The sequence below is a fragment of the Miniopterus schreibersii genome (genome assembly GCF_964146895.1).
Source record: "Miniopterus schreibersii genome assembly, chromosome: 1".
In the NCBI taxonomy this organism is placed as follows: domain Eukaryota; kingdom Metazoa; phylum Chordata; class Mammalia; order Chiroptera; family Miniopteridae; genus Miniopterus; species Miniopterus schreibersii.
In genome coordinates this window covers 43,175,099-43,233,467 of record NC_138101.1, presented here as the reverse complement: position 1 = coordinate 43,233,467, position 58,369 = coordinate 43,175,099, and the positions used below count along the sequence as shown (strand labels likewise).

The 58,369-nt window shown below is 45.3% G+C and overlaps 2 protein-coding genes across 3 annotated transcripts; both read left to right on the top strand.

The window, feature by feature from the left end:
• The first annotated feature begins 422 nt into the window (after nt 1–422).
• NAAA (N-acylethanolamine acid amidase) lies at nt 423–20,975 on the top strand. Of its 2 annotated transcripts, XM_081133072.1 has the most exons (12): nt 442–651; nt 1,290–1,454; nt 1,979–2,017; nt 3,961–4,087; nt 5,730–5,820; nt 10,665–10,741; nt 14,853–15,025; nt 15,167–15,229; nt 16,047–16,113; nt 16,514–16,542; nt 19,610–19,725; nt 20,330–20,975. In XM_081133072.1, exons 1-11 carry the CDS (start codon nt 461–463, stop codon nt 19,683–19,685), a joined length of 1,098 nt encoding a protein of 365 aa, XP_080989198.1. In that variant the 5' UTR covers nt 442–460; the 3' UTR covers nt 19,686–19,725; nt 20,330–20,975. The 2 variants fall into 2 exon arrangements, with proteins under 2 accessions (XP_080989199.1, XP_080989198.1); XM_081133073.1 differs by lacking the exon at nt 1,979–2,017 and having other exon boundaries at nt 423–651.
• Nucleotides 20,976–33,116: 12,141 nt separating this feature from the next.
• Nucleotides 33,117–58,098, top strand: PPEF2 (protein phosphatase with EF-hand domain 2; the record flags this gene model as incomplete). Its single annotated transcript, XM_081145750.1, is given in 19 exon segments — nt 33,117–33,171; nt 37,479–37,514; nt 37,517–37,605; nt 37,750–37,810; nt 38,906–39,081; nt 40,686–40,800; nt 41,752–41,798; nt 42,575–42,739; nt 43,464–43,499; nt 43,592–43,741; nt 47,122–47,242; nt 47,245–47,504; nt 48,547–48,732; nt 49,480–49,622; nt 52,107–52,213; nt 53,122–53,285; nt 54,028–54,115; nt 57,678–57,925; nt 57,927–58,098. Coding segments are annotated over 19 exon segments (2,316 nt in total). The 3' UTR covers nt 57,996–58,098.
• Between the last annotated feature and the right edge of the window lie 271 nt (nt 58,099–58,369).

Here is a 58,369-nt window from a genome sequence, read left to right as displayed (position 1 = left end):
TCGGGGCCCGGCGTTGGGTTCGTCTCGATGGTTAATGAGACAGTCGGGAAAACGCTTGGCACGTAAATATGAGTAACTTTTAAACTTTTTTTTTAAGCTTAAGGGAGGTGGGCGTGTTGAACAGAAAAGGCTGCCCTTCCCTTATGAAACCCAGATAAACCTTTTAGAATTTAAGCGCGAGCAGACGCGGCGGAGACGAGGGACGGGCCCCTTCCTGCCCACCGACGCCTCGCATCCTTGGCCCTCGGCGGGGGACGGGGTGCGGGGGTCGGCAGCCTCGGCGGCCGGGGGTTCGGGCGGGCCCCGCCTCCTCCTCCCGGCCCCGCCTCCTCCCGGCCCCGCCTCCTCCCGGCCCCGCCTCCTCCCGGCCCCGCCTCCTCCCGGCCCCGCCTCCTCCCGGCCCCGCCTCCTCCCGGGGCTCCCGCGGGGCCGTCCAGGCCTCCGGGCCGCAGTCGGAGCCATGCGACCCGAGGGCCCCGGGGCGCCCGCGGCGCTGCTGCTGCTGCTGCTTGGGGCCGGGGCCGGGGCCGGGGCGCCCGCGCCGCCGCTCTTCAACGTGAGCCTGGACGCGGCGCCCGAGCTGCGCTGGCTGCCGGTGCTGCGGCACTTCGACCTGGACTTCCTGCGCGCCACCTTCGCGCACGTCCTCGGGTGAGCGCGGGCACCGGCCCGGGGGCGGGCTGCGGGGCCGAGGGGGGCGCCGGCCCGGGGGCGGGCTGCGGGGCCGAGCGGGGCGCCGGCCCGGGGGCGGGCTGCGGGGCCGAGGGGGGCGCCGGCCCGGGGGCGGGCTGCGGGGCCGAGCGGGGCGCCGGCCCGGGGGCGGGCTGCGGGGCCGAGGGGGCGCCGGCCCGGGGCGCTCGATCCGAGGCTCCCCCCTCCTCCCTGCGCGGCAGCCTGGCCGCCCCGCCCCCGGGGGGTCGCGGGTGGGGTGTCCGGCGCGGCTGGCGGGGCCTCGGGCCGGGTCACCCGCGGCGCGCCCTCCCCGGCACATTCCAGGTCAGGGCGCCGCGCGAGGCGTGGCCCCGCCGCCCAGGCACCGAGCCGGGGCGCAGCCCGCGCCCTCCCGGGCCCTCGGAGCGCGCGTGGGGCCCGCGCTGGCCCGGCGTCCCCCTGGGAAAGGTCCCTCCTCCCAGGCTGCGGCCCGCAGGAGGCACCTGAGCCCTCGGGGAAGGGCGCCGCCGGGGCCACCCTCAGGGCGGTGAGAGCCTTAGGCGCCCCCAACTTTCCAGACACAGGCACTCGCCCCCCCAGCCCCCGCGCTCAGACCCTCGTGGCTTTTTTTCTTCCAGGGACAAGGTCCCCAAGTGGGTGCACGCGGTGATGCGCGAGGCGATGCCCGCGCTGGAGGGCGCCCTGCCCCAGCCCTTCGCCGGCGAGATCCGCGGCATGTGCCAGGTGCTGAGGCTCCGCCTGGCCGACTGCCTGCTGGTCAACCTGGCCTACGACTTCTCCGCGTGAGTGCGCCCCCCGCGCGGGGCCCGGGCTCCCCGCGACGGGAAGGGGGTGGCGGGGCCGCCCAGGACCCCGCCCCGCTCGGCTGGGGGAGCAGGGCGGCTTCTGCGCCCTCACCGCTGACCCTCCCTCCGCCGGGCCCCTCGCCTCCCTCCTGCAGACTCAGCTCAGCTGCCCTTCCAGGGGTTTGGGGCACCAACCGCACCCTGGTCCGGCCCCCGGTTCGCCCCGCGGCCCCCCCTCCCGGTGCGGGGGCCCCGGCCCCGGCGCGTCCTGCCCCCCGTCTGCCGCGGGCGGTGGCCCTGGCGCCCCTTCCCGCTGTTCCCTCCGGGGCCGGGTCACAGGCCAGCCCGCCCTTGGTGCCCTCAGTGGGCAGGATAGAGTGTGGGCACAGCCGTGGAAGCCGCATGGAGGGCCTGGCCCGTGCCAGGCAGAGTGCAGGGCGTTAAGGGGCTTGACTTGGTTTCTGCCCGCGGGACTCAATCGCTTTGCTGCCAGGCCAGCCTCACCTCCTAACGTCTTGCAGATTTAATAGCTTCTGGCTGCCAAAAGTTGATGAAAAAAGGTACTGGGACAATGACCCTTGACTGCCCCCTCCCCGGCATTTCCCCAGAACAGCGAGGCAGAGCCCATGAAGGCGCACCGGGACCGCACTTCTCTTTAGGGAAACGGTGTAAGACACAGACTTGTGAACGCGCTTTGCAGTTGAGCTAAGCTAACTTTGCCATTTCTCATCTCCCACCCCCACTTTCCCCTATTCTGACACGTGGCTTTCTCCCTGGAAAAAATCACTTTTCACGTTCACTTTCGCCTTCTGTTGGAGTCACTGACTGAAGCAAAAGTTCTGTTAAGAACATTGTAACTCTGGGATGTGATATTAGGGTATATATTGAATCGCCTGACAACACAGAACACAGGCAGACTCCACTCGCCTTAACGAAGGGAATGTTTTATTCTCATTTCTGATGTGAGTGTGAGGCTTTTCGAATCAGGATAAGACTAGCTACCCTAGACTGGGCCCACTGGGTGCCAGGCCCTGGAGATGGTATTACCTGTTGTGATGTGGAAACCAAGCCTCGGGGACAACTTGGTGAAAGTCAGGTGCGCGGTTAGCGGCCAGAGCTGCTGCTAAAAGCACCCGTGTCTCCACTGCACCGCAGTACCCCTCCCAAGGCAGAGCCCGGCCCCCATTGTCCCCTGTGCTTGTGGCCGCCTCGTTTGAAGACATTTGTGCATGACAGGGAAGTACTGTTATCTGTCAATTCTGAAAAATCATCTTTGAGATTCTGCAAACTTTGTTTTAGCTACTTCCAATTTAAAAAATATATATATGTTTTTTATTGGTTTTAGAGAGAGAGGAAGGGAGAGGGAAAGAGAAACATTGATGTGAGAGAGAGATGTGAGAAACTTTGATTGGTTGCCTCCTGCATGTGCCCCAGCTGGGTATCGAGCCCGAAACCTGGGTATGCACCCTGACCAGGAATCGAACTGGAGACCTTTTGGTGCATGGGGTGACTCTCAACCAGCTGAGCCGCCCGACCAGGGAAGCCACTTCCCATATTTTATCAGTCCCCTCCTTGACATGAACTCTTCGAAGTTAAGATCAGAAACCTCAGAAAAAAATTAAAACCTGACCAAACTTCCTTCTTTAAACAAAACAAAAAAATTTAAGTAACACTTGTTTTCTCCTAACTATAAAAGTGATGTGTAATCATTCTAGAAAATTAGTAAATACAGAAGAGTGAAAAGAAATTAACCATATCCTATTACTCAGAAATGACCATCAGTTCTTCAAGGTGTTTCCTCTCAGTTTTGTGTGGATTTGCGTATTTTTCCCCCTCCAGAACTGGACATGCTGTATGTAAATATTTTGCCACATAACATTTCATATCCTCAGAGAATTTAGATATCTTACCACACCGCTTCCTCTTTTCCTCAAACTACTTCTCTCTGGCTGAGAGTTTTTAAAGGATGCTTTTCTCTTGTTAGTTCTGTGCAAGGAGCTCTGGAGGGGACAGGAAAAGTGCCAAGACCCTAAAGAGTTGACCATTTTTCCAGGGAGACGAAACGAAACATTTGTGGAACAGAATGGTTTCGTGCCATTCTACTCGCTCTGAGAAATTCACAGAACAGACGGGTGATCTTGAGCAAGCTTTGAACAATGCGTTAAACAGACGACAGCTGCCACACAGAGGAATAAGTAGTTTAGTTCAGAATGGGTCAATTTCAGATTTAGATTTAGGATGAAATTCTCCTTCAGCATGTTTTCGATGCCGTGTGCCAAGGGCAAAGGTCTAGTAACACTGAATGCTGATGAGCTCTGTCCAACTGTGTTTTCATCATGAATTGAGAATCCATAGTCTTGTACAAGGATTATATAGCATATGTGTCCATTGTAAGGAATAATAATTGTGTTTTACTTTAAAGACTTACCTTAAACACGAAAAACTCATTTTCTTCTTTCTCATTTTTCTCATTCCTTCCTGTTGGACTTCTCACTTTTCTCAGATTCTGCACCAGTATTGTGGCTCAAGACTCCAGAGGCCACATTTACCATGGCCGGAATCTGGATTATCCGTTTGGGAATTACTTACGCAACTTGACTTTGGATGTGCAGTTCTTAAAGAATGGGCAGGTATAGTCCGTACAGCATAAGATTCAGGAATCCAAGACTTGCTAACCCAGGTTAGCAATCATGGGGGTGGCCTGGTACTTAAATGTGTTATCAGTTCAAGATACAAAAAACATCAAACTCCTGGAAAAATGAAACCAGAAGAGAGGTTTATATCAATTATGTTTATAGAAAGAAGCATCATCTATTATTCTGAAGCATCTACTTGAAGAGGTCAATCCATATTCCTTGGGGAAATCTGTGAGGCTGTGATCGGTTGCCCGCTTATGGTGCCACGTCGGCTCTTTCCTCTGCCTTCTGATGTTCAGGCTTCTTCTGGAATCGGGAGGGGCTGTGTGTATAATGGCTGGAAACACCCAGCTTTGGGGTGTGACAGTCCTGGCTTTGAATCCTGCCTCTGTCACTTTCTTTATGAACCTTGGGACTCACTTAAACCCATTTTGCAGGCTATAGCTCAGAGAGGTTAGCAATTACTTTATGGAGATAGTTATAAAGGTTAAGTGAAGTAAAATCTATGCAAAGCATGTGGTAGATGCTTGATAAATGTGGCCAAATAATCAACGGTCCTTCTCTCTACAAGTATGATTGATCCACACCGCTCTTTTATGTATGATCTTCAAGAAATTATTCTGAGGCCATTTTATTTTCATTATAGTGAGGTCTAGTAACAATGAACGGACACTGATGAGTTGTGTCCAGTGGCGTTACTTATTTGAAAGTATAATCTAATGTGTACTATCATCACATTTCTGTGTAAACTTTTAGGGAGACAGCATTAATCAGTGCTCACTGAGTACACAGCATGCAACTGCCCTGAAACAGACTAGAACGTGACAAAGCCAGATTTTGGCTTTGGGGGACACCGTTTAAAGACAAGGACTGTATTTCGTTCGTTCTTTGCATTTAGGGGTTGAGTCACAGATATAAAAAATTCATTTACCAGATACTCATTTGGTCATCTGCTTTTACAAGCAAAAACTTTTTCTCATTAAAAACTCAAACAACACGGGGTTTCCCACATGTTGCTGCTTCTAGGATGGGGCTTCTTAACCTTTGTGTGGGAGCCCCTTTGGAAATGAAGCCTGCTGATCCCTTCTTAGGCTTATGTGTTATAATTCATAAAATAAAATGCATGGGATGACAAAGAAAACCTTTAGATTGAAATACAGCCATGTGAATATTATATTTTTTCTTAACACATTAAATAGTAAGATTTGGCAGTGGTTCTAATAACTAGCATAATATCAGGGCAGTGATACGTATGAATGGTATTTTAAGATGTGTGTGTACAGCACAGCACGATAGGTGTGATACCATTACGTATGTGAAAATACCTGCAATTTCTGCTGGTGACGGAATCACGACACTGCTACAATGACGTGGTTGGTTGCATGTATTCATTACAGAAGAAGTGAAATTTCCGTTAGAAGTTAGTGAAAATAAAGATGTGCCTCTTTGCCCCCATCCAAGGTCACAGGTCCATGGAATTCTGTCCAAGGGTAAGCCTCTGGAAGGCTATTTCAGAGGTTTTATTCTATTGGGACCTTAGAAGAAAAAAAATCCTTGAAATTGTGGGGCAAAATAAGGTGACTTCAAAGTATCTTTAGCTGGAGTGGTAAAGTGAGACTTTCTCTCTTGGTTTCAGATCGCTTTCACAGGAACCACTTTTATCGGCTATGTGGGATTGTGGACGGGTCAGAGTCCTCACAAGTTTACGGTTTCTGGCGATGAACGAGGTAATGAAAACGAACTCCCAGGTGCCTTTAGCCACATCCGTGTTCAGCTCTATCCCAGCACCTCACTCGCCCACCCAGCAGGACGCAGAGGAGCGCCTGCTGCGCTCGATGGCAGGGACTCGATGGCAGGGACTCGCCGTCTAGGGGTTAGACCGGCTGTGGGCTCGCAGGCGAGGAAGGGGCGTGCAGGCCCTTACGAGGGCGAGACCTAATCCGGGGTGATAGGCTGGCATGAAGGGCGGCGGTTCCTACAGCTGGGGCCAGGGAAGGCCTGGCTCGGGGCCGCCAGGCTCCTGCCGGGTCTGTAGAAGCTGCGGGAAGGCCCTCCCGATGGATGCCAGTAGCGTGGTTACAGCCTGGAGATGAGAGTAGGCTGAGGCCACGGGAGGGTCACGGGGAGGAGTTTGGATTTTAAGCGCAGTGGAGGCCCTTAAGGATTTTAGGCCAGGGAGTGAACAGAGATCTAATTTATATGTTTAGCTATCACTTTGGCTGCTCTGTAGAGACTGAATCCTGTTGGGTTAAGATGGAAGCGGAAGGCTGTTAGGAAGCTATTACGGTAATCTAGAGGCTATGGATGGCTTTCTGCAGGCAGCATCTCTATAGCACTTTACAGTTTGCTGTGCGCTTTCTCGTAAGCTTTCTCATCAGAGCCTCACACAGTCCTGTTACACAGGCGAGGCTGACACTTGTATTAGCCCCATTCGTTATGCAGAGGAGGAAACTCAGGTGATGAGAAGAAATGACAGCTAGTAGGTGGGGGAGGTAGTTCTCACCTTGAGCTCACGGGTCCTGGCCCAAAGCTCTGTTTGTTATACAGCCCCACTGCCATTCCCCAAACCTTAGGGGGCATCATTCGGTTCCATAATGTGTGGGAAACCCAGAGATAAACTCTTGTGTGTCCTCAGGAACTTTCAGCTGAGTGAAAGAGACATCACACGGAGTCACTTAAAGTTTGGTGTTGGTCATCGATGAGCCCGATTGACTTCCTGTGGTTATTTCTCAGGATATGTTTAGAGAGAGGGAGGGAGAAAGAGAGAGAAAAAGAGAAGGAGAAACATCGGTCATTTGCCTCCCACACTTGCCCCGACTAGGGATTAAACCGGAAACCTGGGTATTGCCATGACTGGGAATCGAACCCACAAGCTGGTATATGGGGTGATGAGCTAACTGAACCGCCTGGGCAGGGTGGTTTGTTCTTACTTTTTTACATAAATAAGGCTTCACCAGGAAGATGCTGGTTGAGTATATATCAATGTCTATAGTAGTAAGTTCTTTTTTAAAAAATCCTCACCTGAAGATATATTTTTATTCATTTTAGAGAGAGAGAAGGGTGGGGAGAGAGAGAGAAACATCAATGTGAGAGAGAAACATCAGTTGGTTGCCTCCTGTTGGCACCCCAAGCAGGGATCAAATTCGCAACCTGGCTATGTTCCCTTACCAGGAATCAAACCTTCCACCTTGTGGTGCACAGGACGACTTTCCAACCAACCGAGCCACACCAGGCAGGGCTGTAGTAATCAGTTCTTTATCCTAATGTATTTTTCAACATTTTCTCAAATATCAGCTATGGGTGAGCCTGGTTCTCAAATGGTACTCTACCCACAGCATGACAGTTATTAAGGTTTTACACAGAATGTCTGTAAACACATGCATATTAAAAAGGTGGGCTTTGTTTCCATCATTTTGCAACTCAAATTGTTTAACAAACTGATTAGTAGAACCTAAGGTATGAGCAGTTTAAAAATACCGGTTATTCTGTAACATACATATTTAATTAAATACTGTCAAACTGCTTTTTAAAAGCTTTTTTAAAAACTTTTTAAAACCTTATTTGAATGAAAACTATACTTTAACCTGCTAAGATTGCCCTGCCAATGTGGCTCAGCGGTTGAGCGTCGACCTAGGATCCAGGAGATCGCAGTTCAATTTCCCGTCAGGGCACATGCCCAGGCTGTGGGCTCGATTCCCAGCAGGGGGCCTGCAGGAGCCAGCGGATGAATGGCTCTCATTGATGTTTCTCTCTCCCCCTCTCCCTTCCTCTCTCTGAAATTAATAAAAATCTATTAAAAAAATATTTAATCTGCTAAGATTGAGTTGAAACGCCTGAGCAATAAAGTAGCACCCCTTGTCTAATGGAGATAAGATATTCCATTAAGTCTCTGGGCTTTACTGGGAGTGCCACAGTGCCTCCAGCCACCCTGGGAACCGGTAAGGACATGAAGAGGACCGATGGCACAGAGTGTGAGGGGCCTCACCTAACCCCCTGGCATTAAGATCTCGGACGCCAGAGCCAGCCTGCCTGGGTTCGTATCTTGGTGCTGTCACTTGCTAGCTGGGTGACCATGACCAAGGTGCTAACCTGTCTGCTTCAGCTTCCTCCTCTGGAAAGCAGGGATGGTGATCCCTGTTGTGAGGATGAAGTGAATTAATGGACATGAAGTACCCAGAGCAGTGCCTGGCACAGAGTAAGGGCCATAGAAGCATTTGTTGTTCTTGCCACATCTCTTGCCCTGACCTCCTCTGAGACCCAGATGGGAGGATCCATCCACCGTCGCAGCATCTCCCCTTTGATGTCTACTGAGTAGCTCAGACTTAGCATGATCAGACGGATCTCTCGACTTTTTATTTCCTTCTTTCCTTGCCCTCACTCTGCCTCCACCCAAATCTGTTCCTCTCTCGGTTTTCCATGTCTTAGGAAATGGCACGTCTCATCAACTGATTGCACCAGGAGAATCCTTAGACCCCTCACCCCCCGAGTCTTGTGAGCTCTGCCACCAAAACTAGACTGTCCCTGCCGGCTCTGTCTACCTTCACTGCTAGGCCAGCTGCCACCACACCTGCACTGCTGCAGTCCCTGTCCACCTGGCCTCCCTGCGTCTCACCCTTCGGTAATTCTCTCTCATCTAGCAGCGAGCATGATCGGGAGGTTCCTCTGTTTAAAACCTACAGTGACGTCCCATTTCACTTCTAATAAGCCAAAGTCCTGACTCTGACCTCAGAACTCTCCACGATCACCTCCTATAACTGTCTCTTATTTTACGCCTGTCTCCTCCCTCCCTCCCTTGCCAGCATTCGCTCTTTTCCTGACGTCTGCCAAGCTCGTTCCTGCCTTAGGTCCCTGACACCCATGCCTTCTGCCTGGACCCTCCGCCCATCTTAGCTCAAATGTCCGCAACTCAGAGAGGCTGTCCTTGTGTTCTCTAAAGGAATCTTCCTTGTCACTCATGATTACATTATCCTGCCTTATTTTCTTTATTATAGTTACCCAAGTCTTGTTTGTTTAATGGTATGATCAACTGAGCATCGTGTGTCAGGAGGCTTTACTAGAAATAAATGGCAAAAATTTATTCAAGGTTCTTAAGGTTTGCAAACAGATACATAACTCGGCAATACCCAGGGTATTCTGAAGAAAGAAAAGCGAAGAGTTTTTATAGTAAAAAGTACATTCTTCGAAAGGATGAGTCCTGCATTCTTAGCCTCTGGCTTGGCAGGAGAGGATGATCTTCCAGATGCCAGGGGTCTGGATAATGGATGTCAGGCTGTTTGGACACATGGACATTCTTTCCTAATTTCTTCACAGGGTTATCGATGGAATATAGCTATATCTCTCTACCTACCCGCCCAGGCCGTGATACACTACTAAAAAGTTCAAAAGCTCACGTTCCCTGGCTGGTTAAAGCAGGAGTAGAATAATTTCCTCATGCCCCAGCCTACTTGGTTTTAGCAATTTAGCAGCTTGACTAAGTGACTTCATTTTATTTCTCTGCTCTTTCCTCGGTATACTAGTTTCTTCTGCTCACTGTTAAATTCCAAGGCTCTTCCAGAGTTTTGTGAAAAGACCATCTAAGCAAAGTGGCCCCCAAATGCCTCTTTCTCTGAGAGGCCAGAGAGAGAGCAGTCAAGTCCAGCTTGTCAGTTAAAAGAGTTTTAGCAGGGAACTTACAGAAACAGTTCTGGGTGGCGGCAGGAAAAAATGGATCGCCCCACAGACCACCTGTTCACACCCCCTAAGAAACAGACCTACATCTCCAAAAGGAACGTGGGGGTGACCGAGGGGAACAAAGGGACCAGATACCGGGCACTCCGGCTCCAGGGAGAGTTAAAAGGTAGATAGAACATTGAGGGCACCTTGTCCCTGAGGAAGAACTGAATGGTGGAGGGAGGTTAATGCAGAGCCTGGTTGGCCTGGAGCCTCCGTTCACCATCCAGAGTCCTCCCAGGGGGAGGGGGAGGGACCAGGGGTTCCCGAGGATTCGTTTTACATGGAGTCAGCTTCCCAAGGAGGCAGCTCTGTCCGAACAGCCACATAGTAGATGTTCAAGGCTTATTTCTTGAATGGAAATTATTCTTTGAAAATAAATCCCCTACAGATATCTTTCAAGATGTTAAAAAGTAATTTAGGGAAATGATTGTAAATTTGTATTTTTGAAAAAATGTGAGCCCTAATCAGACTTAAAGTTCTGAAAGGTATATATTCTCTACGGCCTTCCTAGTACTTACTGAACCACCTCTCCTCAGAGCTCCATAATTTTATTTTGCCTGAGGCGGTTAATAGAATGATTTAAGATAATTGTCATTGTTTCCAGGCATAGGGAAGTCTGTGTATAGATGTGACACACACACACACACACACACACACACACACACACAGAACACAGACTCTTTAGTGCCTAGAAAGTGCTTTTAGCTTCACCTTTGAAAACCGGATGCTAGTAAAATCACTCTTCCTCCACCAACCTTTGTCCCCTATCCGCTTGTATTATGGAAAAGAAACAAGACTTAAGGAATTTTGGAAAGTGGGAGCAATTCGTGTGTGTACTTACTGTTCTTCAACTCGGCAGATAAAGGCTGGTGGTGGGAGAATGTGATCGCCGCCTTTTTTCAGAGACACTCTCCAGTCAGCTGGCTTATCCGCACCGTGAGTATATGGACTGTGGGGGCCTCGCCCGACTTCATCTCTAAACTGTCTTCCTGCTGTGACGCTCGGTGGCATTTAACAATGTCATTCTTACTGTAAGAAGCTCCTGAAAATAAGGAGCATCCAAAGGTTTGCAAAGTACGTCTCACGCCTGTTGATAATAAGTCTCAGGGACAAGCAAAGCTGGGCCTGGTTGCAGGGGTAAGGACATTTTAATCCGTGCAATGCAGCCGCAGGAGAAGGTGTCTCGCGTGGCCTGAGCTCAACTTTGGTTTGTACAGAGGTGCCTGGGTGCTTTAGAGGGAGAGCGAGGTAATGGGGAGGGGCGAGGGGGACCCCAGGAGAGCCAGAGAAGTGACAGATTACAGAAAGCCAGAAAGAGGGTGGTTCCTGTAAAACCTGCCTGGGTTTGCTCACTGTTAGGCGCCTTCCCTCCAGCAGAGACGGGGAGACGGGGAGACGGGGCCCTGCCTTCAGGTGGTGGCTGGAACAAACAGCAAATTCTTTTGGCTGCGTCCAGGGAGGAAGCATTTTATTCTACCCTTCTGGGTTCGTCTGGCGGGTTTAATAATCAAATTGACATGAGACAGATGAGCAGGAGAAAAAAAATTAAAGTTTAATAACTTCTATACCTCCTGTGTAACACCCAGGAAAACTGAGCAACTCTCCCCAAAATGGTGCAAGCCACCACCTTAAATGCCATGTTCAACCAAGGACAAAAGGAGATGTTGGGGGTGGGGAGCCAGTTATGGGAGGTAACCAGGAAAAAGCACAGCAAACAGGAGTAAGGTTTTTAACAGATTGGCAGTTAAAAACAGTCATAGGGATGTAAAGTATAGCACAGGGAATATAGTCAATAATATTGTAATAACCATGTATGGTGCCAGGTGAGTACTGGAGATATCAGGGGACACGTTGTAAAGTATATGCTTGTCTAACCACTGTGTGTACACCTGAAAGTAATACAAAATAATATTGAATGTAAAATGTAATTGAAAAAAATTATTTTTTAATTTTAAAAAAGGGTAAGATTTTTATGCAAATTTGAGTCCAAGGCTCCTTCATTGGTAACACTTTCTAGAGATTCACATCCCCTCCTCTTGGTAGAGTGAGGGAGACACCATCACAAAGGGAGATTTCTCTGACGAATGGAAATGTCTTTCATAAAGGGTAACTTCTACCAGATTTTCAGAGCTTCTGCCATATCTGCTGTTTCTTAAAAATAACCAGGTTAAAATTGCCCTGGTCGATGTGGTTCCGTTAGTTGGGCGTCATCCTGTATATCAAAAGGTTGCTGGTTGATTCCCAGTCAGGCACATGCCCGGTCTTGGGTTCCATCCCCAGTAGGAGACATGCAGGAGGCAGCCGATCAATGTTTCTTTTTTTCTCTGATGTTTCTCTCTTTCCCTCTCCATTCCAATCTCTCTAAAAATCAATAAAAAATCTTTAAAAATAAAATAAAATAACCAGCTTAAATTAATCCTTTTGCCAACAAGACATATTTTGGGGTGACAAATTCTCCCCTATAGCAGCCTTGAGTTTTCTCAGGCAGTAACTCTAAGGTGGGGAGGGGCTAAGATCATCATAGGGATGTGGCCTTGAGCTGTTAGAAACTATGTTAGTGTTTGTTTCAGTCGTTACAGGTCAAGGTTAAGGCCTAGTCAAGAGGAGGGCTCAGAGGAGGCTGGCTAGAGCTTGGTCAAGGAGAGAATCTTGGTCATCGGCTAGACTTTTCCATAGTAGCTCATTGAGATAAGAGATAATATTATGCTTTTCTATAGATATAAACGTGCTTCTCTTTAGAATCTCCATTGGAAAATATTTGAATTAGCAAAACAAGTGCATTAGAAGGTAGCTCTACATCAGGGATGGGAAACATCCGGTGCCCGGGCATATATGGCTCATGAAATCATTTGGTCCGGCCCTACCAAGGCAACCGCAGGTGGGACTCGAAATTCAATAAATCTAGGAGCTTTTTTCATAGCTAATTTTTAAGTTGATAATTTTGTATGGCCCAAAAATGATGTTATAAATATCCAAATGGCCCTTGGCAGAAAAGGTTCTCCACCCGTTCTCTACACGAAACAAAGGAACATCTGTGTTATAGGACCTATCAGACAGCAGAGTTCCAGGCCACATATACGTTGTCACTTTACCACAGAAGGCTTGTCTTCAGGAGCCCATCTCCGGTGCAAGGATCTGGCCTGCCTGGCTTAGCCTGCTTGGTTTTTCTTTGTGTTGCTCTAAATGATCTAGCCCCTCTGGACTTGCAGTTCTAACCTTTTACTTGAGTATCCCCTAAAGATGTTGATAAACTGTATCCGTTACACATTCTTAAAATGACTTCCAAAATTTTTCATCAAAAGATTGAAAAGCTGCAAAAATCCAGTGTATTTTAAGTGTTGATATTTAAAAATAAAATTATAATTTAAATCTATCCAGTGAAACCTAAACACAAAAATTATTTTTAAAAATTTTAATATAATTTATATAAAGTGAAATGCATAGATATTAAGAGTTTAGCTCAATGTGTTTCGACAGTTGCACACACTCATGTAGCCATCCCTGTAACCACCAACAAAGCAAGATACAGAATATTTCTAAGTCCCTGGAAGTTTCCCTACTGTCCTTTCTAATCAATTCCCAACCTCCTTTGACACCCAGCCCCCCAGGAAACCACTCTTTGACTCCTGTCGCTACAGAGAAGTTTTGCCTGTTCTAGAATTCATATAAATGAAATCATAGTATATGGACTCTATTCTTTGCACTCAGCATGTTTTTCAGATTCATCCATGTTATTTGTGTTACTAGCTCATTCCTTTTATTATTGAAGAGTTCTGTGAGTATTCCACAATTTATCCATTTTCTTGTTGACAAAACATTGGATTGTTCCCAGTTTGGGGCTATTATGAATAACCTGCTATAGAAATTCTTGTACAAGTCGTTCTGTAAACATATGTATCCATTTCTGTTGGCTCAGCACTTGAGAATGGAATTGATGGGTCGTAAGGTGGATGTCTACTTAATTGAAGTATATAAATAAAAGCCATACAGCTCATCTATTTAAAGTATATACTTCACTGGTTCTTAACATATTCATAGAAATGTACAACCATCACTAAGTGTAAGGCAGGGAGACGCCCACGTGGCCCCGCCTGGGGCTGGTGTTGTGGTGCTGCCTGTGGTCCTTTGCAGCCACTAACACCTTGAATTGTCCTTGGCCTGAGCCTGTTCTCACCCTGCCCCGACGCTGGGCTCGCAGCATTCAGGGGCGAGCAGGAAAGGCAGGGCCTTCGCTCGGGCAGGCCAGTGACTGAGGGTGCGGTGGGAAGGGCAGGCCTCCGCACGGCAGGCTTGTGCTCCTCAGCCTGGGGGCTCGCGCTTGGGAGCTGGAGACAGGGAAAGAATCCCCCGAGGACCCGCGCCACAGGCCTGTGGAAGTCCGCATGAAGCCCCAGGGGCCACTGTCACCAGTTCAGCTCCCAGCCCTGACGGAGCACGGAGCATCTCTCCGTCAGCCCTGAGCCTTTGCCAACGATTCCATCGAGCTGAACTGTTCCCCACCCCCACTCCCGCCCCCAGCCACCCCTTCCACCCGCCTAACTTCTGCCTCTCTGGTCTCAGTGCGCGTGATACCCCCTGAGATGCCTCCTCGATGCCCTGGGTGAGGATGGTCCCTTGCGTTGGCTTCCATAGCATCGTTTCCTTGTTCACACTGAGTACACTGCGTCACCATTTTCGGTTGACTTTCCTGTCATCCATGGTGTCTAGCACTTAGTAGGTACACAAGAAATACCTGTTGAAAGAACAAACGAGTGAGGAAACATGGGGAGTCGTCTGGAAGGTGATCTGCCTGAAAAGCATTCTGCCCATGTTTTCTGAGCTGGGCCTAGAATTTGTCAGCAGCTCTTCCCTTTTGTGAGAAAAATGCCGCTGCTGTTGGCTGCCCACTGAAGCTCCTCCGTTTCAGGAGGCCTGATGACAGGAAGATGAAGCCAGGGCAGTTCAAGATTGGGATCGTGGGTTAATATACCAGGAGGATCTGCTTGGACCACATGTCCATCGATCGGTGTGAATGACGATGCTGATGCAGGTTTGTCTCTCTGTTCAGACCCTGAGTGAATCAGAAAACTTCGAAGTAGCTGTTCAAACACTGGCCAAGACTCCCCTTATTGCCGATGTGTATTACATTGTTGGTGGCGTGTCTCCCCGGGAAGGAGTGGTCATCACAAGGAACAGAAATGGCCCGGCCGACATTTGGCCTCTAGATCCTTTAAATGGAGCGTAAGTAGAATTAAAGGCTCTGGTCATTTTGTATTAATAATCTGTTTTTAATTGACGAAATGGAGATATTTTCTATTTTTATATATTTCTTCTTTACTTACGTCTTCAGTGACCTTGATAAGATAATGTGCTGTGTTGTAGGTGGTTCCGAGTTGAGACAAATTATGACCACTGGAAGCCAGCGCCTGAGAGAGATGACCGAAGGTGGGCCTCTGTCTGGTTCGCAGTATTTTTTTTGGGTCAGGAGAATATGTCCCCCTGTTACAGGAACTAGAGAGGACTACAGGTGCTACCCCCTCCCAGAAAATATACCTGGGCTCCCTTGCCAGTGCAAGGCCGGAATGGGAGAGTGTGTGTGGTAGGGAACCAGGGGACAGCCTCTTTGCAGTCAGTCAGCGGGTGTTGGGAGGGTAAGGTTGGCCCTGGCCTCAGGGTCAGAAGCCCCAGAAGCCCTATATTCCAAACAACCTTCCATGTTTTATTAAAGGGGATGCTGGTGGTGAAAAAAACAATTGTTTCCATCCTCTTGGGCCTCTGTTCACCCATCTGTAAAAGGAAAGATAGCAAGATGCATGGTTTTCTCTGTAAGACTTTTTTTGGAAGGAAAACATTTTTCATACTTAAATAAATAAATAAACCAGTTGGGGGGCTTTTATTGTTCCTTCTAATTTTGAAACTTCTATAATTATAAGTAAGTGTGTCCCCAAAGAGCAGGTATTTCCCTCTTGGCTTTACTCCCCCCCTCTCCCCCCCACCCCGGGTTTGGTGGCAGCTCTTCAATTCTGCAGCGATGCATTTTCACCAGCCCAGCCTCCTTGAGCAGGTGGGGCCGGTGGGCCCACGGTTGAATTAATTCCACTGTGGGGATCTGGGACTAGGGGGGAAACATGCTTGGGGCCAAATCTGTTTTGAGGAAAGGGAGATAATGAGGCCAGGCCTCGCCTTGAGTCTCCCAAAATGAGAACTGGTGGGAGTCAGGTTTCCTGAGGTGCCCGGTGACCTTTTACCATTGTCCTTGCAGAACACCTGCCATCAAAGCCCTCAATGGAACGGGCCAGGCACACCTCAGCCTGGACGCCCTCTTCCAGGTAACTTGAATTGGGATGCCCAGTTTTGCTCAGGGTGTTTGGTGTCTTTGTTAATAGTGATTTAAGAAAATATTCTCCTCTGAAGTCAAGCAAATATGATAGATGCAGATGCTAGAAGTTGTACTGGTTGAAAACATGAAAAAAAAGCCAGATGACATTTTCTGAGCTTGTTTCTTGTGTCGGTTAAAGTATCGGTCTTCACCTTAATCTTTCTGTGCGTTAGAGAAAAGCGCAGAGGTGGGATATGTTCATCGTCTCAGAGGAGAAAGGGTTCAGAGGTCGGTAACTGTTGCTCGGAGACACACTGAAGTGTTAAGTGGTTTTATTCTTCCTGTAGATGCACTACATGTATTTAGTCTCTGTTTTGATAGTTTTTATAATATGATTTTTTCCTATGCAGGTTTTGTCAGTGTTTCCGGTTTATAACAAGTAAGTGACATCTGTTCTCATCTGTTCATACGTCAGTCACCCCAGAAGGTGGACTCGTGCGCTCTGGCTCAGCAGGGATCCGAGGGCTCCCTGTGGAGCAGGCTTTCTGGGTGCTGTGGGAACAGCAGTGAGCAAAACAAAGTCTCTGCTCTCACGGGACTAGAATTCTGCTGGTAAACAGATAAACAAGTGTATCATATGTCAGGTGAGAAGTCCACGAAGAAAAACAAAGATAAAGAAAAGCAGAGAGACATTTTCATCCTAAATATGCCTGGTTTCAGGGGCCTGCCTTCACTGATTCGGGGCTCCTTCATTTCACTGTTAGAACTAAACTCGGGACAGCTCTGGCTTTCCTTTGTCTTCCTGGGGAAGTTCTGCTACCCTGTGATCATTCAGCATCGAAGTTCCTATGCCCTGGATAGCCTACAGCCTGGGACTTCACCCACATACTTTTCTGAAGTGAACCGCTGGGGCTCTGCCACCACTGCTACAGGAAGCTCTTGGTCACATTTGAGAGGCAGCCACCACGAAGCTTGTACAGGAGACTCTGAAGGTCACTGTCACCATCGCAGCAAGGCTGTAGAGGCCAGTAGCCTGCTGGTCATTGCCCCCTCCAGGTGTTGCCTGATTGTCTTTCCCACACCTAAGACCAGCTCATTAGGATGCTGACACCTTCTTTTGCTCCTGTGGGAGAACTTAACTGACTAAAATAAGAGGAAGCACCTGCACGTCCATACAGAGTTTTAGCTTCTTTTCTATAAGTTTCATCATTCTCACTTCTGCTTTCTCCAAGACAGGAATATCAAAATAGTATTCTTTAAGAAATAGCCTAATGCAGATGAAACCTGTACAGTGGTTTTTAGTTTCAAATACCTAATTGATTTCCCCCCCTAGAAACAATCCTCTTTTACACAAACACAAAATTGGAGTTTTCCTGATGGCCTCTAGAATATCTTTTGTATATGGGTGCTTTAAGATTTGTTATGTTTAATGATGTTTTCAAAACTGGCGTTACTCTTTTTACTTTGTACAGTAATAGGAATATATCTTCCAAATACCTCTTCGAAAGTTCTTTTTAAAGTATGGCCTGATGAAAAGATTAATGCTAAAATGTTTATTCCATGAACGATATTCTATCTGCCAAATACAGAAAAACCAAATTACCTAGTCAGTCAGCATTTTGCCACCCTACCAAATGAGCTACTTGGGTAACAAGTGGTGCCCAGTGGTATGGTAGTAAACTAGCTGTTTGGTGGGGAGCAAAAAACAAACAAAAGACCCCCCTGATTTGTAGCATTTATTAGCTTCCATGGTGTGAATACTCCTCCCTGGCCTCTTTCAAGCTTACAATTGGCTATTTAACAGTTGACTCTCACCAGCCTGTAGGAGCCAGCTCCAGGGGCACAGGTGACTATTACCCTTTCTGGTACCACAGTTTTACCCTTTAATATTCATTTGAAAGGTAGGGGGTAAAAGCCTATTTTTCTGTTCTTATAGTTTTAAAAATAATTATATAAATTATGAATATATCTTTTAAAATTAGTATTATAATAAAATACTTATATTTATTTTAATAAAGCATTTCCATGCTGTGAATAGCCCTTACAATTTTAAATAACTGCATAGCCAGTAGAATGTGGTATAAATGAGTTAAGCGTTCTCCAGTTGTGAGACTTTCCTCCAGTAAAGCTCTGAAGTAAACATGTTTGTGTATTCCCCCCTTTCCCCCCGCTTTTGGATATTTTTCCCTTGCCTGAATTCCCAGATGCGTGGTTACTGAGTCAAAGGCTATGAATGTTGAAATGGCTTCTGAAATATTTTGTTGAAATAGAATTGTTAGAACTTATAAACAGTTTACAGAGCAGCGTTTTTCTCTGTTGTACAGTTGAAAGCCCAAGAGGAACTATTTAAAGGGTAATCACCACTGATCCAGAATTAACACAGCTCCCTGACTCTCAGGCCCGGTACTTGTACGAGGCTAACAGAAAGAAGTCTGAGCAGAAGTTAGCTCTATGCTGCCCCCTTGTGCTGTGCTGCAAAACTGCACTCACCTGCGGTGGAATGCCATCCTCTGCCGTGGCTGAAAACAGAGACAAATGTAAAATGCTCATGGAGAATAGAATTGTGACCGAGGGAAATAAGCAGCCAAAGCCCTTATTCAGGGAGCATGCTCATAATGCTTCTTCAGCTGAGTGCACGATTCAGCTGTAGGGCCCAGGGCATTAGTTCTGCCTATTCCCGAGCAGCCCTGCTCTGGGTGCTTTGAACGTGCATCCCAGCTGGTGTCCAGCACAAGCAGCAGGTGGAGGGAGTGAAGGGAAGGGGCCTTCCTGTGTGCGTGCGTGTGTGCGTGCGTGCACGCGGGCTCCTGTGGCTCAGGTCTCCTTCTATGCGGAATGTTGAGTAAATGACATTGGACTTTTCATCCTTAGATGTGGGCAAGTGGGCCCCCTGTCTCGATCCCTGAGCTTTAGAAGTTCTGCTCTGCCTTCCTCTGACCCTCCCTTGATATCAGGATTCCACTGGGCAGGTGCATTTGCCATCCAGTCTGGCTCAAGTACTCAGGACCGTGGATTTCTTAGCCTGAACAGCACTAAGCCCATTTCCAGGGCACTTGTGGCCCACTTCTGTGGGTGGTGGGCTCCTGGTGGTGGTGTGTAGCCACTGTGGACATCCTGTGGTCACGGGATGTTTGCTGGGGGTCATGCATGAAGCCTAGGTGCAAAGGCTGAGGTGTCCACATGTGTGCCCCCTGTGGGGTAGGGCAGAGCAAGGGGCGAGGGCCAAGGCTGGCTCTTCCTCACTGCACAGCATACAGCTCTGAGGAATCTGAGAATTTTAAATTTGAGCTTGGCCTTTCCTCCATCAAAATAGGAGGAAAGAGCACCTTGAGTGCGTTGTAACTTGAATTACAAATGTTAAATATTCTGACATACGTGGGCCTCTATTTGTATTCCTAGGTCTCAAGTTGTCAGGGAAGGGCTTGTTTTTTTGTTTGTTTGTTTTTTTGTCTTTGAAGAATACTAGGGAAAATGGTGTGTGTATAAAAACCTCTCATTATTTTCAGCTACACCATTTATACCACAGTAATGAGCGCGGCCAACCCGGAAAAGTACATGACGAGAGTCAGAAACCTGGGTTAAAAGGAAGTGAGCAGAAGGGTGGAGTCACCTGCAGTGAAAGGTTTGTTAACGTTTATTTGGGGGGAGGGGTGGGCGTGTGCTGGTATTTCTCACAGAAGATGGTAACACACTTAACATTTATCCATATGTGATATTGGACAGGCATCTGGCATATGATTGTCATTTGTGTCAAATGAATGTCACTGTTATGTATTTATTTTGAATTGTTTGTAGGAGGCCTAATCTCCTGGTGCCCAGTGCCCTTTGCCCCCTTATTAAAACCCTCTCTCAGGGCAAGGTGTTGTCTCTTCGCCTGTATGGAGAGGAAAATACCTGGTGAGACTTACGTGTCCCCAGAGTAGTAGTGAGGTAGCCCATCGCCTTTGTAGCGTAAGACAGATACCGAGGGCAAAGGATACTTATAGAATTTATTTTGGGCATCAGTGAACTTGTAGATGAGAGGAAGGACTTGGGGAAAAGCAGGAATCCTTTCTGCTGTCCTGGAAACCTTCCAGACAGCCCCCTACGATAGGATACCTTGCTCTATTGCAGGGATCTCCTGGAGTTCGTAAACCTGCCCTGATGTTTTGGTCATTCACTTATCATGGGAATGTTAAAAGTCAGTGTTTGAATTAAGTGTATTTATCTTTTTTCTTCCTTTACAGGTGATTTTTAAAAAATGAAATTCTTGGAGAGCTGCACTTTAAAAAAAATAAAACAAAGTGAAAGGACTGTGTTAGTTTATTAACAATACAAGCTCCTTCCTCATTGAACTTTTCAGCTGTGTGAAGTGGCGGCAGGAGGATCGCTTTGGAGCTTGTTTTGGTAGCGTGGTGACGGCGGCCAGTTCCCTTCCCTTGGTCCTTGGCCTGCCCCTCCCCAGCCCCCCTCTCCTGCCGTGAACAACGGGCTCAAAGATAATTGGTCTCGGAAGTCAAACCATACCCCAGCTTCTCGCCTTAACAAAGCTATGTTGTTATACCTCAGCTTATAAAGAAATGAGCTCTTTGTTCATTATGAAGTGTTACTGGAAGTCTGAGAAAAAGATTCTTCTGGAAGAAATGCAGAGCTCTCATTTGAATAGAGCCTGTTTGAATGTTTGTTCGTCTGACCTTCGATCTTGTATTTCCATGTGATGGGATTGTCGTTTTTTATAATGTTTCTAACCTGATGTACCTCCTTTTTCTAAATAGCTTTCTTACTTGCTTTTTGAGTGCAATATGCAGCCAAACAACTTCTGATGGTCACTTTTCATTAGTTAATAAAATGTTGGAAAAGATGTTGGTGGGGAAAATAAAAATTTCCAAGATATTTAGTGCTGTGTCCTCCCTACATTCTGAACAGCTGTCCTCGGGAAGCAGCTCCCGTCCATGGGAAGTGTCGGGATTCAAAGGAGTGCACAGCTGCTTTGTAGAATTTGACCTTTTTTTTACATATGTATATGAAAGAAACTTCTTTGAGGTGAAGTCAGAAAAGGCTAAAAGCCTGAGCAGTGGAGCTGATGGATATTTTTGTTTAGAGCAACAGCAGAAGGAGGAAAATGGGGAATGCAGGCCCGGCACAGAGCACCCTGCCCCGCCTCGCTGCGCACCTCTCCAGTGCTCAGACTGCTCCTTGGACAGTGCTGGAGGAACACCGGTAAGCTTCCATCGCCCAGTGCCCCTTTTAAAGTCGAACATCAGGAGTACTTGACTCTTGCCAGGCATACCACACTGCACTTGAGACCAGAAATTTCTACTCACTAGTCACATTTTATTCTTGTTTTCTTGAAAATATACTATGAGTTTTGGGTGGAAATTTGGGGAATACCCTAAGTTTAACCAGGTGAAGGAAGCCCTTGAGAGCTTGGAAGCAGGGCATTGACGTAATCTAAATCTCCAGTTGCTTTTAAGATCTTTGCCCCTTGTGCCATGTGTTTTCACCATGATGTGCCTGAATGTAGATTTCTGGTTTTTCAGTCTGCTTAAAATTTGTTGTATTCTCCAAATTTCTTTTATTCAGTTTTGGAAAATGCCCTGTTATCATCTAGGAATCACTCCCCCACGTTCTCCCACCTCTTCTCCACTCCCGAGGCGTACGCGATACCTTCTTTACTACGTCTCTTAGCCCCTCTGGGATTTTCAAGGGGGGAGAGTGAGAGGAATGGATTTCTCTCTCAATGATGTATTCCACGTATTTATTTAAAGAGTTTTCCCCCTGTAAGTCAGAAATATTTCTTCAATGGATTTATTGAGGTTTTAATATCATTTTTATTTTAGATGAACTATTTGGTACTCTTGCAAACCTGCCAGGATCCTTCTTTTCTTGATATCATATGATGCCTTGCTTTTATATATTTTGTTAAGTTTCTTACTCCATACTTATTTTATCTTCTGCTTCTAAATTCCATCATCAAATCCTTAATAATCCAATTTTGCTCTTGGTTTTTACTGACTCATCATGACAGCCCAGTTACGGCTGGGAGAAGTCAGCCCCGACCACTGTCACGATGACCCGTGAGGCTCGCCTTCCTGAAGGGATGCTGCAAACCAACCCATTTCATGGAATGCAGGCTCATCATTTTTAGTTTCAGGCTTCAAAATTAATCATGTAAGATTATTATTTGGTCATTCATCCTAATTTTGTTAAATAACTCAAAGCAGATAAGATTTTTAGAACAATGGGACACAAGCTCTCAGATGTATTTATTTTTCAATCCTCGCTGGAGGGTATGTTTTTCATCAGCCTCAAAGAGAGGAAGGGAAAGAGAGACATGGCTTGGTTGCCTCCAGCATGCCCTGACCATGGATCGAACCCGCAACCCAGACATGTGCCCTGACCGGAAATCAAACCTGCCACCTTTTGGTGTATGGGATGACACTTCACCAACTGAGCCACACTGGCCAGGGCTCAGAGTTTTAATTTGGTTATGAACAAGTAAGTAGGATTCGCTTATCCAGCCAGTATCTATGGAATTTCCATTCTACACCAAGCGCTGATCTGGGCACTGGGAGCCAATAATGGACAAGACGGTCCTGCCCTCAGCGCTTACACTCATTCTTGTTGCTACACAGACACAAACAAACACATGTGTAGACAGGGATTAGTGTTATGAAGTGAATGAAGCAGAGCGATGGGATGGAGGCCGTGGGGTGTTGGTGACAGGGCTGTCCCCCATCCCTCTCTCACTCCCACCCCATCTTGTCTCTGCTTTATTCTGCTCTGCAGGATGAACTTTCTCCACCTCTCTGCCCGTATCTGGTGAAGATGGTTACCCCACAGCCCTCCAGTTCCCATCTTCGTGGTTTAAGAAGCTGAGAAACAAAACAAATAGAAACTCCTGGAGGGAGGATTTGGCCCATGTTGGATCAGGAGGGCAACCCCTGGTCCAGTCAACTGTAGGCAAGACAGAAACATTCAGAAAAGGAAAGATAAAGTTTGCTTACAAAGAGTACAAGGGGACAGACTTCCCAAATTAAAACAAAAAAAGTTATTAAAAAAAAAATCACTCTGGCCAGTGTGGCTCAGTTGGTTGGGTGTTGTCCTGTGCACCAAAATGTTGCCAGGTCGATTCCCAATCAGGGCACATGCTCAGGTTTCGAGCTTAATCCCGGCTAGGTGGCTGCATGCGGGAGGCAGTGGGTTGATGTTTCACTCTCACATCAATGTTTCTCCCTCTCCCTTCCTCCCTCTCTAAAAATCAAAAAGGAAGAAAAATTACCAAGATTATGACAGTTACATGAGTCTGCTGATGGTAGGAGAACAGAAACTTTCCCACATGATTATCAGTTTCACAAAGGTCATGATGTGCCTATAGATATCAGCACAGCAAAAAAATCAAGAGATAAACCCGGCCGGTGTGGCTCATCAGCTGAGCGTGGACCTAGGATCCAGGCGATCACTGCGCTTCGGTTCCCGGTCAGGGCACGTGCCCGGGCTGCGGGCTCGATCCCCAGGAGGGGCGTGCAGGAGGCAGCCGGTCAATGATTCATCGCGGATGTTTCTATCTCCCTCTCTCTGAAATCAGTAAAAACATATTTAAAAAAACACACCAAGAAAAGAGTATTTTGGACAGTGAATCCAGATGTACAGGAAACATTTAAGGCTTTATTATTTTGGAGATCAGAACGAGTCAGGATGACTTCAACCTTTTTGGTTTATCTTGGGGTGCAAACTTTTGTTTGTTCTGAAGGTGTTATACAAAATACTCAGTCATCCTGGAAGCAGGGCCAAGTGTCAGCTTTTGCTTCTATAATTCACAAGTTAGGAAAATAGCAGCCAGGGCCTATCCCCACCTAAAGGAGGCCCTGAAGGGGGTCACTGTACTGGACAGACTTTCAAAAGAAAAGCCTGCTGCCCAGACATGCTGAGCCTGCTTAATCCTAATTACACAGCCATAGACGTCCACACTGCAGATTCCTGAGTCTTCACACTTGACCGGTACTTTATATAAACACTTTCATGCCTATTTATATACTCAATCCTCAAAGCCCTGTGAGGAAAGAACACTAGTGAAACTTCCTACGCACTTGCTCTATGTGCCATCCAGTTATTGGTCATTTCCCTAGAGCCAGGCGCTGTCCTAACACATTTACACGCAAACCATTCATTTAATTCCCATAACATTCCTATGAACGTAAGGTGTGATTATTACCCCTACTTTACAGGTAATGAAATTGAGGCTCACAGGGGTTAAGTAATTTGCCCCAAGTCACAGAGCTCGAAAGTGGTGTAGTTGGAGTCTGATCCCAAGTAGTCCAGCTCTGAAGTCCATGGTTTTAACCATTGTCCCCCACGGCCTCTCTCGAAGTGAGTGCTATTCCACTTTTACAGATGAAGAAATGATCAGTACTCAGAAACTAAGTGACTTGCTCAAGGTCACTAACAGAATGATTAGCTGGAATTTTAAATCAAGTTTTTGACTTCGAGTCAGGCTTCCTTTAATAATAACAATAACAGCAGCAGTAACAACAGTTAATTATATAGGGTTTACTCTGTTCTAAGCACTTTAGACACATCAACTAATTCAATCCACATCTCTATGGCATGGATACTATTATGATTCCTATTTTACAGAGGAGGAAACTGAGGCACAGGTTAAATAACTTGCCCAGGGCCACACAGCTGGAAAATGGCAGTCTGCCTCCAGAACCTAGACTGCTAACTATGGCCTTACACGGCCCCTGCGTGCTCCACAACCGTGTTCCTCAGCAGGATCGGTAAGGGAGAGAGGGAAGGGAGGGACACTGACATTTACTGGTTACACTTTTACATACTGTGACAGATTGTGTGACTGCTAAGATATTGATCACTCCTCACTCTCAGGCCTGTCCCTTTGGAAGGATTATGCTTTGCATTAGCTTGGCCGTTGAAAAGTGAATGGAAGTGATGGCATTTCTAAGCAGCTCTGAGAGCCACCGTGAGGTCTGCCACCTCTGTTTTCCCTTTGCCATGAGACCTGCCTGTCCCAGACAGAAGCCACTTATTCAGTGTGGCTCTTGGAATAAGATTTGGAGCAGAGCACAGCTGACATGCTGAGGACATGAACGTGAACAAGCCCCTTTGGGTGTTGTAAGTTATTGAAATTTGGGTCATTTGTTTCCATAGCATCACTCAGTCTAAGCAGACTTATATATATATATTAAAAATTTATTTAATCTTCACAAAAACCCTATTAGGTAGGTATAATTGTTCCAGGAAGAAACTAAGATTGAAAGTTCAATAATTTGCTCAGTGATATGGACTGAATATTTGTATTCCCAAAAATTTATATGTGGAAGCCATAACCCCCATGTAATGGGGGGCCTTTGGGAAGTAATTAGGGTTAGATACAGTCATGTGAGTGAGGCCCTTATAAGAGACCAGAGAGAGCCCTGTCCCTCTCTGTCTCTCTCTCTCCCATGTGCAGAAGAGGTCATTATGACCACACGATTATATTTTCTTTCTAAAAATATCCTTTAATGTCACAGAGGAAATAAAACACAGATCTCTCGCCTCTTTCTGGTAGATGAAGAAGTAAGGGGTAAGTGGTGGAACTGGATAGCTCAGCACTGGCTGTTTCGTGGATTCACTCACTGAACCCTCGGTAGTGTCAAGTCGGGGCTCAGCCCCTCATCCTAGTCGGCATGGCAGGATTCAACAGGAAGTGCTTTGGGGACACACACAGGGTCTCAGGACACGGTGAGGACCAGGGTTATCTGACACGCTCCGTGCCCCCGTCTTCACTTCTTTTGGAGTCGTGCCCCTTTGAGAATCTATGTGGATCTTCCACCCCCACATGAACATTGTGCATAAATTTCAAGCAGACCTTCTAGAAGTGCATGGACTTCTAGGATTCAGGGCTGCTGCCCTATGGAAAGGCCAACTGCCGTCCACTCCCCCACAGTGCAACATGGAGAAATGGTGCTCAGGCCCACACTCTCTCCCTGTCCCAGCTCACAAGTCAGGACTCTCCTTCCAGCCTCCAGCCCGCGCTCTGAGCGGCCACAAAAGTCGGCTGCTTTACTCTCTAAGTGTCGAAAGTGAGGTATCTCAGCGTGGCCAGCGCCCAGGGATCCTGCACGAGATGCTCCTCGTTAGGGCTCGTGAGGGAGAGGGAGGGAGGGAGGGAGGGAGGGAGGGAGGGGGGAGGGAGGGAGGGCGGGAGAGGCAGTGAGAGGAATGAGGACCGTCAATTTCTCTTTCTTATGATGCTGGGATTCAGGGCAATGCTAGGATGTTAAATATCGATACTTTCCCCACTCCTGTGCAAATAAAAAATTAATAAATTTGTATTCCTTTCTTCCTGTTAATCTGTCTTTTTTCAGTTAAATTCACAGACTAGATTCACTAAACCTAAGAGGAGAGGAAAGTTTTCCTTCTTGACACATTAAGAGTAGGAAACTCAGTGGCTTTCCAAAGGCTCCCCATCACTCATATCCATCTTTTTTCCATGCAGACATCACTAATTGAGCAGGATACCTTTTTCCACTGAACAAAATGTGGTCTCACGATCTTAACCCAGTATACCAAGTTGTCACACAAGGGGAAACCTACTAGCCAATTCTGGCTGAGGCAAGTCATCAAGAAGACCTTGAATAAATGAAGACCTAACAAACAAACAAAACTGAACAAAAATTTCATGTGGTTATGAGAAATCATTTAATCTACTACTGCAGAAAGTAATCAGCTGCTTAAAATCAAACTTATGGCTGCAGGGACTTCAAAATCAAAAGCTACTGCTGCACTAATTGCAAAAAAATTCATCTAAAAGCCAAAAGCTTGGAAAAGATCCTAATGGTTATTTTATCTCCATTAAAGGCAATTGGATGAGCAGGTGATTCACATTAGGCTCAGCTTCTGTGCTTGTGCCCAACAGGAACCATTTATATTTCAAGCCTATAAAAAATTACCATCATTTAGATATAGTCAATAGGCAACTGGTGAGGCTAATGCAGGAATATGGGGTGGGCAAACGTAGATTTACAGTTGTGAGTTCATGAAACAGTTTATTCTTGTATTATTATTTATTAACTATTCTATTATTTATTTTTATTATAACTATAAACTTTCTATTGCTCACCCTTGTATTTTAACAGCTTGCCTTCTCACCTAAAAAATATGAGCGTCTTTTCATGACAAAGGACACTGGTGAGCTTTTTTTCCCCCCCCTCACCTGAGGATGTGTTTTTATTGATTTTAGACAGGGAGGAAGGGAGAGAAACACCAATGTGAGAGAAACATTGATCAGTTGCCTCCTGTAGACACCTGGACCGGGGACTGAACCCCAAACCTAGGATGTGCCTGGACTGGAATCAAACCCATAACCTTTTGGTGTTCAGAGTGAGGCTCCAACTAACTGCGCCACCTGCCTGGCCCCTGGTCTGCTTTTTTAAAAGAAAACTCTGTAGTATTCTCCTGTATGTATACACAATAACTTATTTCACCATTCTATAACATTTGAACTTTTAAAAGTTGTTTCTAATATTTCATGATCACAAACTATGTTAATGAAAATTTTTATATACATTTTTGTGTGGGTGTATAGTTTTATCAGATACTTCTAAGTGGGATTTCTGGACCAAGGGGTGTACTTATTACACATTTGTAATTTAATAAAATAAAAATTATAATTTAATAAGTCACAATTAAAATTTAATCTAGTTTAATTCCAAAAATGTGAAACAATTTACATTCCCACCAGTAGTGAATGGAGTGGGCTTTTTCTCATACTCTCAATAATAGAGCATTGTATGTGTCTTTTAGTCAATTTGGAGAAAAAATGTTAGCAGTCAACCACTAACAAACAGTGAGACAATGTGAGAATATTAATATCAGACAAAAGAGAATTTAAGGCAAAAAGGATTGTTTAAGTGTTTTATTTTATTTTGATAGATCACCCTCTACTAAGAAAATAAAATAACCATAAACCTTTATGTGTTATAATGATATAATCACCAATGGCAATTTCATATAGTTTAATGTAATTATTTAATTACGTAGCTTCAAAATATATAATGCAAAGATTCAGAACTACAAGGATAAATTGTTAAATCTGTTTGTATAAAAATCTTTAAAACATTTTTTTCAAAGATGAGCAGGTCAGGAAGAATAAGATAAAGAGGATTTGCATAACATACTTAACAATCCTGACCTACTAACTATGTGTAAGTAAGCAGAGTATAGGTTTCTTTGCAAATTCCCATGGAATATTTGGTATCTACCAGGACACACATGGGCATCTTAGATTTATTAAAAACTAAGTTGTCTTGGAATAGTGATTTACTACAGTTTAGGTTATATCCTAGGGGACAAGTGTCCATGATAGGAGTAAATGAGAAAGGGCAGGATGTTTTAATCAAGTTTTGCAAACAGGAAAAAGCCAGCCACAAGGGAGCACGCCTTGGTCTCCTGCTCCACTTCAGCGAGGGCCCCTCCAGGCTCCGGCTCCAGAGCCCCCGCCCCTCTGCCTTGTCAGCACTCTTCCCTTTCTGGGTTAAGGAGCTCAGGCTTCTCCGACATGGCCTGAGAAACACAGCCTCCTAATCTGGGCGTGTAAGAAGGCTCAGGAGTCTGGGTGGGTGGGAGCGAGCCGTGGAGAAACAGTCCTCGGGAGCTGGGCCTGAGTGTGGGGAGGTCCTGGACTATGCAGTCTCCCCTATCTTTCCCGAGTGGTTCCTCATGAAAAATCCCGAAGAAGGTAAGAAGCAGCTAGTTGTTACCCAACGGTGTTGAACAATTCAACAATCTTGGGCTCCATCAAGCTAATTTTTCATGTTTGATCTTATGAAGTTTTCACATTTTGCCTTGACTGAGGTCAAGGGGTGCTTACTGCCATGAGGCGGGAGCCCTGACCCCGGGCCCGGGTGGATGTCGTCATTGCCTTTCAGGAGAAGGTATGTCAGAGGAGGCCTGCACTTTGTTTATTGGATTCCAGATCTGGAAGAAATGAGATCAACCCCGGGATCCCTCAGCCAACTCTGAAAGCAGGATGTGGACCACACCTGTGTGCGGAAGTGGTTCCTCGTGAAAGCTGTGAAAAATCCAGAAGGTAAGAGCCTTCTTTCTAGCCCAAGTACAGAAATGAATGAGACCATGAGGGCAACAAATATATTTTCACACAGGACATAAACATAGGTTTGGTTTGGGGACAGAGGTCAGAGAAAGCCCCTATGTTATCTCATTGACTCACCCAGAGAGGGTCTGCTGTGCGGGTTTCAAGGCCTTTAAGTCCTGGGTGATGAATTTCCTTCCATTTTTTCGGTTCACTTAGTGGACAGATAGACAATTACCTACAATTTTTACTGCTAATGTTGGATATGAGTGGTGCTAGGTCAAATACTAGAGGGACGAAGAGTCTCATCCTTGCAGGGTGGCCGTGCTGGTTACCTGAGGAGCAGGTTCAGCTGGAGGACTCGCCAGCAGGAGAAGCAGCTGGTTGTTACCCAAAGGTGCTGAACAATTCAGCAATCTGGGCCTCCATCAAGCTAGTTTTTCATGTTCGATCTTATGAAGTTTTCACTTTTTGCCTTGAGAATCATTTTATTTCTCTTTTCTATTCATTTTTCTTCATGAATTCTAAAACATTCTCGGCTGGTCTGTAGACAATGTCACTTTCTTCTTTTAAGGCAGCCAAATGTGATACCTATTTAGTCAGAGTCTCTTTCTAATTTCGTTTTTATATGTGAAATTTTTGGAAAAGATATAGTTTACTAATTTCTAATTATAAAAGTTATAATAGAACTATATAAGTTAAAAATGAAAATTTCTCACCCAGTCCCATTCTGCAGAGGTAATCACTGTTCACAGTTTGGTGTGTGCTCTTTATTTACTTATTGACATATTTTTTATATAGATGAGATCACATTAAGTATACTGTTCTGCAATTTGCTTTTCTTCATATAACACTGTATCTTGGAAATATTTTCATACTATTACACATAGACTTGCCTTGTTCTTTGTCCTGGCTAAATGCTCTTCCATTGTTTCTAATGAACCATGATGTGTTTTGTCAACTCTGTACTGATAACTATTTAAAGTGCTTTTTATGTGGGAGGAAGACAATTTTAAAGAAATTTCTGAAAGTGTTACTTAAGAAGTTCCTCTATATTTTAAATAACAACGACAAACCGTTGCAAAGTCCTCCTCTTATGTAACCTCATTTCACCCTCATGACAACCCTGTAATGGAGTCATCATGATCCATACACAACAGAGAAACAGATGAGGCCGTGGAGCCCAAAGCAGGGATCCTACGCACCTGTGCTGTTGTAGCGATAGCTGGGTGCCCCTCCCCTTCCCCGCTCCCCATGATATATGAAAGCACATCTCTTTTGTCCTTGGGGACCCAGAGTTATTTACAAAGGGATATGCTGCCTGGTGGGAGACTTTACTTCTTTCACTCCTAGAAGTTGTTTTAAATTATTTATTGGTCCATGATAGTTCTACTCTATATCAGTGTCATATTTCTACTTTCAATACTTTTTTATAGGATAGATGACTTGACAAGGTCGTCTAATTCTACCACCATGTTTGGATTTATAAACACATAAGAAACAAGATATGTATCTAATGGGCAAAAGAGGACTTTTGTAATAACAACAAGCCTTGACCCAGCAATAATCAGTATCTGTCCCATTGGTTTATGCTTGTCTTAGTTCAGGCTGCTATAAAAAAATACCGTAGGCTTAGACAACAAACATTTGTTTCACAAAATTCTGGAGACTGAGTAGTCCAAGACCAAGGTGCCAGTAGATTTGGTTCCTCGTGAGAGCTCTCTTCCTGTCTTACAGATAGCCACCTTTTTGCCAGGTCTTCATATTTCAGAGAGAGAGCTCTGGTCTCTCTTCCTCTTCTTATAAGGACATTAATCCCATCACCGGGGCTCCACCTTCATCACCTCATCTAGACCTAATTACCTTCCAAAGGCCCCACCTCCTAATACAATCATATTGGAGGTTAGGACATCAATGTATGGGTTTGGGGGGACACATTCAGTTCATAACAATGCTGCATTGAGATAGTATGTCTTTTACTGCCTCCTAAATTTGAGCCAGGGACATGTTAATATTTCGAAATAAATATGATATCAGATTCAGTCCAACCGACATATATTGAGATTCTACTGAGAGCACTTTAAATATATTATTATTCTCAGTAATATATAAATGAGAAAATGGAGTCTTTAAGAGGTTAAATGGCTAAGATCTAGTGAGAAGCTGAGCTGGAATTCCCCACCCCGTCTGTGCACTTCCCAAAATCCAAATGCTTCAATATACAGTGTGGCTCTATAGGCAGTTTACTAATTATCAAAGCAATTTATGAGTCATTGGAGGACTCAGTCATTGCTGATGTCCCTTCCAGCTCTAAAACTGTGTGGGAGTTTGGCTGATTTGTTCATGACGGCTTCTCACTTTACCTCATGCTCAGATCTGGGTTATATGACATTTCTTACATCTGGAAATCGTTTTGCTCACAAAAAAGAAATTATAGTCTTCTTTCCTTTGACTACTTATTTTTAAAAAGTCAATTAACATGAGTAAGGTGGGCCTTTCATTTGGAACTCATTGACAATCCCAAATATAATAACCTTCAAAAACAGAGGAAGGAAGGTGAGAGAGAAGTGAGGGAGGAGGGGAAACTATTGAAATGGAATCCACTGTTGACATTGTCAGTACATCCCACATTGCTTCCTGAAGAAGAGCTGGAGGAAGATTCATTTTTGTTGTGTAAAAATAAAGTTAATTCAATTGACATTTATTGAATCCCTATTATGTGTCAGGCTAAGTCCTGGATATAAAAATGGTGACTTTGCTCACATACAGTCTTTGCTCTCAAGAAACTCACACTCTAATGGTAGAAAGACACAAAATAGAAAAGTGCAATATGGCATTGCAGTGATGGGGATGTGAGTAAGACCCTCGGGAAATCAGAGGGGGTGTGTGCAGCTGAATTCCTTAAGAGAGGTGATGCTAAGGTGAGCCTCAAGGAATGTGTAGTCAGACAAGTTAGGAGGAGTGGGATAGGAAGAATATTCCAGGTAAGAGCAAAAACACAAAGGTCATAGTAGTGAAAGAGCAGAGTTTGAAGGAAGAAGAGAAAGGAGATGAGACTGGGAAAGTAGGCTTTTGAAAAGATGACTTCTATTTTCAGTACGTGGAATCCAAGGCACTCCAGTGAAAGTTTAACAGGAAGCTGGGTATATGGGGCTGATGTTTAGGGCTAGCCTGGGATGAGGTATAGATCTGAGAGGTGGGAATTAATAGTTGAAAATGTCAGAGTTGATTAAACCATCCAGGGAGTTTATACAGAGTGAGAGCTGACATTTGAGACCAAAATACAAATAAAAATTGACAGTTGAGGAATAGACAGAGAAAAATGAGCTCAAGAAGGAGAAAGTAAATAGAGAGATGGGAGTAAATACAAAGGAGTCTGGCCTCGTGGAAGCCCAAGGAGTAGAAATATAATCAAGAGGTGACTTGTGGAGGCAGATGGCCTTACTGTTCTGACAACAGCAAGTTATTGCAAAAGGTAGTCTAAAGCCTGAAGAGGAATTAAGGAGAAAATATGTGGTGTACTCCTGGTGGACAAGAAAAGAGAGGATGGGTTACAGCTGGAGAGATATGGGGGGTCAAAGTATGGTGGCGATGGTGATGATGAAGATGAAGGATTGCTTTGAGAAGAGAATGTTTGTTCAGTATGCTTCCAGACTGGAAGGGAAAAGCTAGTAGAAAGGTGGAAAACATAGGAGAGATATATGCAATGACAAATGGAGGGACTTTTCAGGGGAGGAATACCTCCTGCACTGAGGCTGGAGAGGAGATAGTCTCGAAGTTTTTTATGGTGTGGAGATGAGGTTCATAAATAATTTGCTCCACCTGAACTAAGACTCTGCCTGAACCTCCCTATTGCAGATTACCCTTTTCTTTTGTCAGCAAACAATTCACTTCCCCTTGGACCTGCTATCTGAGTCCTGAAGAAACATTGTTCTTCCACCATGGGAAGTGGCACCTCAGCCCAGCATCATTTTGCTTTCCAGAATGCCGAGAAAGGTATGTGTTTCCCACCTCCCTGACTAGCTGTGGGTGCCCCAAAGCTCATGTTGCACAGGGGGGGACTTGTCAGGATAGAAGCAAGAAACCATCATATTTCTCCTTACACAACTCTTCAGCTTCTTCTTGTGATGTGACCAGCAGAATGTTCCGCTGAGTATCTTAGGACTTGGTGAAGTATATTTGACAAATTAAAATTTACTCTGTCCATTGGGGTTTATCCCAAGCTACATATATACAAGTGAGTGAAATAGGTTGGGCAAAAAGGGGATGAAAGAGCACTCCAGGTAGAAGGTACAACATGTACAAAGGCTATGAGGTAGGAAAGAGGGAGGCATATTCAAGGAACTGAGTGTTTGGAAGTGAACGAGATAGAGAGTGGCAGACACGAGGCTGCTGAGGTAGACAGAGCCCAGATCACTGAGATCTTGTAGAATTTTAAACTTTGTCCTAAAGGCATAAAGAACCACTGAGGAATTCAAAATAGGAGTTCTAGAATAAGATTTTCACATTAAAAAGACCCTTAAAAGACTCTTCTGGCTTCCATGAAGAAGGGATTGGACAGGGTAAGAGGGGAAGAAGAAATAACAAAGTTTAGAAGCTAACAAAGTTCTCTACATGAGAGGTGATGATGCCTTGTCCAGAGTTGGTGGCAGTAGAGATGGAGAGAATCGGGTAAATTCCAACACTATTCAGGATGTGGAATTGACAGAATCCAACCGAGGAGATGGATGGGGTGAGGAGAAGGATGGGTCAGGAATGACCTCCAGGTTCCTGGGAAGCAAAGCTGGGTGGATGAAAATACCAATGACTGACGGAAAGCTGATGGAGAGGAACCAAGTTGGACGAGAGGGAGACGATGAGTTTACACACGCTGATGAGTTCACACACGCTGGGTGGGAGGCGCCCATGAGGCACGCGGGTGGAGGTGCTGAGTAGGCAGCTGCGTATTTAGATCTGGATTCTGGGGAACATCGGGCTGGAGATGTGCGCATTTGGAAGGCATCAGAGCAGAGGTGGGTGCTGAAGCCATGAAGGTCACTGGAGCAGCCTAGGGTGAGAGTGAAGCCAGAGCAGAGACCAGGGCCTAGGACAGAGCCATGCTTAAGCTAGCACTTCAGCATCAGCTAGAAGAGGCTGAGCCAGCAAAGGAGTCCGAGGAGGGGCAGCCGGAGGTGGGGGAGGGAGCCAAGGAAACGGTGACGGCACCTTGTCTGCATGGGCCTCTGCATCTCCCTCAGCTTGCCGCTTCCTTGCTTTCTGTTGGCGATCATGTCCCAGGCTCACCGTGCACAGTTTTGGTCCCAGACCAGGCATAGCTATTTCTTCAGGGTGTAGGGTGTTCATTGTTACCAGGTTGGTTATTATTTCTACATTATCTTGGTGAGCAGATCCAGAAAATATGTATTATTTAAAGAAAAAATCATCATGACCAATTTGTATTTAGGATCACAATATTTTTACTTACAACCTTGATATTATATTTATATCTTTTTTCTCTTTATCCCTAATGACATTAATATATTATTATTTATTCTATCCCATAACATGTCAGTAAAAGTTTCATAATAATAACACTATTATAAACAGTATGATTACTGGAGACTCTTTAAGATTTATTTGTAGTTCTTTTGTTCTTTGGATACATCCACGAGGGACATGCAAATTACTGAACTTTGAAGTCATTTGCAAAAACTCCTTTCTGTGTGATGATGCCATCAACTTATTTATACATGGTTAGATTCACTTTTTTAACTCTTGTTTTTCATTCTTGGAGATTGAGGTTTTTACTTAATTTTTTTATTTTTTTAATTTTTTTTAAAAAAATATATCTTTATTGATTTCAGACAGAGGAAAGGAGAGGGAGAGAGAGAGATAGAAACATCAATGATGAGAGTCATTGATCGAGCCCACAACCCGGGCATGTGCCCTGACCGGGAATCAAACCCCGATCACCTGGATCCTAGGTCAACGCTCAACCTCTGAGCCACGCCCGGCCGGGCGAGGTTTTTACTTTAATTTGTTTTATAATTTTGTAAAACATTTATACAATTACTGTTCCAATTATCTATTGCTGTGTAACAAACTCCCAAAACTTAGTGATTTAAGACAAGCATTTTATTCTGGTCATGCTTTTGTGGGTCAGAGACTTGCAAAGAGCCCAGCCGGGCAGTTGGTCTCTGATCCACAGGGCAGCTGGGGCTGGAGGCTGTACCTCTAAGACAGCTCTTCACTCAGTACCTGATGCCTTGACGCCCTCTGGCCTCTCTCCACATGGTTGCCTTTTCTTAATATGGGGTTTTAGCAACTAGCTGTATTTGTAATTTGCACCGTTGCATTTAGTCTACACAAGGCCAGAGCAAGAGGAACTCAAGTGTATTGTATTGTGTTGTGGGGAAGAGAGGATTGGGTAGAGGATCTAAAACTATCCTGTGCCTCACAGTGCCCACAACAATTAAAGATAACCCAGGCCCCAGAGAGAGACCTGGGAGGGAGAATACGGAAGGAAAGAGAGGCGTTGCCTGCTCCCCCTGCCCTAAGTGGCCAAAACAGGACACAGGATATAAGTATGTCTGGTTGGCAGCACTTTCCTTAAATTGCTTGAGGCAAGGTGTTAGGGAACAACATTTTCAGGGAACCTTGATGGCTATAATATTCCTCAGTGTTGTTTACACTTTAGCCCAATAAAGAGTCACATGTGGAGCTTGTAAGACCTGCAAATTTCTGGGTTCCCTGGAGAGATTCTGATGCTGTAAGTCTAGGGCCAGGTGCAGATACTTGTGTGTTTCCCACAAGTTCCTAAAGTGTCTGTAGTGCTTACCCTGCACATTTCTTTCACTCCTCTGAACGTGGATTTACAGAATTCAACTGGCAGGGCTCCAACCTCATCAGTTATTATTTAAGGTAAGTGCCTTGGAGAAATATTTGCAGTATGACATATTTTTTTTCTCTTGGAAAATCAAATTCAGCTTTGCTTAAATTCCTCCCAGGTTCTCTTTTCCCACTCCACCATCATCTTTCTTCTTAGGGAAATCAGCACGAATTTTCTTAGCTCTGTAACGCAAGCTAAATATATTAAATCAATCTGTCTACCATTCACAAGGCTGACCTGAGTGAACCTGCAGGCTTTCTTTTGTAATCCAGCTTTATCTACAAATAACTTCATTCATCAGGCAGCACATCCAGACCTTGGAGATTAAGGAGAATCTAGTTATGTATGTGGACAGCTGTCCTCCTCTCTGGACCACAGGTCCTAAAGCCCATTTGAAGAATTAAACGTGTTCACGCCATCCTGTGGTAACAGTCACCTAGCACAGGCCCTGAGAAAAGGACAAGCCCAAAGCCTGCCTGTGTATTTGATAGTTGGCACAGTCATGGAAGTATTGTGATGGGGACACTTAAAACTGGCAGGGATGTCAGAATATGGGGAGAGCCAGCACAGAGCCCAGCAGGCACTCATCACCACCTGACACTGTAGTATGTAGTAATTTGCATGGTTTTTGTTGTTTGTTTTTCCCAGGAATCATCTAGTTCGTCACCTTTTCCAAATGAGGACATTGAGGGCCATGAAGGTGACTCACCTGAGGCCACATAGCTGGTCAAGGCAGTTTCAGGCCCAGAACCCAGATCTCCTGTTAGCCAGTCTATTGTGACACTATCCAAATGCCCACCCCTACCCCTGCATTAATCCCACTCTTCAAGGATGCTGCATCCTTGCAATCTCTCCAGTTTTCATATCCTTCTCAGAATCCTGAGACTTCAGTCTTTTCATCTCCACTCATATAAATGTTTTCATTAAAACATGGGAATTAGCCCGGCTGGTGTGGCTCAGTGGTTGAGCATTGATCTGTGATCCAGGAGATCAAGGTTCGATTCCCAGTCAGGGCACATGCCCAGGTTGCGGGCTCGATCCCCAGTCAGGGGCGTGCAAGAGGCAGCTGATCAATGACTCTCTCAGCACTGATGTTTCTCTCTCTCTCTCCTCCCTTCCCCTCTCTCTGAAATCATTAAAAATATATTAAAATAAATAAATAAATAAATAAATAAATAATAAATAAATAATAAAATGTGGGAATTAAAACTCACATACCCTCCAGTGATATGAGTATAATCAAGAGATAAGAATGTGAGTGGCGTCAGGGGCATGCATGGGGCCAAGAGCGCCCTGGCCGCGGGGAGGCGCGTCCCCCCTACCGGGAGCCATGGGCAGTGCTTTCCCCCACCTAGACCCACATTACCGTGGGAGAGGTGCCTCCCTCCCCGGGCCCGGGAAAGCTCGCAGGCTTGCTTCTCCACCCCTGCCACAGCCTTCGGGGCAGCGGCCCTGGTCCAGAGGCGGTACCGGGCCACAGGGCGCGCCTGGCGGCGAGGCGGCCGTGCACCCGGGGCATCTTCCCGCCCATCGAGCACGCTGGGCAGCAGGACCGGCTCCAGGTGCGGCGGGCTGTGGGCGGGTGCCAGCGCAGCCTCCGGCCCTGGGCAGCAAGGCCCAGGTGCCCAGGGGTGCAGCGGACCCGGACCTCTCCTGGCCTCTCCTCACTCACCTCTAAAGCCAAGTCTTCTTGGGTTCTTCCGCGGCTCCACGATTTCTTCAGCTACCTTGTGGATCACTTCGCCCCAGCAGTCACGGTGAGAGCGAGTATGAACTGCCACGCTGCCAACTGTCCTCCTGTCTCGGGGTCACGGAGCTGGGGGTGAGGCGGGGGGTGCACAGGGAGTGAAAAGGTGAATCTAGCAACAGCTGGGGATGAGCAAGGACAGCAAATAAATGGCAGAGTGGGCTGGTATCCTGGGTTCTCCCAGAAGCACACCTGGAGACAAGAGTTTGAGTGCAAAGGATTTATTTGTTAAATGTAGGAAACAGGGTGGGTGGGGAGGAGTGGGAAGGGATTCAGAGAAGAGAAGGCAGCCAAGAAAGGGGGCGTCTACAAAGCCAGCAACTCAACGTGTCTGGGAAATAGTGCAAAACACGAGCCACGGATGATCCCACCCGGAGGCAGAGGGAACCTGAGCCTTTATGTGGCAGCTCCTGGAGGTTGCTGGTTGAAGGCTGCTGGGAGGGGCAGACAAGAAGCGTTGTTCATTCCACAGCATTTTGGGCCTGTCAAGCAGGACTCTCGGTGGACCCAGGAAAAAGCCCTCACGCTAGAGATGCAGGACCAGGCAGTCGGAAATTGCCTGGAGGGCACTGAAAGGTCTGAGCATCTGCCCCGTTCGCCAAGTTCCCCATAAATGCCCATGAACTTGTTTCCCACCATGGCTTTTCCCTTTCTTCTTATTAAACCTAGGGCCCTGAATGTCCATCCTTTCTAAGTCTGACAAATCTTAATCTTTTAAAACAAAAGAAGAAGGGAGTTGACGTAAAGATGTAACCTTTGCCTCCTGCCCACCCTAACTTGTCGCCACTTTCCCCTTTTCTCTCTCCTGTGCTGGAGCTGATGCCAGCCTGGCCAGGCCCCACGTTAAGTACAGCAGGTCCTCTAATAATGTTGTTTCATTCAACGTCCCTTTGTTGTAAGGTGGACGAGATTCTGTAGGAACTTAACTCTTGTTTGTATCTATGAGCCTATGGTGAAAACGGTTTTGTTATATGTTGTTTCACTTGAAGTCGCTGAACCTATCGATAGCATTAAGTGAGGACTTACTGTCCAGTCCAAGGAAAGACTGTGTTGTGCTGCCTGTAGACTGACTGCAGGTCTGATCGTGAGCCGGCCACCCTTTCTGTCCTGGCTAGGGGACATCCTGAACCGCATGTTCACTGAGGAGAGAGTCTCCCGGGACTCCAGGATGGAGAAATGCAGCAACTATGAATCCATAGAGGTGCCGGACAATTACACGGGGCCACGCCTCTCCTTCCCACTCCTTCCTGACCACGCAACTGCCCTGGTGGAAGCTTTCAGGCTGAAACAAGTAAGCTCACCGGGAACCTGAGTCATCACCACGCCTTGTCCCGTGCAGAGGGCGAGCGGACCAGCAGAAGGAATGGCCCGGATTTAGGGTATTTGTGCGGTGGGTCCACTAGAGAGATTCCACTCCACCTCTGCTTAGCCAGGACCTGCGATCAATCACCAGGTCCTATGCACTGAACACGTCTCCTAATCACGGCACCTCCCTTTGTTCATTCACCCTGCAGATAATTATTGAGCACCGCTGGGTGCCGGCACTGTTCTGGGCATCTGGACACCGCAGTGCGCACGACAGACACAAATCCCTGCCCTTGTGGGGCTGACATTCTAGTGGGGAGACGGCATGTAATAAATAACAGCAAATGAGTAAATTATGTACTCATTCTCTGCAAATAGCCAGACCCAGCCTTCACAGGCCCCAAGTAAAATGTCTGTATTAGAAGGTGGTAAGAGCTACGCAAAAGAATAAACTAGGATCTCGGTGGGAGAGATCGCAGTTTTATCCAGTGGTCTGGGCAGGCGTCTGAAAAGGTGATTTCTGAGCAAAGGTCGAAGGTGGTGAGGGAATGTGCCCTGTGGACATCTAAGGAAAGGCATTTCAAGCAGAGGGAACAATTAGAAAGGCCCTGAGGTGGGATCTTGCCTGGACTGCTCAGGGACCTTGGGGAGGCCACTGTGGCTGAAGAGGAGGGAGCCAGGGAAAGAGTGTTAGGAGGTGGAGGCAAAGAGGGAAGGGGGTGGACTTCTATTCTTCTGAAAGAGATGGGAGACACTGAGCGCAGGAACACTATCTGTCTGGCTGCTTTTTAAAATGACCATTCTGTGGCTCTAGCCGGTTTTCTCAGTGGTTAGAGCATCGGCCTGTGGACTGAAGGGTCCGGGGTTGGATTCCGGCCAAGGACACGTACCCGGGTTGCAGGCTCCATCCCCGGCCCGGTCAGGCGCATGCGGGAGGCAACCAGTCGATGTGTCTCTCTCACATCCATGTTTCTCTCCTCCTACCCCCACTCTCTCTGAAAAGCAATGGAAAAAATATCCTTAGGTGAGGATTAAAAAAATAATAATAAAAATAATAAATAAAAAGAAAATAACTATTCTGTGTGCTGAATAGAGTAGAGGGAGCAAGGCCTGGAACAGGGAGCAGTCAAGGCCGGGCAGAAGACGAGAGCAGCTTGGAACGCGGTGCGAGAGGCTGAGGTGGTGGGAACTGGTCAGGTTTGGGTTCTACACCAGGCTCCAGTCCTTCCTCTTTCATACGAATTAATTCACTGCGGGAGGGGCTGGGGTCGTTTCCCCAGTGATGCCAGGATTACTCGGTACCATCAGAATGCAAACGCTTACTCATACTTCACTGAGACAGTCACGTATTTGTCCCCAGCGAGAGGCCAGGGAGGCTTTCGTAGAGCAGATAGAGGAGACTCGTTCCGCATTTGGGTGCGGTGAAAGCAGAAGCAAGGGTAGAGGTGGGTGGGAAAGGGAGGATCCGTGCACAGGGCCCCAGGCTGGAGTACCAGGCTCGCTGCTGGGGTCTTGGGTGACTGGAGAGGCCCGTCTTCCCTCAGGAATATCAGTGTTGTTTTGTTCCCTCCTTCCCCTTCCTCCTAGTAGCAGCTACATGCTCGCTATGTCTTGAATCTTTTGCATGAAACCAAAAAGCATCTGGCACAACTGCCCAACATCAGCCGGGTCTCGACCTGTTGCAGCGAGGAGATCACGGTGTGCGGTAAGAGCGGGCCTGGCTTGGCTTTGTGCGCTAGCCCATGCGGGCGGCCACGCTCACTCCTTCACACCGAGAGCAAGCACGTATTCGCTCCACGGTTACTTCTGGCAGAGGTGGTACAGCAAAGGACTGCGGGCCGCAGGGCCCAGCCTCTGCTTTATTTTCCCAAGCAATTAATACTGGATCCCAAACGCATGCGCTCCATTCAGAACAAAATCCCTGCCAATAGCCAGTCCCTCCCTTGTTAGAAAAGTTTATTTGTTATTGCTTGACCAGGCCCCAAGGCCTAGTGAATTATTCCTACCATCCACATACGTTCTCCCAGCCAGAAATCCTGTTAACAACGATTTTCTCCATCTTCTTATGCTTTCAGTGATGTTTTAACAACCGTCATAGACTGGCACCTCCCACTTTAACTTAGGGGAGGCAGACTGGGTACATCAGGGACTGTAAACTGGCACTTACAGGCCACATACAGCCTTCAGAGAGGTCCTGAAATGGTTTTAAATCTTAAAACTAGTTTCCAATATTTGAAAATTAGAGGATTTCATATTAAAACCCAGATTTCCAACTTCTCTTGAAAAATCTTGCGAGACTGGCCCATAAGTGAGTTACAGCTTCCTGTATTAGATGGGGCAAAACTCTCTCCCATTCTCACCTGGGTTTGCAGCCCCGTCTTCTGCTTCTGTCCCGTCTTTGCTTCAGTAAGAATACAGGTTGTTTGCCATTTATGATAATCATGCAGGAAAAATATTGTGCTTTCTGCTTTCAGTATTAACTGTCCCTGCGACAAGAGAAATTAATATTTATCCCTATCTTACATATGGAAAAATGAGTAACCATGTTTCTTAACCTTGTCAGTTTTTTCCTGGGTATTTTCCTTTTTTATAGTAAAAAATGAGAAACAATGGTAAGGACCAATCATAACTGATATTTTTTTTCTATTTTTGTTAGGAGATTTACACGGCCAGTTGGATGACTTAATATTTATATTTCATAAGGTATGAATGCTCAATTTAATTTTCTGTCTTGCTCTAAGGTTTAATTTAGAAGTTTGAATACTGTATCTATGAAACAAATTATTAAGTATTGCTTGGATTGAAAAAATATTAAATATACATAGTATATTTATACATATAGAAAATATTAGAAAACATAGCAAATATATAAAAGCCAGCATTACACCATATTCTACTATATTTTTGTAAACTGTTTAAATAATACAAAATCTGAGGTTAATAAAGAGAATGATTATTCAGCAATTGATTTTCTTTTTTTCAAGTAGAGAAAATTATTCATTATCAAAGCAATTGAAAGCTATTTTCATTTCCATTTTTAATTATAAAATGTAGAGCATATAGCAAGATATATGAATATTCTGTATGACTTTATATATATTCTGCATTTCTCAGAGCATTTGCCATGTATTGTCTTGTTTGACCCCGAGGAACCGATGGCAGGTGCTATTGCGCAGCCAGCACTTGAAACTGGCCTTTGGACCACAAGTTCAGTGCCCTTGGCACATACCACATGCCAACACTCTGGCCTTGTGTAAAGCATTGATCTTGACAAGCGTGTCATAACCTCAGCCTGGCTGGAAAGGAAATATAAGACCAGTATGAAATATTTCCATCTTTTACTAACATTTCCCGTTTGGAGGAGAGCCAGACGCTCAGACCGGATGCTCGATCTGACAGCTGCTGAGTGCACGTTGGCTTAACCTGGGCTCCTGCCCCTTCTTCCCGGCCTCTCCCGGACTTGCCTCCGTGCTGGGAAGAACGGGCTCCCGTCGCCGGAGCGAGCCTACGTGGTCAACGGCGACTTTGTGGATCGAGGCAAGGATTCGGTGGAGGTCCTGATGGTGCTTTTTGCCTTCATGTTGGTCTACCCCAGGGAGTTCCACCTGAACCGAGGAAACCACGAGGACCACCTGGTGAACTTATGGTACAAACAAAGCACGCGAGGTGTTTGATATTTACTTGTTCAATTGTAAAGTTATTTGTTAGCACTTATCTGTTAGATGCTTTTTAAAAGTAGTTTTTCAATTTTATAAAGTAGAATACACAACATAAAACATTTTTAAAAGATTTTTTAAACATTGACTCATTCCCCTACTATCCTAATAAAACCATTAAATTTTTTCACATACCCATACTCTTTTTTTTCTTTTTTTAATCCTAAGGATATTTTTTCCATTGCTTTTCAGAGAGAGTGGAAGGGAGAGAAAGAGAGAGGGAACCGCCAATGGGAGAGACACATATCAATTGGTTGCCCCCTGCACGTGCCCGTCTGGGGCCAGGGGTCGAGCCTGCAACTGAGGCGTGTGTCCTTGGTGGAACTCGAACCTGGGACCCGTCAGTCCGCAGCTGATGCTCTAACTGCCGAGCCAGACTGGCCTGGGCTCACATACCCATACTCTTTATCATATAAACGATAAAGGTTAACTATAGAAAAAGTAAGAAATACGGATAAGCAAAAGGAAGAAAATTAAAATATATGATAATTTGTCTACCCTGAGATAATGTTATAATTATAAGCATTTTGGCGATTAGTTTCTTTTCTATAAAGTTAAGCACATGTATATAGAATACGCATTTGATAAAAATGCAAATGTGTCATAACTATTATCGCTAAATCTAATATCTATTCTTGCTTCTAAATCTAGATATGGCTTCACCAGGGAAGTGATGCATAAATATAAGGTGCGCTTGCCTCTAAAAGCAAAAGTCTCTCTTAGTTCAGAAAAGTTGAGTGAATTACTTGAAACTTAGTATCTTGTTCACATCATTTTCAGACACATGGCAAGAAAATACTGCAAACACTGCAAGATGTTTTCCGTTGGCTTCCGCTGGCCACTCTGGTGGATGAGAAGGTCCTGGTTCTCCACGGCGGAGTGTCAGACAGGACCGACCTAGAGCTGCTGTCTAAGCTGGACAGGCACAAGGTACGGACTGGACAATGAAATAGGGCACATTTACCACACTGCCCAGTTTCACTGCCAACATAAAATAAATGTTACATTGCATGCTGACTCCAGTTGACTACAAAGGGCTGTTAAGAGAAGCTGTTAGAGCAGCGATTTTCAACCTTTTTCATCTCACGGCACACATAAGCTAATTACTAAAATTCTGTGGCACACCAAAAATATATTATTTGCTGATCTGACTAAAAAAAGTAGGTATAATATTGATTCATTCACACCAGATGGCTGTTGTGTTGGCTGTTACCATTTTTTTGACAATCTAAAGGAAAAGAGGTCAGTGCCCCTGACTAAATAGCCAGGTGTTGCATGTTTTAAAAGTTCTTGTGGCAACACGGGTTGAAAATCACTGCATTAGACCATTAAAAGGAGAACGGCTGAGAATCCACAGCTGGGCTCAGGCAGCAAGTGTGCTGTGACCAATTAGTGACATTTGCCATGGACATGATAGTGGGAAGCTAGTGCCATGTGTTTCCATCCCTGATCTAGTAACAGTTGGAGTAGTGAAGCCATAAGATACCATTCAATTTAAGAGTCTGCGATTGAAAGAAAACTGTTCTGTTACTTATAGTTATGTGACCTTGAGCAAGTTACTTAACTTAGTGTAACTTAAGTTTCTAAATCTGTACAATACGGATATGAATAACTATGTCATAGTTGTGGGAATTAAATGAAAGTTTATGTGCATCTGCCTTACAAAATCTATACTCAGTAAGTGGAAATAGTATTAACTACATTTGGCTGAAGTAGCAGAAAATTTCAAATAACAATGGCTTAATGTTTGTTTCTTTCTCATGTAAGTAAGAGCTGGCGACAAGCAGTCCAGGCCGGGTATCGTAACACCACAAAGCCATTGGAGACCCAGGTTCCCGCTCTCTTGCTGCTCCACCATGTTGCATCATGGCCCAACAGGGCTGCTTGAGCTCCAGCCATCATGACCCCATTCTAGCCAGCATAAATTAGAGAGCAGAAGAAAGGCATGTTTCTTCCCTTTAAGGACATTTGTTTGTACACACAATTTCTGTTCATATTTCTGTTCAGAACTTTGTCCTATGCCAACACTTAGCTGAAAGGCAGGTTGGAAGGTGTAGTCTTTATTTCAGGTGGTATCTGTAAGAATCTGGGTTTCGGTTGCTGAGGAAGAAGGGTGGACAGATGCTGGAGCAGCAAGACAGCTTAGTCTGTCCCCACGGCTCCCCAGATTTCAATGTGTGCTTTTCTTCCCACACATAGGACCATGCTCATCCCCTCCCCAAGGGAGTCTACACTCAAGTCTCATCCAATACTTGCATCCAGCTTAAAGTCTGAGGTTTCTGGATTCAAGTCCTATCTGTTAGGCGTGACTAGGGTTCCTTGTGGACTGATGACTAAAAGATGAGTCATGTGCCCCTGCACACCAGGCTCAGTGTTGGAGAGAGAAAAGGTCAACCCCTCCGGAGAGGTGGAAGAGGGAGCCCTCAGCATTTTCAATAGCTCCCTCCAAAACTCCTCTCAACGTCTCCACAATCTCAACCCTTTCATGTTCTTGATGGACAGGGAGGGCTCCAGGTGATATAAAACCAGCTCTTAGTATTTCTTTGGTCAATTCTGCATGCTATCTGGCACTTCATTTTTTATTTTTTATTTTCAATTCAAACATTCAGCTGCATCCAGGTAGAGACCGCAGGTCATGATAGAGCAGATTATCTTATGGGAAGAATCACATTTAATTATGTAAACACGGGAGAAGTAGGAACTTTGAGAAGATTGCTAGAGGACAGTGTATTTTCTATAGCTTAGCAAAAAGCTAACTTCCCAACAGTTGATTTACAAAGCTCTGGGGAAGGGCAATGCAGTGATCTGCACAGAGTCCAGGGCCACTTGGGAGGAAAGCACAAAGAAAAATGGGCTCTGGGGTCAGTTCTCTGGACTCAGTCCTGGTAGAGTCTTGGTATCTCTGTGCATCAGTTTTATCATCGCTACTGTAAAGGAGGGTGCTGTCTCATGGGGGGGGGGGGGCTCAGGGGTAATCGATTAGTTCATGTCAAGTGCCCAGGACAGCACCTATTTGGAAATGGTTCAATATATAGTTACACTCTTCTTCTTCTTAAGAATCAAAGTTAGGGATGCCTCTTAGAGCAGATGATAACATCCTTAAACTAAAGTTACCTGAGGGTCGAGAGGGGTGGAGCTGATGGTGGGCCCTCAGTGAGAGCTGGCAGCGAGGAGAGCAAGAGGCGGTTACGGTCCGTTCACATTTTACAGCCTTTCACTCTCTGCACCGGGGCTGGACCTGCCCACGAGATAATTAGCGCTTGGCCAGCGTTAGGGAACAGCCTCTGTCCTAGTCTCTTTGATCTGGCTCCCTCTTCAGACATCACTCAGGTTCTGCTGACAGCCTCTGAGTGTCCTCTGTTCCTGCCCTCAGTCAGTCCGCACCAGGACGTGGCCTTCTGGTAGCACAGTCCCTATATTTGCAGAAGTCTCTTGTGCTCTGATTCTGTGCTTGCAGAGACCCGGCTGTGAACCAGACCTTTATCGCTGATGTCCTTGCGGGAGTCGTGTCACTGTTTTCATGGTGGCACTTGGGCACGCCACAAATTGCCGCTCGATGCCACAGCTCGGCTCTGTGCCCTGACCCCTCTCTTTCCTGTGATCAGAATCCTCTCGGCTTGTGTCCTCTACGTCCTCAGCCTGGTCCCAGAACCATGAGGACTCGGAGTCAGTGAGAGGGACCGTACCGATCCCTCTTCCCAATTAGGCTGAGAGAGGTGGTCCCTGCCCCTCGCCTGGCGTCCTCGGCGGTGAGATAACAGGGAGGCCGGCACTTCCTGTAAAACGCGATCCCACAGCAAGTGTCAGGATTTTCCCATTCCCGCATTTTCAACCATGAGCTCCATTTCTTCTTTGCTTTAATATCCATGAAACAACAGAAGTCAACAAGGGCTCACCTTCCTGAGAGAGGTGCCCTCCCTCCTCTTGCCTAAACATCACGAGGCCCCCAGAGAGAAACCATCACACAGGCTGGCCTTGATCCAGGCATCTACGGCGAACGAGCAGGCTTCATAAATTTCCCATTTGTCACAGATTGATACTTTTGTAAAACATGAGTTATTAGAAAAATGAAATTCAAGCAAAAAACATAAGCCCGCTGATGATGTGCTTGAATGTCATCACACCACCTACTGCTCTGAAAGTTTCTAACGGCTCATTCTCAGGTTCCCGTTGACTTTGTCCTGGGCCAGCACCAGCCGGTCACAGACCAGCCCTTCTCTGTGGACCCGGGTGCGAGGAGCACTGGCCCGAGGCTCGAAAAGGGCCTCCGGTCTCACTCCACCACCTGTGTGTTTTCTGCACCTTTGTAGATTGTTTCCACCTTGAGGTGCAAAACAAGAAAAGGGAAGGAGAAGCAGGCGGAGAAGGGAAAGGCCACGCAGGCGAGCTCTGCAGGGGGCCCCTCCCCGTGGTTTCTCCCCCAGAGCTGCTCTCCCCCCCTTCGCCCCTCCGCCTCAGCCCCCACAAGGCCCACAAAGCCGGGCGCTCCGCCAGCGGCCCCTGCAGCGGCCCCCCGGCCCCCAGGGAGCTGTCCCGGCGGGTGAGGCGCTCCGTGGACCTGGAGCGGGAGAGGCACCGGCAGCAGGCAGGCTGCCCTGGGATCGAGGGGCAGGGGGAGTCCCGGCTCTTGCCGTCAGACGCCGACCCTGAAGCTGGGGAGCTGCTGGAGCCCACTCAGGAGGAGTGGAGGCAGGTGCGTTTGGCAGGTGCTGCTCCCTAGAATTTGGTTGCCATCTGGAAGGACCAAGGATTTAAAACACAGATCAGCCCGGCCGGTGCTGCTCAGTGGTCGAGCGCCGACCCATGAACCAAGAGGTCGCCGGTTCAATTCGCAGCCAGGGCTGCCGGCTCCATCCCCAGTAGGGGGCCTGCAGGAGGCAGCCGATGGGCGATTCTCTCCATCGATCTTTCTATCGCTACCCTTCTCCCTTCCTCTCTCTCTAAAATCAATAACAACATTAAAAAATTTCTAAAAAAAATCAGATCGAATCTCATCTCTCCATGTAAATTCGGGGTATTTTCTTTTTGCCCCTCTTTCTCTATTCCAGGGCTTAGAACATTCCCAAAAGGTATTAGTATTTGCCTAATGACTCATGTATTTTAGAGTTTTATGAAGGATGGGAAGGCGTGGGCTCTGTTACCTTAGTAAACTTGGTTTAGTGACCTAGCATCACAGGATAAAGGGTAAGCCATGACTTCTTGGATGCTATTGCTATTATATGTTCCGTTTTTTGTTTGTTTGTTTGTTTTAACGTGCCAGAAAAGGGCTGCTGTAGCTCAATGCCCAAAGGGCTATGTCAGTAGCTCCTGGTCTCCTCTGTTACCAAGCAGCCAAATGCTTTTCCAAAATCTCTGGAACTGTGTCACATGGCCACCCCTAGCTGCAAGGGAGATGGGAAAAGCAGGTATCTAGCTTGGCACATGGCCACCCCAAATGACCAGCCGGAGTCTTGTTAGCAAGAAAGGAGAATGGCTATTAAGGAGGTATCCACAGAGCTTGCCGAAATAGGGGCATACCTCTTTTTAGTGCACCTCACTTTATTGTGACCCACAGAGGTTGCATTTTTTCCCCCAACTGAAGGCAAGACCTTCCAGCAGCAAAAAGATTACAACTCACTTCGTGGCTTTTCCTCCTGCTCTCCCTTCTCTTCGTCTTCTTTCTCTTTCCATGAGAATGACCCTGAACGAGTATCTGTCTAGTTCTTCAGAAAGACACCATCTCTTGCTCTCTCCAGGTCGTAGATATTCTGTGGAGTGATCCCATGGCTCAGGAGGGCTGCAAGGCCAACACTGTTCGAGGAGGAGGCTGTTATTTTGGGCCAAATGTGACAAAACAGCTGCTACAGAAATACAACCTACAGCTACTGATCCGCTCACACGAGTGCAAACCCGAAGGCTATGAATTCTGCCACAGCCGCAAGGTGGGTGGACCCTCTGCTGTATCACAAGAGCCGTCGCTATTGCTCCATCCAGGCCTGGACGAGTGAAGGCGTTTCACAATCAACTGTGCCTTCTATTTGTTATCCACATGCTCAAAGTAACTGGGTCCTTTGAGATCAAATAATGTAAGAAATGTTTGGTTAAATGCTTACATAGGTTTTTTTATTGCTAGACTGCAGAGAACCTTTACCTTCCTATATTTATTGTAAATCTCCAAGAAAAGACACAGCGTCTAGCACTTCCCAATGTATTGACAATGGAAACTTTTTTCACAAGCATCTCGGGGGGGGGGGGGGGGGGGGGCTCCGCACTGTAGGAAATTGCATTGAGGCTTCACACCAGCTAGTAACTGATTTGCCTGCCAGTTGTAGTGCCCATCCCAGTTTATTAGGCCCAGCTTGCCTCAAAGCTGAATCAATGAAGTTTTTTCTGTGACCCCTGCTAGTTTTACTTGGGATAAAAATGTGAAGAAAATATGTTGTGGATGTTTTATCAGAATTCAAGTTTTTATTACTTGGGTAACAACTCCTGCCCTACTAGTATTAATGACTCACACACACACACACACACAAAAAAACAACAACAAAAAACAAAACACACACAAAAAAAGACCCATAGGTGAGTTCAAGGAGAAATAGCAGCCCCTGGAACTGGGTTGGGCCCTCTAGGACTGAGGGCAGGAGTTCCCCAGGGAACCTCAATGCTTGTCTCGCTTCTGTTTTTTTCAGGTGTTAACCATCTTTTCTGCCTCCAACTACTATGCAGCTGGCAGTAACCGAGGGGCCTATGTCAAACTGGGGCCAGCCTTGACCCCACACATTGTGCAGTATCAAGCCAACAAGGCGACCCACATGCTGACCATGAGGCAAAGGCAAGACTTTCTGACGAATGATTTCAGAAAAGCAGAATTACAGTGTTTATAGAATCTTTGAAGTGTCCAATGCTATTACATTTATCTCAATTCTAAGTGAGAATTGAGAATTTGGCTGTCAGCAGTCACTCCGATCTGTAATTGACCTTATAGCAGGGGTCTTTTCATTCTCCGCACCCTGCCTACTCATTATTGATGGACATTGAAATTATTCTCAGTGGGTCCACGGACCAGGCCACCAAGTCTTTCCAGGGTCACTCTTCTGTTCTCTCTCAGCTTTGAAGACTTTGTGCAACTCCATAAACCCAGCCAAAGGTCCTTCCACTGTCTGGGGATTTGGCAGATGGATTTCAGTGTACACATCTCTTAACAATGACCCTTCCCTCCTGGGAAGGAAATATATAATATTACTTAAATGGCTTCTGTTGAGATGATCCTGAGTTGTCATCTTAGTAGGAACATACCACACATCAAGAGTTATTATAAAAAATTTATGTCTCACCCTGGCCAGGCAGCTCAATTGGTTAGAGCATTGTCCCGACATGCCAAGGTTTCTGGGTAGATCCCCAGTCAGGGCACATATACGAATCAACCAATGGATACTTGAATGAGTGGAACAATAAATTAATGTTTCTCTCTCTCTTTCTCTCCCTTCCTCTCTCTAAAATCAATTTTAAAAGAAGAATTTATATCTCACAATGAACTTATGAAACATATCATGTTAATAATTTCAGTTTTATAGATGAGATTATTGAAACAGAGGTTAAATCAACTGGCCCGTGGTCACACAGCTAATAACCAATGAAAGTTAGCCTTGAACTCAGGCAGTCTTATTTAAGAACTCGCTTACTTAATGACTATCAATACTGCCTCCCACCAAGAAGAGGGCCCTAGAATATAAAGCTACTAACAGATACAGTTTTAGTGGTACTAAACAAGTTTTTAAAATTACCAGATGAACTAAATTAGAAATCAAAACAAAGTTGGTATAAATCCAGTAAAAGAACACATTAATATTTAGCATGTGCCTTGTGTGTGTGCTATAAAAGTACATTATTATTTAAAAAAAAAATCTTTATTGATTTCAGAAGGAGGAAGGGAGAGGGAGAGAGACAGAAACATCAATGATGAGAGTCATTGATTGACTGCCTCCTTCATGCCTCCCACTGGGGATCCAGCCTGCAGCCCAGGCATGTGCCTGACCAGGATTCAAACCTCAATCTCCTGGATCCTAGGTTGATGCTCAACTGCTGAGCCATGCCAGCCGGGCTAAAAGTACATTATTTTAACTCACTCTTGATTTATGAAGCACTCAAGAGTTATTAAACACTCAAGCTGTTAAAAAAATCAAGGCCAGTATTACTTAAAAAGAAATATTACATGAAAATTTAAGCTCACCAATAATAGTTAAACCTACTGTGCAGCAGAATCGCCTGTGGAGCTTTATAAAAAAATCAGCCATCTGAGCCTCATCCCGGTCCTTCCAAATGAGAGTATCCAATGGTGGGCCCCAGGCACCTGAAATGCATGATTTCATGTGATTTCAGTGTTGTCATTACAAAAGGAGTCACTGTAGAGAATCCTACAAATAACATAATTAAAGATGACTTTGAAATATTTGTTGATTACATCAAAGCAAGCACAGCATTCCCTGATTTACCCAGAAGTCACTTGCCCAACAACTTCAACTATCTGGACCACGATGTAGACCTTAGAAGGAAGAGGGGAAATGTCTCCACCCAACCATAATTGATGTCTTGATGTACATGATCATGTGTTTTTCTTAGAGGAACTCTCATTTGGAATTCATTTACTTTTGGTTTAAATCCATATCTCAATAATAGGTTAGCCAGCCTGGAGTCCACCTGTCAAGATTGATTCCTGGCTCCACCCCTTATTAGCTGTGTGACCATGGACTTGTTACTCACTCTGTAATGGTATAAGAGTGCTACCTACCTTGGAGGGTATTGTAACAAAGAGAAAACTAAATTAGTGTTATTTTGTTATCCATAAATCTTGCCTTGTGACTGTTTAACATAATAATAAATTACAAGGAAAGCATGATTTTGATAACAGGTAGCATTTATTGAGCACTTTCTATGCACCAGGCTTTCTTCTAAGTGCAGTCCATGAATTTACTCATTTATTCTCCACAATAATCCTATGAGGTAGGCCCATTTTACCCCTATTTTACAGACGGGCAAACTGAAGTACAGCGCAGTTATACAACTTTACCATAAAGGTGGCCTTTCTCTAGAACTTCTGCTCTAACCACTATGCTATACTGGGAAGGACAGCAGCAATTCACAGACAGCAGGGAAAAGTGGGGAGTGGTGGGGAGACATAAGAGGTGGAGCTTTTCCCTCAGAGACTGAGTCACCCTGGGGAGGTTGAAACATTAAGAGAGAGGTGAGATGTAGTAAAACCCATAACTAATTCTTCTATAGTAATTTTTTTAATGTTCCTTTTTTTCTTCTGTCCCAGGATTAGTAGAGTAGAGGAGTCAGCTCTAAGAGCTCTGCAGGGAAAGTTATTCGTGCATTCCTCAGCTCTTCTTGAGGAACTTAAGAAGCATGATACTGATAAGACTGGTAAGACTAACCAAGTAAGCTGGCTGTAAAGTCTTTGTTTCACAGCACTTAGCAAATAAATATTTGCTGAATGGCCAGGTGACCAAAAGACCTCTTTGACTATTTCCTCTATTTTACTCAACTTAATGTCCCACTTAATTTTTCTAAATCTTAAAGTTCCATGCTCTTAACAGAATATGAACTTGGCTAAATATAGATGGAGATGGTGAAGAGAAATGGAGTCAGGGGAAGGATGACAAGGCCAGAACTGAGCAAAAAGCAACAGGTGGTGAGACTACAGGAGTGTATCCAAGATCAGCAAAATATCAATGATTTGACTTCTTGTTGTTGCTAAGTGTGCATTCATTTGTTCCATGTTCTATTACAAAAGATAGACATTTTATCTTTTTGCAATTCAACGGAATGTGTAATGGACATTGGCTACATGTACTCATATTAAAAAACAGCAGTAACTGTTACACAGTCATAGCAATATCTTTTCCTATGCAAATAAACAACTGATGCTGTATATGTATAATAGTTTATGCTGTTATTCTTAAGTTTTGTGTGACTTCCAGTAGTATTGCCAGATTTAACAAATAAGAACAGGATGCCTAATTAAATTTGCATTATGGACAAATAAATAATAAGTAATTTTTAAATATAAGCATGTCCCATGCAGTATCTGGGACATACTTATATTTCCCGGTCTGTCTGACATTCAAATCTAACTGAATATCCTGTATTTATCTAGCAACGCCACTGTTTCCAACTCTATATTCTACCATGACCAACAAAAATAGTGACGGTGCCCATCACTTCTGTTACCTGTAGATAGTAAGGAGAATGTCAGGATAAAAGGGTATGCACTGTCGGGTGGGAAGCTGGACTTGTAGGTGACAAGTCGACAAGCGGGCTCTTTCCTGTAGGTTCAGTCACCCTGAGCGACTGGGCAGCGGCCGTGGGGTCTGTGTTGCATCTGGGGCTGCCCTGGCGGATGCTGAGGCCACAGCTGGCCAGCGGCTCAGCGGATAACACGCTGCAGTACGAGGCCTGGCTCGAGGGCTTGGCCAGAGAACAGCCGGGCCACGAGGCAGTGGTGAGAATGGGGGACGAGGGCAGATCGTGGGCCAGGAAGCCCCTTACGGAGAACTTGGAATCAGAAACAACCAAATATTAAGAACCCAAAAAGGAAGACGAGTGAGAAAAGGGAACTACTATTTGCAGAGTTTCCGTGTGTCGGACATTATGTTGAGATTTACATGTGTTGCTTCAGTTTGTCCTTAAAATCACACCAGGAGATAGGCATTATCAGCCCATTACACCCATGAGGACGCTAGTTACAGAGGCTGAGTCACCTGCCTCGGATCATAGAGTTTCTAAGTAATAGATGTGGGACTCGAATCCAGGTCTGACTTCCTTGACTTCACTCTACTTCCTCTACTAAAAAAGTACTTATTCAATAAATACTTATTGAATGTGTAATATATGTGAAGCCATGGGCTAGGTACTTTTTAAAAACAGCTTTATTGCAATATAGTTCACATTCTATACAAGTCATCCATTTGAAGTGTACAATTCAATGGTTTTTAGTGTATTTGCATATATGTGCAGCCAACATCACGTTCAATTTTAGAAAATTTTTATCATATGCTATATACTCTTAAACCATTAGATCATTTGGGAGGCTCACTGGGGCTGAGGGTGAAGAGATGGTAAAATATCTTCAGGTATTTTTCAAGAGTGTCTTATTGTCAAGATTGACTGTGTGTTGATTATATATTGGGGCACTTTAAATATAAGATATAGAAGGAAAATGAGTTTTTTTCTTCCAGAACATACAGTCAAGTTTGCTGGAAACACTGTATCGAAACCGATCCAACCTGGAGACCATTTTTCGGATCATAGACAGTGATCATTCAGGTAAAGGCACTTCTGACATAGCAACTATTTTGCCTCCCGCACTTTGGTCTCCTTCCTGACTATTTCGCTCTCTGCTCAAGCACTCTGGGGGCCAAGTAACTAATGACAATGCTTATAAATGGCAGGAACTGGAAAAGTACTTGAACAATACCAGCAGTCTAGATAGAAAAGGGTTTGGCAGAGAAGAACAGACAGACTGAATAAAAACGCCTTGTAGGAAGAATAATTATTAGTAGATGTGATATCCCTTATAGTGCAATCAGAGATAGCCACAAAGTAGTGAAGAGTGCCTAGGATAGAAAGTCTTTTACAATCTCATTCCCAAAGTATTTTTAAAAACTTTTTTATTTTGAAATAATTATAGATTCATAGGAAGTTACAAAAAATGTACAGGGAGGTCCTATATACCTTCACCCTGTTCCCCAAAGGTCCAAAGGCCTTTCCCAATGTTATTACTCTTATTTTTTTGAGGGCTAATTCACATACCATGTACCTTACCCATTTTAAATGTTCAGGTCGGCCTGGCCAGTGTTGCTCAGTGGTTGAGCACCAACCCATGCACCAGGAGGTTGCCCGCTGACTCCCGGTCAGGGCACTTGCCCGGGTGTGGGCTCGATCCCTAGCTGGGGGCGTGCAGGAGGCAGCCGACCAATGTTGATGTTTCTCTCTCATCAATGTGTGTGTGTGTCTCTCTCTCCCTCCCTGTCTCTCAAAAATCAATAAACACACACACACACAAAAAACCACACATTAAAAATAAAATAAAATGTTCAGGTCGGTGGTTTTTTAGTATATTCACAAGGTTGTGTAACCACCATCACTATCTAATTCTAGAATATTTTCATCACCCTAAAAAGAAACCTGTACTTATTAGCAGTCACTCCCGTTCCAGCTCCTGGCAGCAATTACTATGCCTTCCATCTCTATGGATTTGCCTGTTCTGGACATTTTATATTACTGGAGCCATATGATATGTGCCCTTCGGTACCCGGCTTCTTTCGCTTAGCATAATGTTTTCAAGATTCATCCAAGTTGTAGAATGTGTCAGTTCTTTAGTACTTTTTATAGTGGGTAATATTCCATTGTGTGAATATTCCACATTTTGTTTATTCATTCATTAGCTGAGAGACATTTGGATTATCTCTACTTTTCAGCTATGATGAATAATGCTGCTATGAACATTCATGTTCAACTTATGTTTTGTTGAACATATATTTTCAATTCTCTTAGGATATGTTCCTAAGCACACAGTTGCTAGATCATATGGTAAAACTATGTCTGACTTTTGAGGAAGCACCAAGCTGTTCTCCACAGTGGCTGCACCATTTTCCATTCCTACCAACAGTGTGTGAAGGTTTCAATGTCACATCCTCACCCAAAGAGGTTATTATTTTTCTTTTTTTAAATAGCCATCCTATTGGGTGTAAGTCTCATTATGGTTTTGACTTGCATTTTCTTAATAACTAATGATGCTGAGCATCTATCATCTGCTTGTTGGAAATTCGTACAGTAACCCCTTAGCCACAGGAAATATGTGCCAAGATCCTCAGTGGATGCCTGGACCTGGGTGGAACCAAACCCGATACATACTGTGGTTTGTCCTCTATATACACACATTTTCACTTCAAGGAAGCTCTTTATGGCTTCTCTTTGGCATATGTGCATTACCAGTATCACTACTCTTGCTCTTTGGGGCCACTATTAAGTAAAATAACAGTTACTGGCACACAAACACTGGAAACCGTGACAGTCAACCTGATTACCAAGTTGGCTACTAAGTGACTAACGGGCAGGTAGCAAACGCAGTGCAGACACACGGGACAAAGGGCTAATTCACAGTCTGGATGGGACAGAGCTTGATGGCAAGAGATTTCATCATGCCGCTCAGAATGGCATGCATTTTAACACTTCTGAATTGTTTATTTCTAGAATTTTCTGTCATATTTTCAGACCTGGCTGGCTGAGTACTAAAACTAAGGAAAGGTGAAACCGTGACTACTGTGTAGACAGTCTTTAAGGGGGCAACTTACGATTTTTTGACTTTATAATTGTATGACAAGTGATACGCATTCAGTGAAAGCTGTTCTTCCAATTTTGCATTTTGGACTTTTCCCTGGACAGCGGCAGGAGTCGCAGCTCCCAGTTGGCTGTGTGATGACAAGGGAGGCAACACTATTGCACAATGTGTGCATGGTGTTAGATGACTTTTTCCAACTGTAGAATAATGTGTTCTGGGCACATTTAAGGCAGGCTTGGCTAAGCTGTGATGTTTGGAAGGCTGGCTGTATTTAAAGCACTTCGACTTAGAATATTTTCAGCTTACGATTGGTTATTGGAATGTAAACCCATCGTAAATCGAGGAGCATCTGTATAGGTACTTTCTTTGGAGAAATATTTCTTCAAATCTTTTGCCTATCTTTTAATTGGGTTGTCTTTTCATTGTTGAGTTGTAAGAGTTCTTTATATATACTGGATACGAGGCCATTATCGGATATATGATTTGCAAATATTTTCTCTGATATTATGGGTTATCTTTTTACTTTCTTGGTGTGTGCTTTGATGCACAAAAGCTTATAATTTTAAAAATCCATTTTACAATTTTTTTGTTTGTATTTTTGGTGTCATATCAAAGAAAAGTTATGTAATCCAAGGTCATGAAAATTTATACCTATGTTTTCTTCTAGGAGTTTTATGGCTCTAGCTCTTACAGCTAGATCTTTGATGCATTTTGAGCTAGTTTTTGTTTGTAGTGTAAGGTAGGGTCTAGCTTCATTCTTTTGCATGTGGATATCCAGTTGTCCACTACCATCTGTTGAAAAATGATTCTTGCCCAGCCGGGCGTGGCTCAGTGGTTGAGCATCAGTGTAGGATCCAGGATATCGAGGTTCAATTCCCAGTTAGAGCATATGCCAAGGTTGTGGGCTTGTTCCCCAGTCGGGGGCGTGCAGGAGGCAGCTAATCAATGACTCTCATCATTGATGTTTCAACTCTCTCTCTCCCTCTCCCTTCCTCTCTCTGAAATCAATAAAAATATATTAAAAAAGAAAAAAGAAAAAAAAGAAAAAACAATTATTTCCCCATTGAATAGTCTTGGAACCCTTGTAAAAAAAATCAATTGACCATGGGCGTATAGGTCCAAAGGCTTTTAATAAGCATAATAAATTAGTATATGTTTGGGATGATTTAATGCAAGGTTTCTCAGCAGTGGTAATAGTGATATTTTGGTCTGAATAATTCTTTGTTTGGGGGTGCATCCTATGCATTATAGGATGCTTAGTAGCATCCTTGGCCTTTACCTACTAGATACCCGTAACACCTCACCCTCACACCAGTCATGACAATCAGAAAAGTCTCCAGACATTGCCAAATGTCCCTAGAGGGAGGAGAAAAAAATTGCTCCCACTTGAGAACCACTGGTGATCCAGTGGTTTTGTACCATTCCCTTGGGGTTTAAATTAGATACTAGGCCTTGGTTGTCTTTGCTTAACAGTAGGGAGCTAGTGTCAGAGGACATGAACACTGAAAAACAGACTAACTGAAGTGACTTCCTCTCCCTGGTAAGGGTTCATCTCACTGGACGAGTTCAGGCAGACTTGGAAGCTGTTCAGCTCTCATATGAAGGTTGACATCACAGATGACTGTATCTGTGACCTTGCCCGGAGCATTGACTTCAACAAGGATGGCCACATCGACATCAATGAGTTCCTGGAAGCCTTCCGCCTTGTGGAGCAATCCTGCACAGAGGGCAATGCCTCTAGTTGCCCACAAGCCACCAACACTAATGACAGTGGCTCCAGCAGGCCAGGAGCAAACTAAAGACAGTCTGGTCTCTCTTACTCAAGTTGCCTCAAAAGCAATGCCAAGCTTGTCACTGGAATAACTCCCTCATTCTCCATAGATTTGAGAAACTTTATGCTGAGAATTTGCCAACCAACATGCATCAGAATCACCTGTGTATTTGTGGGTGCAGGGTGGTGTGTGTGTGGGGGGTGTCTTTTTAAATGTATAGGTGATGTAACCTGATCTCAGAATTTTCACAAGGTGGGACCCAGGTATAAGTATTTTTTAATGCTGAAGTCTACCCCAGTTATCAATTACTGATAATTTAACCCCCTCATTGTTTCTATTTTATACCTTTTATTTATTGTTTTTAAAATATATTGGTAAAGGAAAGTTATGAAAAAATATTTATGTAAGCCCATGACCCAAACATATGGATTCTTTTTATTATTTACTTTTTCTTATTATAAATAT

Coding starts and splice junctions, on each gene's coding strand:
- NAAA (XM_081133072.1), top strand. CDS start 461: ATGCGACCCGAGGGCCCCGGGGCGCCCGCGGCGCTGCTGCTGCTGCTG. Junction 2,018..3,960: donor CCAAAAGTTGATGAAAAAAG/GTACTGGGACAA, acceptor CACTTTTCTCAG/ATTCTGCACCAGTATTGTGG. Junction 16,114..16,513: donor GCCTGGACGCCCTCTTCCAG/GTAACTTGAATT, acceptor TTTCCTATGCAG/GTTTTGTCAGTGTTTCCGGT.